This window comes from Sinohyriopsis cumingii, chromosome 6, assembly GCF_028554795.1.
Source record: "Sinohyriopsis cumingii isolate HCF-2022 chromosome 6, ASM2855479v2, whole genome shotgun sequence".
In the NCBI taxonomy this organism is placed as follows: Eukaryota; Metazoa; Mollusca; class Bivalvia; order Unionida; family Unionidae; genus Sinohyriopsis; species Sinohyriopsis cumingii.
This window is the reverse complement of record NC_142966.1, coordinates 70261134-70333222: the sequence shown is the minus strand read 5'-3', so window position 1 is coordinate 70333222 and position 72089 is coordinate 70261134. Positions and strand designations below refer to the sequence as shown.

Below are 72089 nucleotides of genomic sequence, written 5' to 3'. Positions count from 1 at the left end.
TTTCTCTCTGTTTATACATTTTTTTTTCAAGTTGTTGGTACATGGCATATGACATCCAAATACTTTCTCAAACTGAGAGGCATTTCTACACATGTCATTGCCTTTGTTAAATTCGGTTTTGTTGGTTAGTCATCGTTAATCTTTAATTCTATTTTTATGATGTATTTCTTTTTTGCTAGAAGATTTAATTTATTTATGTTGTTTAGTCTGCTGCTGCAAAAAAGAAAATGCATGTATCTATAGCAAAGTGTTTCAGTTTGTTCAGTTTTTTATTTCAAGCTCTACAAAAGGTACCAAGTTTGTCTTGCAAGGGGATTGAAACTTTAAGTTACGCGGACGTGAAGGAAAACATACCTTTGTTACTACAATTTGCTGTCTTTGTATTCGTTCTAATCATGCTTGCCTTATATCTTTTTGTTTTAGGATCATATTTCTTCTGATGTAAATACATACATCAATGGATAGACAGCTTGGGTTATCATCCTTGAGGTTCACTGTACTTTTAGTTTCTTTACTTCATACAAACCCCAAAATCACTAGCTTGAAGGGAAAAAAATAACAAAAAACTGACACCTGGTACTGTAACACATCTGTCTCTGTTGATGTGAGTGTGCTTGACAAAATGTTTGAGTAAGATTAAAAATGTTTGTCAGTTTCAAAACTCGAACCAGTACTGTGGCCGTTTAATATTTTCATGTGGCAAGAAGAAATGGTACAATACGCAACAAAGGGATTGTACATTTACACTCCAATCTGTCTGCACTGCAATGGTAACAACGCTCTTGCGTTGACATTATTTTGCCACACTACCTAAGAAAAAACAATTCATCACTCATCATAAACGATTTCATTGGCTATACATATTTTCTTACCGCTTTCGCTTCGAATTGACTTAGTACCTTTTCGCACAGTGACAAGATCGGACGTGTTTTTTGCTTTTTTTTTTTATTCTGCGGCTGGTCGCTACACTACTTGCTCTGAATTTACAACCAAACATTGTGTTACGCATTGTAAGTGACTTCATTGGGCCAACCGATATTTTACACTTCTGTCTCTATTCATGAGTGTGCTTGTCAAAATGTTTGAGTAAGATTAAAAATGTTTGTCAGTTTCAAAACGCGAACCAGTACTGTGGCCGTTTAGTATTTGATCTGGCAAGAAGAAATGGTACAATACGCAACAAAGGGTTTGTACGTTTACACTCTTCAATCTGTCTGCACTGCAATGGTAACAACGCTCTTGCGTTGGCATTATTTTGCCACACTACCTAGAAAAAAAACAATGCATCACTCATCATAAACGATTTCATTGGCTATACTTATTTTCTTACCGCTTTCGCTTCGAATTGACTTCAGTACCGTTTCGCACAGTGACAAGATCGGACGTGTTTTTTTTATTTTTTATTCTGCGGCTGGTCGCTACTCTACTTGCCCTGAATTTACAACCAAACAATGTGTTGCACATTGTAAGTGACTTCATTGGTCAGTCGATATTTTCCACCGCCTTAGCTTCAAATTGGTTTCACTTGTTATTCGCACCGCGAGATAATCAGACGCGTTTTTCTGTACCTGACCATTAGTCACTTCACAAACAATAAAACTAACACACAAATGATCACGCCATGGGCGACTCATGGAAATTATGTTAGTCATGTTACGAAATATATCACGACTTGTTTGTTTTTTTACGGTATATTTGCCTTATGAAAGTTTCAAAGAAACACTCATTCCACTTACATAAGATAAGATAAGAATTCTTTATTTCAGACTACATAGTCTATACATCTAAATTAAAATACAGATATAAAGTAAAATCACTGAAAACATAAAAGAACATATAGAACATAACAATCACATCCATAGAAAAAATACACCCTTTAAAAAACATGACAAGAGTGAACTGAAGACGCATGTGATCAAGGAGTGACCACAGAAAAGTACATCCAAACAAGTCGTGATATATTTCGTAACATGACTAACATAATTTCCATGAGTCGCCCATGGCGTGATCATTTGTGTGTTAGTTTTATTGTTTGTGAAGTGACTAATGGTCAGGTACAGAAAAACGCGTCTGATTATCTCGCGGTGCGAATAACAAGTGAAACCAATTTGAAGCTAAGGCGGTGGAAAATATCGACTGACCAATGAAGTCACTTACAATGTGCAACACATTGTTTGGTTGTAAATTCAGGGCAAGTAGAGTAGCGACCAGCCGCAGAATAAAAAATAAAAAAAACACGTCCGATCTTGTCACTGTGCGAAACGGTACTGAAGTCAATTCGAAGCGAAAGCGGTAAGAAAATAAGTATAGCCAATGAAATCGTTTATGATGAGTGATGCATTGTTTTTTTTCTAGGTAGTGTGGCAAAATAATGCCAACGCAAGAGCGTTGTTACCATTGCAGTGCAGACAGATTGAAGAGTGTAAACGTACAAACCCTTTGTTGCGTATTGTACCATTTCTTCTTGCCAGATCAAATACTAAACGGCCACAGTACTGGTTCGCGTTTTGAAACTGACAAACATTTTTAATCTTACTCAAACATTTTGACAAGCACACTCATGAATAGAGACAGAAGTGTAAAATATCGGTTGGCCCAATGAAGTCACTTACAATGCGTAACACAATGTTTGGTTGTAAATTCAGAGCAAGTAGTGTAGCGACCAGCCGCAGAATAAAAAAAAAAAGCAAAAAACACGTCCGATCTTGTCACTGTGCGAAAAGGTACTAAGTCAATTCGAAGCGAAAGCGGTAAGAAAATATGTATAGCCAATGAAATCGTTTATGATGAGTGATGAATTGTTTTTTCTTAGGTAGTGTGGCAAAATAATGTCAACGCAAGAGCGTTGTTACCATTGCAGTGCAGACAGATTGGAGTGTAAATGTACAATCCCTTTGTTGCGTATTGTACCATTTCTTCTTGCCACATGAAAATATTAAACGGCCACAGTACTGGTTCGAGTTTTGAAACTGACAAACATTTTTAATCTTACTCAAACATTTTGTCAAGCACACTCACATCAACAGAGACAGATGTGTTACAGTACCAGGTGTCAGTTTTTTGTTATTTTTTTCCCTTCAAGCTAGTGATTTTGGGGTTTGTATGAAGTAAAGAAACTAAAAGTACAGTGAACCTCAAGGATGATAACCCAAGCTGTCTATCCATTGATGTATGTATTTACATCAGAAGAAATATGATCCTAAAACAAAAAGATATAAGGCAAGCATGATTAGAACGAATACAAAGACAGCAAATTGTAGTAACAAAGGTATGTTTTCCTTCACGTCCGCGTAACTTAAAGTTTCAATCCCCTTGCAAGACAAACTTGGTACCTTTTGTAGAGCTTGAAATAAAAAACTGAACAAACTGAAACACTTTGCTATAGATACATGCATTTTCTTTTTTGCAGCAGCAGACTAAACAACATAAATAAATTAAATCTTCTAGCAAAAAAGAAATACATCATAAAAATAGAATTAAAGATTAACGATGACTAACCAACAAAACCGAATTTAACAAAGGCAATGACATGTGTAGAAATGCCTCTCAGTTTGAGAAAGTATTTGGATGTCATATGCCATGTACCAACAACTTGAAAAAAAAATGTATAAACAGAGAGAAACCTTAATTCAAAATTTAATTTTGTTCCAAATTGTTTGTGTTGTTTAGGGAATATACCTAAGCACTAATAAAGGGTGGAACAGGGAAGATACACATAAAAGCTTTGATATTTCTGGGAAAAAAATGAGGTGATATTCCTACAGTTCTTAACCAGCTATATATGCTGGGACGGGTCTGTTGGATATCCACAAATAAAGAAGTACAGATTCTGGTCACGTTGCAAGTGTGTGGGTGTTTTGGAAAATGGTAAAACTTGGATACACTATTTTCTCGTGACACTTATAAAGTGAAGAGTCTGTACAACTGTCAGAAGCCAAAGTCATATAACTTTTGTACGGTTTGTAAAGATTTCCACTTTAGAAAATGTGAAGTATCACAAGTTATTATCACAAACAGAAATGGAACATAGGGGCTTGACAGTTGTTGTTTAGACACCTCCGCTCAACTTCACAACTTACTTGCTCTGTCTCATATTTTGATCTTAAGGAAAGATCATCTTTGTGCAGCAACAGTGGTAACAGCAGCAGGAGACGCCATCACTGCTGTCGAAAAAGGGTAGTTCTTTTAAAAATGCGTTTAGTATATTTTTTAAAAATATCAGATGAAGAAACGTGTGTTAAAACAGGGTTGGTAGAATGTATTCAGCGACAAAGTAGAAGTGACTGAGAGAAGGAGACAAGGTTGTCGAGTGTCGTAGTTTTCTGGAGTACGTACGTGTCCCAGCGACACAGTGCCGGCGTCTCTAGCTCTCTTGAAGACACCAACTGTCTGGGTTTTTTTCTTGCAACTTTTTTCTTTCGTGGTAGGGTTTGAATCGAAGGGTCATCAAGATGCATGAGGTGTTTAAGACGTACCGCTGTCGTTGGGCTCCTATATGCTTGGCTTTCACTTGCCCTTGTGAAATATACCAAGTCATTGTGACAACAAGAGGTAGAGAGGGTATATATGGAGAGAATGAACTTGGTTAAATCATTTCTGAATCAGCAATCGAGATGAAACGATCGCACGATTTCAGTGAGAGAGAAGAAGAACGTAAGAGGCAGCGAAGTGACGTATCGCCTCACACACGAAAAGAAGTGTTCGCTCAAAACGAAGACATGAGCAAACCTGAACCAACACCTTCCACGTCTGCGACCAGACATAGAGAGCCCACTCCAAACCAAAGTCCACCAGTTAACCCTGAAAAGTACTATCACATTCGAGAGACGGAAAAGCGACCCTCTAGAAAATTTAGAACCACGACTTACACCTACACGGTGAAGTTTAAAGATTTCAAGTCCGACGTACCATTGGAGAAAGCAGAAGGGTTTATCACCGAGATGTGGGATTCTTTGCTCACCACACTAAAGCAACAATGTCAACCCAAAGAAGACGATTTCTTGACACTATCCATAGATCACGACAGCTTGAAATCCCCTGTTTGGATCGAGTTTAGCAGACCCGCAGAACTAACCCCTTCCAAAGTCATGGACAAGATTCAACACGTACAACAATCTAATGATCAGTTTGACATCACCGATGGTAAAGCCACACTGAAAATGGCCCACGTCTCTCCTCCTCAAGGGACTGGACGCAAAAAGGTCTTATTGGTGGACGACCTTCGCAACACCAAAACAAGTCTCGTCCGAATTAACAACCCTCAAGACCAGATGTGTTTAGCCCGTGCCATCGTGGTGGGACGAACCTATGCCAACAAGAACGACACGGTAGAATGGAAAAGAACCTGGAAAACTATTCAACGATCCGATCGAGCCAAACAACGAAATGAAGCAGAACTCCTGTTACAACAAGCCGGACTGTCCAAAGACACACCCTGTGGCATTCCTGAGATACAAAAATTGCAAGATACCCTAGCTCCACGATACACCTTGAAAGTGCACCCTCAAGAAGTGCGCGGACCTCTGTTGTTTCGAGGCCAAGACTTTAAGGACGGAAAATACATTCATGTCTATTATCACGATGAACATTTCGATACCATTACCGCCATCCCCGGATTCCTGGGATACAGATATTACTGTGAGAAATGTGACCGTGGTTATAATAATCGAGAGCAACACAAACATTGTGGATCGAAATGCCGAGGATGTTTGGCCTCTACACCCTGTCTGAGCGAAGGGCAAAAACCATTGCATTGTCCTGCTTGTCTGCGCACGTTTTTCAGCCCTGCCTGTTACCAACAACATCTGAAGACGCAAGGTTCACAGCAGAAATGTGCTTGTCAACTCCTGAGATTGTGCCCTACGTGTGGACAAGGCATACGTACCAATAGTACCAAGGCACACGTATGTTCAGGAAAAAAGAAATGTCACATTTGTCATCACATCGTGGACTTGAAACACCAATGCTACGTGCAAAAATACAAACCCCAACCAGAGAAAGAGGATGGTCACAAGAAGAAAAGCAATTTCATCTTTTTCGATTTCGAATGCATGCAAGAGACTGGCATTCACATTCCTAATTTCTGCGTGGCTCATCGAGCGTGCGAGAAGTGCATTCAAGAACCTATCTTCAGTCATTGCCCTCACTGCAGCAAGATTCCTGGAGGACGTGAAAAAATCTTTCGGGGACCGAACACGCTAGCCGATTTCGCTCGATGGGTCTTAGACCCCATCGACAAGACGTGGAGCCAAGAGGACATCGAACGTTACGGAGATTGTCATCGTCATGCCACGGTGATGGCTCACAATTTCTCCGGATACGATGGACAGTTTCTTCTCAGATACTATACGGAACATGGCACCGAACGTCCTAAAGTGACTTTGAACGGAGCCAAAATCATTTTCATGCAAGTGGGACAAGTACAGTTTAAAGATTCGATGAGCTATTTGGCCATGCCTTTGAGTCGAATGCCTAAAACGTTTGGAATGACAGAAATGGCTAAAGGGTACTTTCCACACTTTTTCAATACGGAAGCCAATCAACACGCTGTTCTACCCCATTTACCTGAGGCTCACTATTACGACCCCGACAACATGCGTACCGAACAACGAGAAGCTTTCTACGCTTGGTACCAGGCTCACGCCTCGGACCCTTTCGACTTTCAGGAAGAAATGCTAAAGTATTGTCGTTCCGACGTGGACATTTTACGACGTTGCTGTGGAAAATTTCGAGAACTGTTCATGGAACACGGAGGGGTCGATCCTTTGAAAGAAGCTTGCACCATTGCCAAAGCGTGTTCCTTAGTGTATCGACAACGATTCATGCCTGAAAACACCGTGGCTGTCATCAGCCCTCAAACGACCCACTTTGTCAAACGTCAATACTCGGTCAAAGCCCTACGTTGGTTACATTACTTGTGCGACAAGGAAAACAAATGGATTCAGCATGCCCGCAACGGAGGGGGTGAAAAGACCATCGGAACATATTCGGTAGATGGCTGGGACTTAGAAAACCCCAAGATCGTGTACGAGTTTAACGGTTGCTTATTTCACGGATGTCCCGTCTGTTACCCTGATCGTAGCACTAAAAATCAGTTTTTACAACGAACCATGGAAGACTTGTACCAGGACACTTGTCAGCGACGCCTAAAGTTGGAACAGGAAGGATACCAAGTGGTGGAAATGTGGGAACACGAATACGATCACCGCTTGAAAACCGATCCCGAGTTTAAACGCCTCGTGGAAAGTTACCAGTTCATGGACCCGCTGAACCCGAGGGATAGTTTGTACGGAGGAAGGACCAATGCCACCTGTTTGCTGTACCAAGCCGACGAAGAGAAAGGAGAAGAAATCAAATACTTGGACGTGTGTTCGCTGTATCCCTACGTGTGCAAATATTGTCGCTTTCCTGTAGGGCACCCGCTATTGTTAACGGAACACATCGACCTGAAAAACATTCGACAATACGAAGGCTTGATCAAGTGTAAAGTTTTGCCTCCCACGAACCTATACCATCCCGTCTTACCTTACCACTGTCAAGGCAAATTGATGTTTCCCTTGTGCCGTACTTGTGCCGAAACGTGCAACCAAGATCAGCCTTGTCAGCACAGCCAGGAAGAACGGGCCTTGACGGGAACCTGGGTCAGCGTAGAATTGTTCAAAGCTCTGGACATGGGATATCAACTGTTAGAAGTGTACGAAATTTGCCACTCAGAAAGGCATTTTCGCTGACTACGTGGATGCCTTTTTGAAACTGAAACAAGAAGCCAGCAGCTATCCTTCCTGGTGTCACACTCCCGAAGACCAAATACAATTCAAAGAGAAATACTATGAACAAGAAGACATCTCTTTAGACCACATCGAGAAAAACGAAGGCAGGCGATCGTTTGCCAAAGTGATGTTAAATTGCTTGTGGGGTAAAATGGCACAACGACCGTGTTTACCCAAGACGGAATATTTGACAGAACCTTCCCGCTACTTCCAGATGATTCACGACAAAACCAAATACATGAAACACGTGGACGTCGTTCGAGAGAATTTGATCTTGGTCAATTACGAAGAAGATCTGGACTTTGTACAAGACGACCCTTTTGGAAATGTCATCATTGCGGCTTACGTGACAGCTCATGCTCGCTTAAAATTGTACGAAGCTTTAGAACTGTTAGGGGAACGCGTCCTGTACTTTGACACGGACAGTTGCATCTACATCGATCGACCGGGTCAGCAACACCCTAACATCGAAGAAAATCGTTTAGGAGCCTGGACAGACGAACATCCCGACGACAAGATTCTAAGTTTCGCGAGTGGAGGTCCTAAAAATTACGGCTACCAATACCGGGACAAACAAGGAGAAGTGCACACGGAGTGCAAAGTGAAAGGACTGACTCTGAATTATCGTACCAGTCGAGTGGTCAACTTTGGAGTATTGAAAGAAGCCTTGCAATCGGGAGAGGATGGAAACTTTAAAGTGACCACTCACCAACCGAACAAGATTGTACGTTTACCCACTCACCACATCGTCAGTCGACCCCTGGAAAAAATCTATCAAATCGTGTACCAGAAGCGAGTGAGACTTCCCAATCACTTTACGTTGCCGTACGGTCACATCGATATTGGTCAGCATATAAAAAGGGACAACGTCCAAGACCAATAGTTCATTGTCACTACCAAGACTAATCGACAAAAATGAATCCTTTCAAACAGCAAGTATAGAGCGTAAGACTCAAGTCCAACGAGAAACTCGGGTGTGATTCTATGCCTCACGATCACATCACCAATGCAATACCACATCTTAGTTGTTATGTACTAATGCCATGACAAACTACGTGCAACCAGTGAAACTTCCAGACCACAAAACTTTACCTTATGGACATGCTGATATCACCCAGTATAAAAAGGGACGACTTCCAAGAACGACACTTCATTGCGAGGACAAGCGACGAGAAAGATGAATAACTCTACGCAGAAGAAAAAAGAGAAGGAACAAACATCATTGACCTCTTTCACCACCATACCGTCACAGCAAAGTGCGTTCAAGAAGGGAAAGGATTCAATAGACCTAAAGGAGTATTTTAGCATCCAAATGACCCAGACAGCGACCTCGAGAAAATTTAGAACGACAACTTACACCTACACGATGAAATTTAAAGACTTCGCGTCTGACGTTCCAGCCGAGGAAGTATCAGGTTTCATTACGGATCTACTTGACTCACTGTTAGAGGAATTCAAATGTCATTGCCAAGTCAAAGATGAAGGTCGTTTGAGCCTATCTATGTATCACGACAGTTTGAACTCGCCTGTATGTCTCGGATTTAGCACACCTGCAGAAATAACTTCTTCCAAACTTTTGAGGGCTATTGAAGACGTGCGGTCGGTGAGAGAAAAATTTGACATCACCGATGGAAAAGTGACTATTCATATGGCATATGTTGCACCTCCATGGGAAGAAGACGATCACTGCTCTTGATCTGCTTACCGATAAGTGCACCTAGCACGATGGACGTAACAGCAGATTTACGACTGACAGGGAATACGAGATCGGAAACATCTATGCTGGGACACAAGTGGTAGCTGACCAGATATTAAACAACGTGTGTAACGGATAGAGAGACAAACACGAACTTTCTCTTATTTGATTGTTTGTTACTTGTTTTGTTTTGACTTTTTCTTATAAACGAACATTTAATGTAAATTCGTTGCATATGAAGTGATTTTAGAAAGGAGTGAACGTTAATTTTAAACATTAGTTTACTAGAGTCAATAACTAAACAACTCGTAAATATGTTTCTTTTATGTTCAAATGTTTATGTATTTAATGGATAGTGCTTAGACCAAAGCACAGGCCAGAGAGCCCATGTATGTACTTGAATAAATGTTTTGAACCCATACAACAGACTTTTCTTTATCGAGTCTCTATTCTATCTGTGAGTCTTTCTTTAGAATATTTCTGTCCTCTTTTCTGTGTGTTTCAATGTGCATTTGTTTGTTTCTGTATGTCTATGTTTGTCCCTATCAACCCTTTGTCCCTACAAATACATTTCACCCTATAAAAGGTTTTGACCCTATAAACCTATGACGTTACCAATGTTTAATTCCCACTGATCCCCAGGTGACATTCCCATGTTCAATTTCCATGTTCAATTCCCCTTGTCACTAGAGTGACCCAGGGTTTTTCTCCATGTTAAATTTCCCTTGTCGCTAGAGTGGCCCAAGGGGTTTTGTAATGCTAATTCCCATTGTCGCTAGGGTGGCCCCATATACTACTATTACATAACTGTTTGCCTGAATAATAATAATAATAATAATAATAATAATAATAATAATAATAATAGAAGATGATGAAGAAGAAAAACAACAACAACAAGAACAATAACAACATTTTCAAATATTTAGACTTTGCGACCAGTTAAGGGTTAGTTAGGTTATCTCCCTTCAATCAAATTTCAACTGTTGTAACAATAACCTTGATTTTAATCTATGTTATGCAACTGACCTATTGAAATTCATATCACTTTACTGCCGCAAGAGAAGAACAACTAAAAAAGTCATCTAGTTCTCTTTCTGTAAATTTCCTCACAGTGCTGACAGGACGTGAAGAATATACATTCCAGTTATTACCGTGTTAAGTTACGATCATGGTTGATTTAATGTTGCCACAACTCTTTATATGTTTGCATGTTCGCATGCCAACGGTTTTCGCGTTTTGTGTTTGTTTCGATACATGATCCAATCCATTACAACATTTGCGTAGGATATTATTTGCAATGTCTTGGGATCCATATGTACTTATGTTCATGTAACCTTAGTTGTCCTTTGGGAATATTATTGATGCACAAATGCACATTATGTGTTTTTGTGTTTCAGATTTGATCTAATGCCGGTTATAGATTATTATATGACATATCTGCAGACAAAAGAAATGGGAAATGGGAGAAACTTTCATTAGTCATATGGCGTGGAATAGCTAGAAGTGTATAGGTTCTGGGACCTCACTACGACCCCAAACACTTTCAAGAATATTGTAATTCCGTTCTTATACGTGTGTTCTCAAAAAGGATACAAGTTAAAGCGATATAGCTGTCTCATTCAATCATCATACTATCTATTATCTATTGTATCGGCCCAAACATATTTCACAGAGATGTAATGAAATCGACTTCGAACACGGAATGTCTTTTTGTAAAGTTTCCGTGCAATGTACTGATATGGACGAAATTCTGCTTGGCAGCTCCGGACCCTAAGAAGGCTCGATCTGTGTGTGATGCGGAGACTAGATAAATGCCAATACCGTAAAATATCAAAATAGATTTTAGTTAGTAGCCGATTATAGATTTTGGATATATATGGAGCAATTAGTGGGATAACTATACGATCTTTGGTATTACTGTGTGCAATGATTCGTTCCACTCGGTTCCAAAACTGTTTTGGAGAATGGATAATACACAATGACGCATGTGACTTCGTATTACTGTCACACTATGGTTTTTGTGGCACCACTAAAACAGGAATAAATACGGAAAGAGTTGTTTGCCCTACACTTATCACAATGAAGAAAAAGTTAATATACACTTCATCCACTTCAACTGACACTTAGGTTTGATCACTATTTAGCAAACTTTATGCTGTCTGAAGCAAACAGCATATGAAAAGTGTGACTAATCGTGTGTATTCAAGTAATGATACACTACACATGCTTTGCCTCCTTTATATATGCAGAAACGAATTTTACACAGCGTATGAATTATTATATTTCCAATGTTATTATACTTTTCTGTATCTATAATTTAACAAACTATAAAATGTATTTATCCTCTTATATATATATATATATATATCACATCTACGTTCACCCGTGTTCATGGTCGAGAAAGTATAGGCGTTGGTGCTTGCAGTCAATGAAATCGGAAAGTTCCCAGGGGGACACTAGTTCGAATCTCCGTAGTGCATCAATTAAAATTCTCTAACCTGTGTATTATATTGTTGTTTATTCGTATTTATAAACCTTCGCTTAGTATTGTCAAGCATTCTCCCGTAAAAGCCATGGATAACACTTTCCACATTACTCACAACACGTATCTTTTCTTTATATATCTTCTCCCACGTTTTGTTTACTGCCTTTTATAGCATATTTTTAAATTTTAAAGACCCAACGAATTTTAAATCCATCAGTAGAAACAACTGAAACCTTTTCTCAATCCACAAGGCTAGAAATCTACGATAAAGTTATGTTTAAAATTCAATTCTAGGAAAATAAATAATTCACATTATTTACAAAATATTAATTCTATAAAATTATTCGAAAACCCGTATGTGGGCAGGAAAACGGTATAGTGTCTTATATGACGCCATCGTATCATATCAGCAGTTGTTTATCCAATTACTAACAAATCAATCTGCAATTCTTTTTCCAACAGTTATATTTTTTGTGTTTGTCATTTTATAAAACCATACCGGGGAACCATCCCTGCTTTCTGAAGAAGAGCATGGTTTAATAACAGATTGCAACATATTTCTATCAAATTTGTCTTAAGGTACCAACTCGCCATTTTCTTTGTAAAGATTATTCACCCTTTTCTTTCCATCATTATATATTATTTTTAAATGCAAACGTTGGTCTTGGTTTTCCCATTGCAACAATTATCTCAGTCTTTAAGGCATTTGACGTCAAGTACATCTCCTCAGAGCAGTTGTATTTTCATTGTAACAGTGTAGCTATAAAATACGATGCTATTACCCTCTTAAAATAATACCAGAAAGACCTTGATTATATGTTTGTTTGGAGATAATTTAGTACACAAGTGATAGGCCATTAATGTTGTTCTAGGCAATTAATTTCCAATGTTTTAGATAAAAGACAACAAATTAATAACACATTCATGCTTTTTATGTTTTCACCTTCTGCCATAATATGAGTTAATTGTTTTTATGTTGTTATTATGTTCATTTTTGTTGTCTTTATGATGAAGGTCGATCAGAATTAAAGCTATAAATAGCGATTTAAAATCATTGTCATTCACGCCTTTGCTCTTTACTATAGCACAGATGAAAGTTTAGGCCGTTACGAATTGAACAATTATTCTTTTCGTATACTCGTGTAATAGTAGCGCCATGATATAAAATTCTTCGGTTCCTTTAATCAACGCTGTCGAGAATTTAAAACTTGAATTGAGTTGTTCATTTCTTTATTATGAGGCACAGTTGGTTAATAGTTTGTGATATATAGTTCATCAACTGAATTTAAAAAATATTTTCAACATGTTTCATCAGATGTTAATAATATTGACGTTTATATAGCTGATGGTCAAAGACATAACTTGGACCAAGACCGATAACTTTTGTATAGTCGAATGGTCCAAGACAGATAACGTTGCTATAGTGGAATAGTCCAAGACAGTAGTGGAATGGTCCAAGACAGATAACTTTTCTATCGTCGAATGGTCCACGACAGTAGTAGAATGGTCCAAGATAGATAACATTTCTATAGTCGAATGGACCAAGACATATAACGTTTATATAGTAGAATGTTCAAAGATGGATAGCGTTTTGTTAATTGCATGGTCCAAGAAAGATATATGAGTTTCCTGGTTTTCAACAAAGTATATAATCTATTTCCTTTTTATACTGCAATAAATGGTCTTCTAATCACTCTCAACTCTACAATTATATTCCGTCTGTCGTGTGTTAATTTTCCGAATGTCATTCTAACTACGATTTATATTGGATGATAATTTGTTTTAAAGTAAATTATACCCGGGAAGGTTAATTTGGTCGTTCTTTAAGGACTTATCGGACCGGAAGCGCTTCTCCGTTTCTCCTTGAGAAATACTTGGTGTATTTGAAGCACTTTCAATAGAGATGAAGAGGTAGCCTTTAGTCCTACATTTTCCATACATTTTCCTTTGCTACAAAAATTTCTTGGAATAGACTGAAACAACTCAGTAATAATTTCAAGGAACACTTTAAAATGGCCCAACAATGATATCTTAGGGCACATATGAACAGCGTATCAATTATATCTCAGAGCACATATAAAAACACATCTCTAATATCTTCGAGTAGGTATAAACAGCCCATCATTAATATTTTGCAGCATATAAATACAGCTCATCACTTATATATTGGAGCACATATAAAAAAAAATCACTAATATCTTGGAGCACATATAAACAGCCAGCCACTAATATCTTGAAGTATATATGAACAGCCTATCACTAATATCTTATAGCACATATAAACAGTCTATCACTAATATCTTGGATCACATATATAAAAAAAATCACTAATATCTTGGAGCATATATAAACAGCCAATCACTAATATCTTGGAGCACATATAAACAGCTCATCACTAATATATTGGACTACATATAAACAGCCAATAACTAATATCTTGGAGCACATATAAACAGTCTATCACTAATATCTGGGATCATATATATATATAAATAAACATCACTAATATCTTGGAGCATATATAAACAGCCCATCACTAATATCTTGGACTACATATAAACAACCAACCACTAATATCTTGGAGCACATTTAAACAGTCTATCACTAATATCTTGGATCACATATAAAAACATCACTAATATCTTGGAGCATATTATAAACAGCCCATCACTAATATCTTGGAGCAAATATAAAGAGCCCATCACTAATATATTGGAGCACATATAAACAGCCCACCACTAATATCTTGGAGCAAATATAAAGAGCCCGCCACTAATATCTTGGAGCACATATAAACAACCCACCACTAATATCTTGGGGCAAATATAAACAGCCCACCACTAATATCTTGGAGCATATATGATTAGCCTATCACTAATATCTTGGAGCACATTTAAACAGTCCATCTCTAATATCTTGGAGCACATTTAAACAGCCCACCACTAATATCTTGGAGCAAATATAAACAGCCCACCACGAATATCTTGGAGCAAATATAAAGAGCCCATCACTAATATCTTGAAGCACATGTAAAGAGTACATAACTAATATATTGGAGCATATACCAACAGGCCATCACTAATATCTGAGAGCACATGTGAACAGCTCATTCATACTATTTTGGAACACACATTTACAGACTGTCAGTAATATCTTCGAGAACATAACAGGTGATTAATACTTTTGATTGCCATACATCATATGCGTCATTTAGTGCAGTTCTTACTGGACTCAAAACAATGACTTTTAACAACAATAACTGCATTGACAATGGTAGTCGTTCACTTTCCTCCGACTCAATTTTCAAATATTGTAAAAAACTAAAATTATATGACTTGGTTTTAGTGAACCTTAAGCATCTTCGAGGCCATATCATAGTCCTTTTATTTCCACTGTATGAAAAGCAAGTAAGAATATAATGCCACATTGTATTATCTTACGTTTCCGCGGTGCTGACAGACCATATATTCATCATCCTTTAAGTCACAGTCGCCGATTTCAGTTTGGTTCAGCTCTTTTATTTTTAATACTAGTATTATTCGCATGCCAAAGCACTTTGGTGTGCATTCACTCTTCCAGGAAATACACAATCAGTTGCAGCATTTGAACAGGAGAGTTTTATGGCGGTCTTTTGTCTCTTATGGTGATATAATTTTAATTCACCCATGCGATATATTACTGATGCACCACATACAAACGATATACTTAACAAACAGTAGCCGTTATAGACTTGTATTTGACATTTTATGAAAGAAAATAAGGGGGGGGGGGCGATGACTAAGTTTCCATATATAAAAAATTATAACTAAAGATTAAATGTAAAGTGGCAAACGGTAGTGAGTGGAATATGAGTTCGTTATTCTACTCTCACCCATTTTCAGGAATATTTTAATTGTGTTCTTATACATTTTATACTGAAAAGAATAAGCATACACTCGGTATAACCTCTTTATTTACCATAAAAAAAGTTCTTTTCTAGGACATCGGCCATAACATAATTTCTAAATGATTTTCAGAACACCGGGAAGTCTTTAGTAAAGCTATCGTGCAACTTACTGATAAACAGGGAATTCTGCCTAACAGTTCTTGGTTCCATAGTGGATTGTTCCAAGTGCGAAGGATCGATGATCAATACGAATTTGTAAAATTAGCTCATAGCTTTGTTTTTGTTCTCAGCCATTGGTAAGATTAAGAACACATATTGATGCATTTCTAGAACTCTCCGACCTTTCAGTATTATTAAGCCAATTGATTCCTTCGGCGTGGAAAACCGTATCTTGCTCTATCATTTACGGACTATTTGTGCAAAATTAACTATTTTTTCTGGGAGTTTTTGCATCATTTTTCAGCACTCTCTATATCATTTTACTTATACTTTCTTTTTACGTATATCAATATATTATTTGCATGAGAAATGCAGTTGTAAGAACGTTTGAGAACATCCCAATTTAACTGTATGCAATTCTAACATTTTAATGCTAATTTTATGACGTATAAAAAAGTCATCAAAGACTAAATGACTGTGATGACGCTGAGAAATGCCACTTTCATTCCTCAGCTTTCATTATATCATGTCAGAATGACTGTGATGACGCTGAGAAATGCCACTTTCGTCCCTCAGCTTTGATTAAATTATGTCAGACAGAATTGGAAAAACAATGTATACTGACTAATTCTCAGCTCATTCCACGAACATATTAATTTCATGATTTTCAATTGCCTTCAAATTTTTATTAACAACAACATAATGATAAGGTGCAAGTCAAATAAACCCTTATGTCACAACTAATTTACGAAACCTTTCCTTTCGTTTATTTGGTTATTTAGTTTTATACTCCCATTCAATTCTATAAACGTTTGCTTAGTTTGAATTATTAAGAACTATATAAAATATTATTTTGCACATCTAGGAATGTGTGTATCTAATAGGTCTCGAGTTAGAAATAGGCAGTAAAACCACGTAGTTACCTTGCAACGATTCTAACGAATTCTCAGCTTCAAATCTAATCGTAACATCAACTTGAGTGATACTAAGACTAAATTAGCAGGACCTCATAATTTCGTAAGAATTCCATTCCACATTATCTTCAGAACGATCTATGGAACCTTTATTTTCAACGATAAATTCTAATCGAATATGATGCACCTTATTGTCCAAATATCTGGAAAACTTCATTCGTTTGTCAGAAACCTTCCGGCGATTGGTTAAGACAAACGCAAAGAAATGTCGTGACTTGGTATTTACATATTAATTAAAGCGTCCGACACTTAGTCAACCAGTTGACTAAATAATCAATATATTTGGTTAAGATAACATGCAATCCTATCAAAGTAATGCTCAAAGTTAGCTCTGCAAAATAATGGAACAGACAAATGGAAGCAGACTAGATTTGTTATGCTCCTGTTGTATTTTCAATGGTGAATGTGGTTGATGGCAGTATTCTCTTCTTAATTAAAGGCACTGTTTAGTGATACGTTTTTATATATACGGATTTTGACATAGATCGATAAAATCATGTTAGGTTAAAAAATATCTAATAAATGTGTCAACGTTCTGTTAATTAAACAATTGCTAAATTAATTCTTGACGAAGATTTGATGCTGAGAAAATGAAAATAAAACGTACTCGTCAGGACTGGAAAAATAAACTACTTTTATCTCCACTTACAATGAATGTAAATCGATACATTAGTTTTTCCTCCGGGTTCAAAGGAAAACAAATAACATGATACCTATGCATCAAATACACAGCACACCTGAAATATATACATGAATTTTTCACGCAATGACTATTTTATCTGTTACTAAGGGAAATATACATGATAATTATTTTTTGAACACCTGTGGTCAACTATCTATCGACATTTCTCTTTCAATGTAAAACAATTTGTTTATAAACTTATGATCACAGGGTAAAGAAAATATCATTTGTTCAAGGAGTTTGCGTGTACTTTGGTTATTGTCTTTCTGACTGTGTCTGGCCAACCACTCATACATCAGCCTCTATATTCGACGTAAGTCAGGACAGTGTAGCCTACGTTTTTAATGTAAGTTAAGCACTAGACCTGCGCTGCGGTGCACTTTACATGTGTTTAATTAACACAATACCCGTAGTTTTATATGATGGGTTAAACGATACGTTGTTTTCTCTCTAGCTTTTTATGTCAAAATTCAATAAAAATAAGAAAACAGTCCAAATAATGTTTATCCAATTGTGTATCTACAGTTTATCATAGCATCGCATAGAGGTAGTTGCAGGAATGCACATAAATTTAATGGGTTGAATTATTGTCCCTTTACACACACACACATACACACACACAAACACACACAACCACCACCACCATCACAGCCAAAAGCAACACTATCGGGTGAGTGTACCACACATGTTGCGGCTAACTAAACCAACAATGTACCGATTGTAACATTCGGTACTTCTGCTTTCACATTGTGTCATCGGGATAAAAATAATTCATGATAGAGTTCTCAATGGCTGCAAATTAAGTCTGAGGTGGTTTCTTTCGCGACTTGACGAGGAGGTTCTGATTGTTCCAAATGATATTTTTTCAGTATAACCAAACTGAAGATGTCGTCGATCAAATTGTGAGCAAACACAAATGACCGATTAGTTACAAATGTGGTCACCCAACCATTATCTGTTGGGTTTTTTTCCATTGCAAAAACCACAAAATATCACTGAATGCGCTTTGAAACTGTCATATATGGATTGTAAGGCCGTGTAAAAGCGAGAGAGAAAAAAAACAACACAAACGGTTATCTCAATAATATAATTTAAAGTTCAAATTTTAAAAAAAAATTACACACAAAATAGTGACATGCCGTTAGGTAGCATCGTAATACACTTGAAACCATTATCCCTATATTACAGACATAAATTTACCTATATCTTTAAATAGATACCTATTTCACCATTGTCTCATTGAATATGTGAACGATATACCAGAACATGTTTTGTATCAACGGTGATCGGTCTAAAACAGTGTGTGTCTACATGTGATCAGCTGGTTCGTGACGATCAAGGTATTGTTCATCATGAATTCTCATCCTTAACAAATTACACACACACACACACACACACACACACATATATATATATATATATATATATATATATATATATATATATATATATATATATATATATATATATATATATATATATATATATATATATATATATATATATATATTATATAAAACTTGTTGCTCGTATTCGGTCTTGAAAATCAAGATGTGGTCTTTTTGTGCTAGTATCAGAGTCCACAATCGCTGTAACAGATGGCAATATACCAGGTTTATGTTTACGATGCTCTCGACGTGAGCCGTTACAGCAGCGTCTCCAGTATCGCCGAAAGTAGATCCGGAAGTCACTAAGCCTTCCGGCGTAGATGAACACATTAACTGCAGAATTGAGATATAAAAGAATCCGAACGCTTGCTCTGAAACAAAACATGTGGTATTTACAACTATGATTATATGAATATCACCAGATGCAAATGTCAAAAATATATTGAATATAAATCAGAAGGACTAAATATGGATGCTTTGATAAAGAACACTGTTTTTGAAGTGTTTTCTTCCTGAGAATACATCTTTTATTGTAATGATACATGTACATACATTTTGCTATGTTTACGTGAAATAAAGTCTTAACAATTATGTCAGCAAGTCGATTATTTTTACTTGAACTCCTAGTTGGATGAGCTGTTATCTCTACATAGGATCATACAATTTAATTATTTTCATACTACTCGCAATATAAACATAAACACAATCATTTACTTTCTTTGTATTTGGAACAGCGGCACGAACGGTGCGTGGAACATATGGTAACTATTGTATTACTTCAGTACAATTGAAAACACTTTTGCAGTTAATATTCTGACGAAATCATTACTTCTCCGTGGGAAATAAATCAATCAATACATCAATCTATTCCATGACTATTTATCAACATACCTTATATAATGATTTATATGACAGCCGTTACATGATGCAGAAACAAAGAAGTAAACGATCACTGGCAACCATGACAGTGTAAAGAATCCCAATAAGATGGACACCATGATTGTTGATTTGATTTCTCTTTTAAAGACAGTTTGATTTCCGTTTCCGCAAAGTACGTTGGACCCATTTTCCTGGATCGCCATAACCTTTGCCTGAAAATTAAAAAATATTTGTCCACGAAAATGAAAAAGGTATACATACTAGTATTTTCAGTTATTGTATGCATGTGTGTGTGTGTGTGTGTGTGTGTGTGTGCTTATCCCAGGTTTCAAAGTAAATTTCCGGAAATTATTTCTGTCAGAACATGCAATTTGTTATTTCAGAAATAAAAGTCGAATTGTATGCATCTGCATCATTACGCATGCACAGACTAACTTTTTACAGCTGTATAATACAATGAGCTTTAGGTTCCTTGTAAAACTGAGTCACGTCAGTAATTGATAGACATCAAACCGTCAGGACAATGACTTAGTAGTATTTGCATTTTGATATAGTGGATTTCATTACATATAAATCCTTCTTTCTTCAATGTTGCCAAATATTTTATAAAAGACAATTATCAGACCGTTTTAGTCACACCTGTTTCCGGGCGATCCTGACGATGGGGATGTAGAGACCGACCATTATACACAACGGAAGTAGCAGCTGCAGCACCAATAAAATCCCCACGTACGTGACAGGGAAAATCAGCTCGTATCGGCAGACTCCTACATAATTCTCTGTCAACAAAATAGATTAATAAACAAAACTACTTTTAGGCATTTCGTGCATAATGATATAATAGTTTAACATACCTCAGTGATTTCCCTCTGTAATTATCAAAACTAATACTGATGCACTCAGAAGTTTGACGAAAGTTATGTCTCACTGATTATTAAGCTCCTTTCTAGTTCTTTATTAATTCATTATTGACGTATTGCACATTATCATCGTCTTCCTGTGTATAAAGCGTAAATATCAAAGCGGAAACTTGTTATGGTCATATATCAATAAGTAACACGTTAGCAAGTGTGATGTCTAAGAATTGCACACTTAGTGGTTCGTGCTTTCGTATAATTTACACATTTTGTTAATATAGCGTTAGATCTTTTCTCGAAATTTGCAACAAACATCTCCAACCTGATCTCAAGGTCCAAATATAGACATACGGCAACTTTATTTAACGGGAGCATATCCTTGCTTAAGGTTTGATGACCAACACTGTCCAAATTCTCTTTAATTGCAAGCAACCGACACTTCTCTACTAATGCATGATGCACTATCCATTAGGATCTGTGGTGTTTTAATTCTAGTGATTAGTACTCACAAACAGCATAGGCCCAGATTTGCCAACGCATTGTGCGACAGCGGATCTGGGTCTATGCAGTTTGCAGTTGGTGCCGACTTATACTGTTTGTATCGTAAACGGGCGAGGTGGGGTGATCTGTTCAGCAACTGCTAAAATATGGCACAAACATTTTTCATAAATGTATTACGCTGACGATCGTGGAGATAAAACTCGTACAGTTTTGAGCAATAGCTGATTCTGCGCAATTTCATTTTTCACTATTTACTTTCTGATTGAATTTTATCACAGGCCACATAAATGCCATTCCGATTAATGAAATTGAAATATGTTTCTATATATTCAATCTATTTGTCGATCTTACATCACCTATGTCGTACATAAATCAGCCAATAGAAGAATGATATGATCCTAGTTATTGGTAGATTAGTGTTGTCTGATGGACCTGAAAATATAAGTATTAGTTTGCACCACGCACCCTCAATTATCACGTATACATATCACATTTCTCAAGTGCATACAAAGAGGTATTTGATTCACACACACACACACACACACACACACACAAACACACACACACACACACACACACACACACACACACACACACATATATATATATATATATATATATATATATATATATATATATATATATATATATATATATATATATATATATATGTATGCAATTGCACAATTCTACTTACCTGGTTCATACATAGTATACAAGGCAATAGATGTTCCCTGCGACAGTAGCCATATTACTGCTATAGTAACAAGAGTGCTTTTGTCGGTGACGTATATGTGATACCGAAGGGGGTAAACGATGGCGAAGTATCTAGTTGTTGTTATGGCAACCAAATGATAGGAAGTACAAATCTCCAAGGCCAGCACCTCCGTGACAATGATTCGACATACCGACCATCGACCTGCAATTTTAAAGTAGATGTTAAATTGTCGTAAGTACCAGTGTAATCCAGTTCCAACAACAAGAAACATATTTGCAAATTTGTAAACACTTCCTGTGGCGCAAGTTTTAAAAACAAAGTTGCATAGCGAGTAAAACTAGAGTGAATCAGACATTTAAAAATTACTATATAAATGACCTGTGTATAGTATATTATGGACAGGGATTTTTCAACCAGCCTAAATATGCAGTATTGTATTTTCGCAACAATTAAATTAGAACAGTTCCGTTAGCTGTAATGGTAATAGTATTGCTGAAGCTTTTATCCGCTGAATTTTGATGAAATGCAAGGTGCCTCATACCCTGTCCAAAAAAATAAATACATTATTCCCAGTCATGACCGCTGTCTACATAGTCTTTAAACAACATTAACTAGAGAGAGAGAGAGTCAAAAATCACCACAGTATGCTTTTCTTTCCGTATTGTGCTTTGCAAAGACAACCAATAATCTACTAGGAAATGAAGCTGAGTATAAAAATTGATTTCTATCAAAGATTATATATTCTATTTATTAGTGGTGGTATCCTGAATATACAACATGGTGCGATGAGTAGGCTCGTATTTTTTTAAATTCCCTAAAACGTTGACATACATCGATACAGCTTAACAAAGCAGTACCAACTGTGAGACGTAGATTTTCAGAGATTTTGTCATCGAAATATACAGTATATCAACGTTATTACAAAATATGCAAAATGGTTCTACTCAGCGATCAGGTGACGACAGATTCTCCATGATCCTGAGTGTGAATACATCCTGCTACAATCGTGCGACAGGATACACTTAAAACTCAGATTGCCTTAACTATTAATGACTAACTGTAAAGATCATATTTCCTGATTGAGAAGGAGCTGTCGATATAAAACTTCGTGTCTGACTAGTGCAGAGGTACTTTCACTTTTACCCTTCTTCATGGTCTATCATACGTATTCCTGTTACTTACTGGCATAAAGAGTTTATTCATTTCTACAGGCAATTGTAACAGTTTTGCACGTGACATTATCTTTTATGGGTCGTATTTTGATCTGTTCTTCTAGACATTTCTCTAGATACGACATGTGCTGGCAAGTCATTTTTTGGGTCAATCATATTCGGAATTTCGGATGGGCATCTTTTGCAAAAATCTAATTTTTACAAACAAAAGTCGTTGGTAGGAAATGCTTATTTGAAGTAGTCTTCGCGGTTCCCTTCTGCATGTTTTCAAATAATCACGAAGAAAAAGAGGGTTTAATTGATAGAAATTTATGTCGGTACCATTGTATTGTATAAACATTGTGCTAATATAATTCTAATTGATGAAATATATTTTGAACTGTACCACACCCCTTATACCTACACACCCACTTTCATGTGAATAATTTGCTGGCATATTTTTTATACGCAAATAAATCTGTTACAATTTTAAAAATTCTGGTTCACCATTAAAAGTCCTCAATGATCGTAATTTTAGTTTTGTGTACGTCTCATCTTAAATATCATATGGACAACGTTCTTTTGCATACCAGGGCCCAGCAACGTGGAATGCATTGCCCACTAAGCTTAGACACAAAGACACAGCGATCACATTCAAGAGTTTTTTTAAAACTCACTTTTTTTCGACTGCAGGAACAAACTTAAAGACCTAATATTGTTCCCTAAATATTAAATGTTTACGGCATGCTTTTATGTTTTCTAATTTCATGGTGTTTGTTTTATGTAATAATATCATTATATATGTTTTTTCATGTTATAGGTAATTGTCTAATGTTGTAAAGCGCTTAGAGCTTCTAAAGATTAGGCGCTATACAAAGTCCTCATTATTATTATTATTATTATTATTATTATTAATATCAGGCCAAGCTAAGCTGTTTGTGATACACAGCAGCTTGATTTTGATTGATCCAAAGAGGATGTGCTGCAGTTTTGAGGTTTACAATGCTCGCTATTCTACACTGCCAATGCAATTCTCCTCTATTTAAACCCTGCTGCTTCAGTATGAATGAGCATGCGCCGGATGGAGCGATCCTGATCTAGATCATCCCTAGATTCATGGTCAATGTTGAAGTGTTTCAAAGATGACTAGAGAGAATCTTTAAGGCGTTTCGTCTACCTAAACTGACAACGCCTTTCCTTCTTCAGCATACAGTAGAATAACTTCTGTATTGACTGCCATTTGGCTTGATTACATCATCACTGCCTTGTCATGTTCTTTGTGTTGCACAATCCAACAAGTCGATCAAATATCGTCGATTAAACCAACAGGGCAAAAAGTTATGTACAGTCTTTGTCGCAGCCGGTGTTGCACTGAGCCGGTGAATGTTATACTCGCATGTTGTTGGCGTTTCTATAACCTTTGTGGCACTATAGGAGATCCAGTTTAAGTGTTTAATATGATAGGGAATTATTGCAATTCAATCATCATCTGTTGACTTAATTCTAATTGCTTCTGTAACATTGTATTAACAGCTTCTGCCGCGGTTCATTCTTATTGACTACAACATTTCGGTTATTCTAGCAGTATAGGTAACACAATACAACTTTTCAATGGACATAATGTTCACAACCAAGATTAAAAGCAAGCAAAGAGGTTAATGAATAGTAGTGTTTGTTTAAAATGGAATTTATTTAAAAGAAAAAAGGAAATGATGAAAAATATTGGTATAAACGAAAGTTTGGGATGCTAAATTATGTAGTTTTATAAGACAACATTAATATACAATGTTTTTCGTGCATGAATAGCTATATGGAATTGCTTTCATCTTGATAACAATGACAATTTCAGTAAAATAATGAACTTTTCGTTTTATTTCTGCTTCGTACATATGACATGCTAAAGTCATTGTCAAACAGTTTTCATGCACGACAAAGGATAGCTGCCGTGTATGTTTAAATTAAATGTTACACTTTTAAAAATGGTTTGGAAACATTTGATCCGCCTCCATTTAATTTGATACCGTAAAACAATAAATAAGTATGTATTGTTTTTGTATAATAATTACATCATTGCGATGTGTGGCATATGCCTCATTCTTTTTGGCATGTATGATACCCAAAATATCTTGCACGAAAATGTTGAACACAATAATTACACGATGTTTTCTTTGTGTGATAGACATTTAACAACAGCGGAAGTCTTCTGTTATCTCGGGTAAAACCTAATAATTTAATATAAGTGTATATTCATTCATTTAGTAATGTTAAAGTTTTAAAATGTGTCCGTCTTTTTTTAAAATATGTTTTAATATTGTCAATTTTTTATAATTCTACAATATCTAAAGAATATAGGTACGGCACATCTCATCAAGAAATCGTTTATCCATTATCATAATTATTTACTTAATACTTATTCTGACGCTTGATTTCAGCCCTGTAATTCTGTATCAAACCAATGTATAAATATCACATTGGAAATTGACAATGTTGTCAAGTTTGTATCTCTAATATGGAACTATAACAAATTAACGTGATAATTAATGTTAAACTTTTATCAAAATATATATTTTGTGACAAAAGTAATAAATACTTTGAATGATGTGTGCATTGATGCATTTCCAGTATATATTGAATACCGTAATAAATTTACAGTAACGATCACGAAACATCATATGACGTTAATTCAAATAGATATGCCTCAGGGCTGTACACGTATGCATCAAAACCAAAGCGTTAATACTTCTAGGCCGACATCAGTATTAAAATGGAATCAAAAATATGAGTTGTATGTATGTATGTATGTATGTATGTTTGCTATCGTTACAATGTCTGAAGTGTGACAGTTTATTGTGATGTCTAGCACTGGGGCATTATGCCGCAGACATGTAGCATGATGTCCCACCCAGTCACATTATCCTGACACCAGACTATGTATGTATGTATGTATGCATGTATGTATGTATGTATTTATGTATGTATGCATATTTAATGATATATATGGATAATTGTATATGAGTATATATGTGTACATGCAGAAAATAGTTATAAAAATGCCTTCTTTTTATTTTGCTCTCTCTCTCTCTCTCTCTCTCTCTCTCTCTCTTGAATCAAAATATAATACTTCGCACTAGTGTTACCCATTCTTCCCTGTAACGTAATGTGCACTTACACTGAATTGTGCGGGAGTCATTGAGTTGGTACCCTGACCTACTGCTACCAATATACGGGCAATAATAAACATACATAAAGAATCTATATCATAGTTGGCCAAAATATCGTCTTTGTTGCAATAGTAATTTGACTAAATTTGATATTGAAAAATGACAAGGTTGTCATTGATACGTATCTCAAATATGGAGTGATAACAACTTATTAACTGTTAAAATGGCATTATATTTATATCATAGTCGAACAAAATAACGTGTTTGTCTAAATATTAATCTTACTTTTCTAAAAATACTTGCATGCAAAGATAGAAGAAAACAATCCACAATTGATCAGTCAATCTTATTACGTTATACTCTCAGGCAGGTAGGCAGAAAGACATACAGGTAGGCAGAAAGAAAGAAAGAAAGAAAGAAAGAAAGAAAGAAAGAAAGAAAGAAAGAAAAAAAGAAAGAAAGAAAGAAAGAAAGAAAAAGAAATACATTATTACCAAGAACTGTACTGAAGTTGGCAAATTCAAGATGAGAGATGTTGTACAACGGGTACACAAATCCAACCAAAAGATCTGAAAATGCAAGGCTAGCGATGTAATAATTACACGGCTGTTTTAGGCTTGCATTTCGTGTTACTGCAAATATTACTAAAATATTTCCAGGAATATTGATGCACATTATGATCAAAAATGTTCCGTAATAGTAACACAAAAAAGATATATCTTCGACACTATATGTTTCAACACCTTTGGTTTTATCCTCAGAAATGTTCATTTTGATTGCAATTTAAATGTACCTCATTTAGGACAAATTACAGTCGCCATCTACAATGTCATTCCAACTATCAGAGAATGCCAGTTTTATATGAGGTCGAAAAGGATAGTCTGCGAGAAAAAAAGATAACCGCACTCATATTGAGACTATCGATTCGCCCTAATCTGTTAATTATTGCTCAATGTCTTAGAAGCCCAGAGGAGTCTCTAGAGATGCTTGGACAAAATCAATAAATACATCCGATCAATCTTAGTAACGTTGCTTATGTACCTTGTTAGTCTTGTAAAGTTCATGCTGATTTGAGATACAGCTGTGAATTTTGGTGTACGATCATAGGTGTTTGAAATGCGATGTTGGCAAATGGTTCAATAGAAACTGAACACACTTTAAATATTTCGGACCTGTGGTGGGAGGAGATTACAGTTAGTTTAGCGAAGAAAAACGTGTGTAGAGTAACCAACGCATAATACCATTCATGTTCAGTGGAAAAGGTAGCAGCGAACAATTGTTACTTTTTTCCAAAGTTCATAAAGAATTTGGTGAGATGCATATGTACATATTTAGAACTACACATACACTATAACTGAATGACAGGAACGAGCTAGTGGTCAACTAACAAAACTTTCAAAAAAATTAATTAAATGTTTCTATGTTTTAAAGAATACTAATAGTGATGTCATCCATCTTCTTGTAATACACAGTTTATTCTTCACTCAACTTCTTTTGCTTCGTTGCCCTGGATGTTTATTATTTCAGACGGAGAAGTATTCATATTATTTAGACATTTTAGTAATCCTGTGTGGGTGCATTCTGTATTCTTTAAGATACAATATGTATTCAGTGTTACGTGTTTAGGCTCTCATAAACAGTAACACAAACAAAAGTGAAGGCAACAAGCTTTGTAAAATTTAACAAATAATTGATTTCCCTGGAAAAAGGTAAAAATGAGAAACATAAATTACGGCTTTTAGAATCAAATCCAAAAATTAATCCAAGAATAATCCAGGAATTAAAAATTAGAAGTCCTTGTAATAAAATGTAGTCAGTATATTACTAAAGTGTCAATAGTTCTTTGCTGAACCACATAAAATAATATTTCAGTTTTGAATGCCGAATAAAATTTCAATAAATGCCTTAGTCCAAGAATTCTGTATCAGCAGTTAAATATTCCCAGGGAAAAGATTTAATAATTCCATAAGATAGAACTTCAACTCAAACTGGTCACAATAAAAACATCTTGACGTCTAATTGTTTAAAAGCCAAACTGATTTTTTTTGTCAAGACATCACTATTAAATCGGACTACTGAACAAAACAGACGCCTGGATAAGGGTCAACCCTCCAGTGAAACTAGAATTTCGAAATAATTGCTACATGTTTCGAGAACAACGTAAAAGCTATTTACATGTCTAAAGTCACTATTATTAGTACATCAGCACATTTAACATTATTGGAATTGATTCGCAACATTCCATACTTTAGCAGTGGTGATAGAATATTTAGGATTAGGTGGGATTAATTCACAGTAATGTAAGTGTCTGAATTTTGACTTTGTACTGAAGAAAAATGAATTTTTTGTTGAATTTTCAAACTTGTTGCCGTCAATTCTTTATGTTACTTAGTTTAAGGCCATCGACTCGTAACATTATATATATATATATATATATATATATATATATATATATATATATATATATATATATATATATATATATATATATATATATATATATATATAACACCATTCACGCGTTATGAGTATGCACTATATACAGTTTTGGAATTATAAATTATTAAAGTTCACGTTTCGTTCCTTTTGAACATCCATTATTGCCATAAAAAAATAATAATCAAATATTGTAAAAGGATTTGAAATAAAGATCTCTACATTGTGAGTTCATTTCCAGACAGTATCATGTCATCACGAACATTTACGTACATATACTAAGTGTTTATACGCCTATTGCCTTCAAGTGTGCATTTCACACCTGGGAGGAGCTAGCACACATAAGATAGAAAACCTTTTCCCAGTTATCTTGCCTTTCATAATTTGTACCATGTTTGGTAATGAAATATAATAAACAGTTAATAAAATTAACTTTAAAACTCGTACCAAAATCACAGAAACTTCTGAGTATAGGATTCATCATTTCCATTTAGATGCGGTAGACAGGTATATGACAATCAAAGTCTTTCATTTGAAATGGGGAGATGTCCTCATGATAAAATGTGTGTTTTCTTTTCAGATATTCATCAAGTTCAATTAGAGAAGGACGTTGGGCGGAACAAATAATTATGTGAATATATTGATATCTTTACATCACTTTGAAACATCTACATTTTAGTTTAGGTTCGAAAAATTAAGTAATCGTAACTGTGACGTGGTTGGTATTGTATATATTTATATTGGCTCAACTATTTTCCACATATGCTTGTTTTATTTGGTCCAAGTTAAAAGTGCTTGTAACAAGCAAACTCTATACACAATTACAGTATGTTCAATACCAGGCTGTCTTTGGAGGGCATGATGTGGTAAAACAACCCGCCGGGCTTGATACAGAGTTTAGTGGCTATATTTAAAATAGCCATGATTGTAACCAAACGACTGTGCCTGCAATGGATCAGTGAGGAGTGCATGCAATGTTCCCTTGTCTGATCTGACAATATACAAAGTTTAAGTTAAATCTATGTGTACCTGTTGGAAACTTATATATAATGCTTTTGATAGAGGTGGAATAAATTAGATATCCGTAAGATACCTTTGGAACACGGAATTGCTCATGACTTCGAACGCGGACTATAAAGATGCAAAGCAAGTGTGGTAATCAGAAACCACTGCGGTTATTAAGGTTCCTTGATACAATATTTATATTGAAGCCCACTCAGAAAATGTGGCTGAATTGAAATTAAGTCCATGTTTATTTGGAAAAAGATAATTTTTACGTTGCTTAAAACAATGACATCGAAATCGTTTACCGCATTTTGCTTAGCCACTGACCTATCAAGTGACCCCTCGCTCCCCGGATGTTCAATAAAGTTAATCAGTCAGAGAAAACAACAATATATCATAATTAGTTCAAGATTTCAAGATTTTATTTTTTATATAAATAGTCCTTAACCGTACGATGAAACTAATCGCCATAGCAACCCTTTTTGGAATCTCAAGATAGGTGTTGATGGTGACGACACCTGCTGAAATGAAGTTGCTGATCCCTCCGGAAGCAAACTTGTAAGATCAATGTCTCTCTGTCTCAATCATCGTCTAGCATAAGTTCAATCTGTGAAAAAGATGATATATAACGATTACCAACCTATTTCCATTCTAACGAAAATTTTAAGTAAGCCTAATTAATTGTCATGACAACCAATTATTGTTGATAGTAACTATATAATTTACATGCAATCAAACATCTGGAAATATCCTATATTGACATGCAATGAACGTTTGATATAGTTAATTTTAAAAAATGGGGAAAAGTGATATGTCGTTTTTGAGTTCCTCAAAGCAAGTTTCAGCTGATGCCTCGAGTAACAAGAAAACCCTAGTTCTAAATCACTTTAATATACAAAGTAATCTACATTACATTTATGTTGGCATACTGATTCGGTATTTCGATTGCGTATGACTGTATTTGGACATAAATTACAGTAGCAGATGACAGGCTCAATTCAGGGACAAGGTATCTAACCGATTTTGACCGTGACAATGACTCAAATTGGCCGTTCGATGGGCACATGAAAGTTGGAATATAAATATATTATCAGTTTGACATGGGCTGCGACTCTTTTTATTTTAGGTTACAATAAAATTATATATTTATAATTTTATATTGACCAAATGAATATTGATTCACCGCATCAATGTTATGCTTTTATCGTCTAAATGGTTCAAACTAGTTTTATTTATTTCACAAACTGCCAACGTTTGTTTTCGGATCTTACTGCGTGCGTTTTACGCTTTACTTCATAAGTGGTTTTGATTCAATTTCATTATTGTGTGAGATCTGCAATTTTTGAATTCTGTAAAGCTAAACATATTCTTATTTTCACATTCGATTGAGTACTAGCGTATTTACTCTTCCATTTTAATTTTTATCTTATCAACCTTTGGCTAATCTTGACACTAATCATTCTTGACTCTGATACCAATTATTAGTGATGCAATGAGCAAAAATTAAGACTATCTGCGGCGTATGGTCATATGATTAATGTTAATTTTGCCAACTGTATTTGCTTTCATAATATTTTACCCGGAGGGATTTACATCTTAACCTATTGAACGTTTAACGCAACGAAATATTATATTCACGGTTTAAACCAAGTATATTAGATAATGTTTTAATGAGTCACAGTTATCAGTCACCAGTAGTGAGAAGCTGTCGTCTGGCAAACTACCTATTAAAGTCGTTTTCCTTATAGAATCATCAAATGCAGTACGAAATTCGATCTAGTTTTCAGAGTTATATTTGCCACATTTGATATCAATGCTTCGTCATTCTTAAATTCATACTTGACGGATCACCACTACCAACATATTTAAACCACAGTATATTAGATTTTCAATAGTCTGCATAATTATTTGAATGATCTAGTCCCTTTAATGCAATGGCTTGTGGAAGCTACAAAGAATTTTGTTATATCACATTGTCATCCAATAAATATTGGACATTATAAAAATGATACTGTGTACATTATTAAGTAACGATTCCACGGCATCCTCTACATAATTTACATTACTAACCCCAACAATGTTTACTTCGAATCACAATACAACCTTTATGTGGTATCTGTATTTATCGTTTCTATGATATATAGAGCATCGTTATTCGTATTATTTCTATCAAGTGGAATGTAGTCAACGTGCTCAAATGTTCTAAATGCTTCATAAATTATATCATCATCAAAAATATTAAAATGTGAAGATGTAAATATTGTCATATATGGTAATATATATGTGTGTTATATTATATCTATTCATATCTTGGTTTTTAACATATTGTTCTTTCAATAGTTAAATATATTTCTATATTATCTTGTAATGTTACGAGCATTGTGATACGACATTTGTTATATCTTGTTTACACTTACGTAAATATAACTCATTTCGTCGTATATTTAATGGACTATTCTGCATTACTTTGAGATGTAAATAACAGTAATACATTAGAACTGGTTCCATTAATATATCTAAATTCTAATGTATTATTAGCAAATTATATCTGTTATATTGACAGTTTTATTACCAAGGTTTATTGGCTAGAGTAATGCCCCATCTTACACTATAGCGAATACTCTGAAGTAATGAACAATCAACCTTGTAATTAATTACTAATGCTTCTTTACACCTAAACGTGTTGTAGTCTGGTTCAATTTCAATTATGTTATTTTTGCTATTTCCTAGTAACATATCTTATACTCGTTATTATATGAACTTTGTTATATAACTATTATATTCTATTTATTAACTTTGTGGTTTAAAATTATCATTCATTAATGTTATATCAACCCAACCATACCCACATTTTAAAATAATTATAGATATGTTATATTGTTAAGTAATATGCTAAAAAACTGAGGATGAAAACTACTGCACAGTTGTATTGCAATAGTCGCATTTCTATTAAACCAAATTAATATAGTTTCGAATATCAGTTATATATTTTAATTAATTTTGACCTATTTTTGAATATTCAGTTGTATTATTTGGATTATCAAAAAGAGAATTATGTTGCAATTTTTGTACTCCAAATGCTAATATAAAAGAATTATTTTGATGTTTCATTTGTTGTCAAATCAATCAAATCATCATCGATTTTACGAGATAACACGTTTATTGTCAGCTCAAGCAACCCGTTTTAGTAGTGATAACTTTTAACGATCTGTGGATAATTGTCAAAATATGATTTCATAGTTAGTTTGTAGCATCTATATAAATTTTATATTCACTTCTAGTTAAAACCCTTTTCCTTCCATTGCAGAATGACAATATTTTGGCATTAGTGGTTACATTTGAATTGTTCGTTCAGGTGTCGTTCTATTATAGATAGGATTCTTAAATTTGCTACTGCTTCTTTTATTTCTCTCTAATTTCAGTTTTCCTCCCCAAAATATCTGCCAATGATTTGTTAAGTTAGATTTCATGGTATTTTTTGTCTTTTGATGCTGAATAGCATTGGTTTATATTATGGTCTTTTAGTTATGGGGACAGTAGATTCATTCGGAAATATTTCATTTCAAACGTCGAACTGCTTCAATTTCATTGTTACATTTATTTCATGACTCCAGATTCCCAAATTTATTCACATTTTTTGGAAGAGGTTGTATGAGATTTCAGTGTCCTAATATTTTCGTTTTTAGATTGTTTTTCAAATCTTATACATTTCAATTTAGGACCTATAGTTGTTACAACAGACATAAAAAAATGATTAAGTATAGAAAATTTGATATTATCATTTGTATTCAAAGTAAAATATTTTATATTCCTCATATTATGTGATGCATGATAGGTTGACTAGCAAGATAATTAATGGATTTGTTTTCTTTTGTAGTTTGTTGTTTCTTTTCATCCAGCATAATCTATTTTCAGTAATGTTTTTATTAATTATCTAGTTTTTCTTATAACAAATGTCCATGTTTGTCTTCTAGTGTCAAAATTAAGATTCTTGATTTTTATCTAGCTTATCTTGTACTGTTGTAGTTTTCCTGATTTCTTTTTAATGAGTTTTACAAAAGGGGAGGAGACAAAATGGAGTCTTCAAACGTCTGCTTACCTGATTTTACTTAACATCAACATATATTTATAATAAATGCTCAACTAAGCCATTTATCTGAAATGGTCTTAAAAGAAAACAAATGTAATTACTCCATAGCGGTAAAGAAAAGGATTTTCGATGCTCGATTATAGAACATTTATATTATAGAAATAGCCAACAATAGAAAGTCATAACCCAAGTCAGTCTAGTAATATATTAATAATCCAACTTCCATTAACCAAGTAAAATGCCAGTTTGAGTCACTTGCCCATTATAAATTCGGTCTGAGTCGCTGACATAGATTAAGGGGTAGTTTGAATCAGTGTGCCAGAATGGAGAGTTTACCTAATACTGATTTTCTTTTGGAAGAAAATGATAAGCTACATTTCCAAACAATAACCTCCATGGACTAACTTCTACCAAACGCAAGAATATTTGGCCCACAACTCAAGGCTAGCTTATCCTTTTTGTAATAGTAAACATATGTGGTGATAGATTGGCATCACTTACAGAGTTTTGATAAGTGTTCAAGTCAGGATGTTGTTGAATTGTTAGTATCATGCTTCGTAAAGAACTGTTTTCAAGTCTTTTAAAGATTTCATATATATATATATATATATATATATATATATATATATATATATATATATATATATATATATATATATATATATATATATTTGTGTGTGTGTGTGTGTGTGTGTGTACCTCGTCCATGAGCCCCTTGAACGAATTGTAGATAGAGCCTCCTCCTATTTGCAGTGATGAATAAGAAACCAACGGAGTTGAATCTGAAATAACCGAGAAAAACCATTTCCTTAATTGTATTGCCTTGTGCTTGTACGTATTGGACAAATAAGCTATTAATTGCTAAAATAATGAGATGATAATTTATTACATTAAATGTGGTCATCGTGTCATATATAACATGACAGAAGCAAAAGACAATAGATCATTTCATTGCAGGAATTATTACTAAAAGAGAGGAAAACCTTTACCTTTTCGTGGCCTTTTTCCTGTCTTATCTCGAAAGCAAATTACCTCGGAAATACTAATTGTGCATTATATAATTTTAATCTCATGGTATAACCTTCCTTGTTTTCGCAAGCAAGTTGAAAAGAAAATAGTTAATGCTCTTGACTAAAAATGGAAGCTAAACTGCGGTTCGCTAGTTTCAAAATAGGCATATTTTCTGACAAAATGGCGACTTTGGGTCTATATAAAATTTAAACCAATTTAATTTAAGACATTTTTTTTTATTTTACGCAACAAAGTAATGGATAAGAGAAGTGCCACTTGGGACTTTGTTACCATTTGGCTGCATTGTTGTCGATTCCAATATCAAAAGTACTAATCTACCTCATCCGTATTAAATTATATGTAGATTTGAAGAAAACGAAAAGAAAAAAGATGAAAGACAGCAAATCTCTGCTGGAAATCGACAGTTTCTTAAACGAACTTAACTTCATACTGACAGAAGCGAATATCCTGAAACCGACGATATATAATTTGCTTCAATTCTTTAATGTGTTTTCTTCAGAGTTTCTTGGTCACAAAAATGTTTTAGATACATCTGAGTTAAGATGTTTACCAGATAATGGAACTGCATCACAAATTCTTTCTCAGAGCATTTTACGTTCAATATGATATTATCGATGGAATATCTTTGAACTTGTCTGAGATGCTGTCTAGATATAAGCACAGGATAAGATTAATAAGAGTAGCTAAAGTATAGTTAATAAGCCATTCAATGTTAATACTGAATATCAACTTATTTGTTTCTGTCTAAATATGTAAATGTATAATATTCTGGTCGAAATTGCAAAAGAATCTATTCCAAAGGCCTCACCCAACCCTACTAGAACCATAAACCATGGTTCATGAAAGAATGTAAAGAAGTCACACGACAATACAGAGAAGCATTGAGAAAATTAACAATCTTCCGACCCCAGCCCACCGGAAAAAAAAAATTAGGTACCGCAAATTACTAGCTAATGCTTGTCGAGCAATGACCTTTGGTTTCATCTCAATGAAAGTGTTGTCTATTTTTCAAGACTATTTCATAAACATGCGGATGTGATGTAGTGAGATCTGCACACCATTTCCATTCAGAATCAATAACTCATTGCAAAACGCATTATAGAGAAAACGCCATGACAGTGCCAAGATTCATATACAAAAGAGTGTTGATAGATTTAAGGATAAAACGCCTTATAACAATATTCAATATGACTGTCATAGCCGCCTTTGTGGAGGATGAATCAGTATAAATTTAAAAAGTAACAAATAAATATTTCAAGAAAGATTTAAATTAAAAACGCAAAAAGCCTAAAACATGTTGTAATAGTTATCCGTTCAGGAGACGTAAATGTAACAAATGTATCATGACAGGACGTAATGGCATCAATTACATTTAGTAACAACTACACATAATGAAATGTGCTTTGGTGAAAACGACATTTCTGTACTTCTAATCCTCAGACGAAATAAAGATAACGCGTTTTTAAACATCACGGTAATATTCACCACTTTGGGAAGCCGTGTCTGCACTTTTTACATCTGGAATGAACTGCATATCACAAAAAGCGTTTTATTGAAAACGCACATAAATAAGTTTCCCATTCAGGAAAGTTAGCAATACCAGGATGTGATTTTGAAAACGGTCACCATGGCGGCCTTGTAGATCTGATCAGAACCATTTTTATTTTCACTCAGCTGGGATGAATGTGTGAACAAACCAAAAATAATCAAATTGGATGATGATAATTTTAAGAACATTCGAGAGAGAACACATAGCTTTAGTATGTGTCATTTCCATGATTAGAGATTATAAGGGCCATTTAAGAAATAATATTAAATACTAATTGTTTTTAGCTGGGGGCTTTTACTTTAGAATGATGTCACATTATTAAACACATTACATTGTTTCAGGACAGACGTAAACATATTGACGCGATGAGTTCAGATCATATGTTTTCTAGAAAAACCAGGCTGACATACCTCATAAAGTACTTGACGATGTTGGCAAAGACTCAAATCGAAATGATTATTCGACCCTCATTTATTTTCTGAAAATGCGTAATGTTTTGTATATAAAGATGATTTTCTGAAAATTACCTATTCCAACATTAACATCAATATTAGAGCAGACAAAGTTTTGCGCTCAGTTCAGTTGAGAGAACTTATTTATTTTAGTAATTCATTGAATTACAAAGTGCACCGACTTTATGACATAGTAGCTATTTTTAAATTACCGGGAATTCATATAAAGGTATTGTGGATTACACCATTCTGATACCTCAATACTATTTCCACATCAGCGAAATAGATGCGACATCAATCGGAACAGCACTGGAAATCATTTTGATTACTTTATAGTCTTTGGCTTTTGACTTGTGCTAGAACTTTAAGAACCATTCAGGATTGCATTGATCATGATATGCTTCAATTTCAAGTTGTCACCTTATATTGGGGAAAAAAATTAAAAATAAATTATTATGTACGCTGTATAAATGATATTCCACGAGATGTATACATGTTTCATTAAAAGGAAACTAGGCTTGCCTCTGAATGGAATTTAAGATTGACTTTAGACAAGTGTGTGAATGAACTCTTCACATTCCTTCAGAGTGTGTCCGCCACAAAATGTAGCTCTATGCTTTTGGTTGCTATCTATAGTCACCTTTGCATATCGATAAGTTGATTGTTTTCTTTTTGAGTTTTTTTTTGTCACATTGATTATGTCAATATAAGGTACACTTCTGGTTTAAGCATACAAGATGGTTTTAATGAAGTAAGTAGATCAAAACATATGGTTTGCTCCGCCATTTGCATGAACGCTCAGCATTTAACATGCTGGGGCATGGAAGATGGTGTGGAATAAAAACTAAGCGAAATGACGAACCAATAAGAGGAAATTAAAATATTTAATATATTTACAATTGATCTAGGCCTTTATTTTGCTTTGATAATATTACTACCGACGATAAAACTCTCTCTCTCTTCCTTTGGTCGGTTTGACTCCCTCTCCCTCTCTCTCTCTCTCTCTCTCTCTCTCTCTCATCTGTGTGGCTTAACGTTTTCCATCATTATAAGTCTAAAGACATCGTGGGATTACAGAAGTGTAAATCTTCTACGCTCGTCTTTTCGTGAATGTGCGCCCGTATTTTGCTATGATTGTCCAGAGACAGAGAGAGAGACAGACACAGGGAGAGAGAGACAGACAGACAGAGAGAAGGAGGGGCGGCCGCTGGATAATTTTATATTTAATTAATACTAATTGATTTTTAGACCTTATAATATATTTAAGAAACAACACTGCAGCATGAGTGCCTTGTAACCAAGAAATGGACAGCATAATGTCGACAGCCTATTGCAACTTTGTATCATTGATTATATACACATTGGAGATAAATCCCAAGAAACGTGCACGCATACCGTTACGACGAACATATTCTTGTAGGTTACTTGTTCTTAGTTCAGTTTCAATGTTTACATCCCGCCAAACCTATTTTACTCTCTCACTTCATATTTCTGGGCGGATCACAATTTATATACCAATATTATTGGTATATCAAATTGATTTATGCCAACACTTTAAAAGCAATTATATATATATATATATATATATATATATATATATATATATATATATATATATAGTTACGACTCTATGGTCATAAACAAAGTAACCGAAAGATGCAGAGCCAACAAGTTTTGTAAAATTTAACAAATAATTTAATTATCAAAGTTATAGATGAAAATGTGAGAAGAACTTACAGAATTATCAAGTCAATCCAAAGTAATAGTACATGAGCTATACTGCATTCCAAAAGAATCAAAAGTTCCATATAAGTTTCAAAACTAGAAATATACTAGTCCGCCAAGAATCGTGACGTTGTCAAAATGGTGTTGTCCGGCACCCTTTGAATAACCCATAATAGTTTCAGAATAATACTATAGTCTAAAATAGAGCACATTCTGTTTCCACTGAATTAATCCAATGAAATGTTCTTTGCTCTCAAACTATTTTTAAGTACATCATAAAACACGTCTGCAGACTCGATATTACAACAAGAACACACAAAATAAGAATGAATCCATGAATAGTATTGAATATTGTCTATTCATATACATATTCGTGTTGACTAATTGATCCAAAAAGAAATAACTTAACGCTTCTAAGATAATACCTGACTGATCTGCCTGATGGGTAAAAGGCTGAATCACGTAGACATGTTTATTAATAATTCTATTATTAGGAACTGTCAAGACAAGCGTAAACATCTATTTATAGATCCTACGCAATATGGCGTTCTTTAAGAACCATCAAACAGACCCTAGTCACGTAGATAAAATATAATGATAACCAGTCAAATTTACAACCAGAATACAAATTACAAACATCAGAAAAAATAATGTCCCAGAATATAAATATATATGAAAGGAAAGGTTCTTTTTAATTTCAAATCTACTCACGCTGAAATTTACAAAACAATTTCACCTTCAGAAAACTACAGGACTCTCTGATCGAACCCATGACACGTCAACAGAGCTAGATCATCCACTACAAAGCTGGGAAACACTTACCTTATACATTTCTCAATACTCTACTAAACATTTTCAATATCATCTGGGAAACTGACAACTTTCCGCCAATATGCCAGATACTGCCAAATAAAATAATAAAATCGACCCATCCAACTATAGACACATATCGTGCCATATCATTTACAGGCTATATTTGCAAAACCATTGAACGAATGATATCTGATTGTCTGACAGACACCTATGGTATTTCGAGTCCAACACCACACTTCCATGATACCTTCAGTGATGATTTAGGTGCAAAGGAAGCACAAATGACACTGTAGTAAGACTTTACAAACTTATTTGAAACGCTTTGTTCACGAAGGATTTGGTTTGGCTCGGTGTTGTACGGCACAGCAGCACAAGTATATGACGATGGAACACATAGTCAAGGTCCAACTGACGGACTGTCTTCATATCTAATATAGAGAAAGGTATACATTTCAGAATTTCGGTTGGTTTCAGCCATTTTGAAAGCTATCCTCATTATCGGGATGCACCCACGTGCGGATTATTGTCAGGCACCTTATCTTTATATACAATAAATCAAGGTGCTATGTTTTAATCCAGGAACTGTCTGCTCTGTATATGTCTGCAACATTTGATCTGCTTGAGATTAAAGAGTATGCATGCTATTGAATATATATTTTTTAAAAAAAACATGCTTAAACATAGTTCAAAAATGGTTGGAAGAACACGGGTGGAACTTTTCGAAATCTGAAGCTGTTCTCGTTCCCTTCTGCTAATTACACAAAATTCTTGTTGAACCAGTTCTCTAACTAGCCGATTCTCTTACCGCTTTTGTGGAGGAGACCATATTTATTTTGAGCCTGTATATTAGATATCCCAGGGACAAATGCCAGAAACTCTTGGATTTAATACATTTCTGGGAAAATGATTGCAGAACTTACCGAAAGTTCTTACTACTATTATACAGGACTTAGTTAACACCTCAACTTGACTATGACTCTTTTGTTTATGATTCAGCTTGCCAATGTTACCTACATCGAATCGTTGCACAGCAAGGTACTTAGTCTTTGCCTAGGAGTATTTAGTAAATCAGCTTTAGAAAGCTCATTTTTTACTGACATGAACCATCACTTTATCTCAAAAGAAAGAAATTGGATCTTCACTATACTTCCAAAATACTCTCTATTCCAGACCTGGACAACTTCTTCCAGGGCGCGGACCGCATTAATGATTTTTCGATTCGCACCTTAGAATGTAAATAAGCAGATAAAACTAGGTCGCGCGCATTATCCGACCGCGTGTTGTTGTTAGTTCTCCCTTATCCTCATCATATAATCTCGAACAGAATGTCTTTTAAGGACCAGACACCAAACCTTGCAATTTAAGAAACCAACTTTCACTCCGCATTTTGTCATACTAATTGGTACTCGTCTAAATCTGGAAATCAGTCTTGAGAATAACGCAGAATTACATGATCTCAAATCACCACAATGGTGTCCAAGACCCCAAAGGTATTTTTTTTTGCGAATTCAAGACTCCTCAACCAAGCATATCGTTGTACAGAGTGAATGCAATGCAACCATTCGTCTTGTATACAGGCGGTTTGAAAAACTGAGACAAGACTGCAGCTGCCTTTGCAACTGCACACGGTACAATCTCGAGCCTGTTAGCCGATAAAGCCTCCGTTTCTATCAGACAATTACAGCCAAACTAAGATCTTTAAACAGCATTACATCTCTACAAAAAACAAATGCCATTTAATACCAATTCGGAGTGAAAACTTTCAAAACCTTAAAAATATGACATCAAAATACCAAATCTTACTGAACAATGATTTTCTAAAAGCAATCGGCTAATATTACTCTGTACAGTTGACTACCCAATCACATTGGTATCATAGGTAACGAAGGGCAAAGGAGCGGTCAAATCTACCATGAAGTGACTCGTATCTAATCGAATATTCTATTTACTGAATTTGAATATTATATAAAATCGTCATGTTCTGTATACTTTTCCAAATACTTGGAATGAAGACTGCATAAACAACCCTGGGAACATCAAATTCATTGCTGGAGAGTGCCATCCATCATATAAAACAAGCGTAACGATGATTTGTATTATGTTAGCAGCATTTAGGACACATACATGGCGCATGCATAACCCATCAAAGGTAAACCTCAGCCAGAGTGAATAACTGCCAGTTTTCACTTACAATGGAATGCCCTCTTATCGAGTAGTATCGTTTTATTTCATGTGATAAAGAAGACCTTTACTGTGCGAACTCAGTTAAGACAATTTGTGATAAGGAAATACCCGAACAAAAATTGGGATTTCTTAAGAGAATGTAGTTAATAAAACAAATGTGAACCCTATATTTTACGTAGTTTATATTTGCTAACTTTATCTTTTGATTTCTGTACATATTGCAGAATGTTTATTTTAAATAACATACCTGTACAGTTTAGAATGTAAAAGATAACCGGTACCATATAGCCAGTTTTGAAATTACTTGCCTCTAAACCGCGTGCATCTCTACATATATTCCTGATATTCTAGCATAGCACCGGATGCTAAGATTCCCAAGCCAAGTAGAGCGCGAAACACATGGACGTTTCTCAGATTGTTGAAATGTTAAAATGTAACTTGTTCTAGCCATATGGCTTGTGTTTTTTGATCACTTACAGCAAAGAATGCCACTTAACTTAAAAACATTACTTTATATTCCTGCTGAATCAAGGCTAGAGGGTTTTTATTGTTATGTTTGAAGGGTGTCCTCAAAGAGATATATGATTACAGACAATAAATATACCAAAGCGATCTCACGAAAAACAAGCATTTGAAACTCTGAGCCAGTTTAATGGATTTTGTTGATATTCTAAACGAGATGTATGCCTTCCTCCAGATTATTCGGTTTATCAGGCTGAAGAGTTGTTGTATTCTTGTGACAGCAAAATATTGTTACATGAAGGAAAGAGGGTTTCGGTCGACAAATGGACATTCATATATGGATTTTAATGATCAACTATAAATACATTTAGGATTGAAAAGAGTAGATCTCGACTACCGTCGCCAGCACAGAAAATAAAGCGAATGTAACCCTTTACCTGGCGCATTTTGACAAGATTTGAGCATAGATATAGTATTGTTAGATACCACAGCAGTCTTAGAGCTTTGGTAGAAGAAAATAAATACGAAACGTTGAGTGAATTTCCAAATGATAATATGGCCAATTTATATGGTCCCTCGATACTCGACAAGATTTATCACATTGTTTCTTATGACTTCAGCTGGCAAAGAAGCAATTGTCTCTTCGTCGAATAAAGAGCTTAAAAGTGAATGTTCAGATGTCAGTATAATCCAACACGGTCTGAAAAAATTAAGTTTTTCGCTACCTTGGAATGATTCTTCCGCCACCCTATTTCCATCCTTCAATTTGAGTTTGTCTTTCCTGAGACTAACTACAACTGTTCTCCAACCAGCACTCTTGCCCTATTCAAAAATAATGGAAACGAGATATTAACATTTTTAAATGTTATGATCCACAACATGCACATTACGGTGGGTTTAGAAAAGCACTACTCAAAATAGAAAACCAAAAACAAAGGTGTACCATAAATTGGTTTGAAAACTCAGTGAAACATAGAAATGAGGAAGCTCACAGACCCATTTCTGACTATCGACTATCAAAATACTGAACACAAATAGAGACATGTAATGTATTTTATGAGGAGCCGGTGGTCTGGTAGTGTCAAATTTCCCTTTTTACCCGGGAGTGAATTTTGAAAAATGAAACTTTTATAGTGAAATTTACATTTATGATGTCTTCAGTTTCAGAAAATCGAACATTGGATAGGATAAAGAATTGTACACGTGTGTTAAAATACAAAGACTTACGCTCTCTTTACTCTCGTCACTACTATCGCTATTGCCGTCCTCATCGCTGTCACTGTTACTGTCATCTTTATTGCTATTTTTATCTTTACTATCGCTACTGTCACTATCACCATTATCATCGCTGTCGCTACTGTCGCTATCGGCTTTGTGACGCTTGGAAACACGAAGTCGATGCAATTTTTGTGCGCTGTCAGTCACCTCCAATATTGTTTCGTCGTCGCTGGTTGCCAGTACTAATGATGGCTTGCTATAACAACGGTGATTACTGCAGTCCCCATTCGATAACAAAGTCATTAGGTCATCATCCTTGTCCTTCTTGTTATCATCGTCCGAACTTGATGACTCGGCACTTTTTCCGTCATTTGAATCAGACGATGAGGAATTGTCATTATTGTTTCCACTGTCATCCGAACTTTCAGGGTCATCGTTCAACTTGTATCTTAAATACATTTAATGGAAATCTTCTTATTATGATGTTGTAATAGTGTGTGTGTGTGTGTGTGTGTGTGTGTGTGTGTGTGTGTTACCAGTTGAGAGAGTGTGTGTGATTTTGGACTTTTAACGTAGCTTTCACACCATAAACTATATAAAAGTACGTGATATTTTTTCGGCAACGTAGAGGGCACAAATATTTTCATATTTTAGCTTGTTGTTGGTGTGCAATGAACAACTGTTTGAAAATTGTGCCTGAGTCATAACATTCTGTGTTGCAAATAGAATCCAGCGTCGCACTTTTGCTGCGTTGATGCTGCATTGTTTACGATTTTTGTAACTCATCGTTACTACATTAGTGTACTCAACTATGAGCTGGTATAAAAGTACTTCTTATGCATTTTACTTATGCATGTTTCTTTTATTTCTTTTCTTTAAAAGAGAATGGCACAGGAATGAAACGTGCGATTTGTTTTGAATGAATTAAACCAAGGATGTTTCTCTTAAACTGCTAAAGAACTATATTTTTACCCAAATTATACAATATTACAGTTGATCGTAACAAGCGGATGAATTGTCACGCATTAGTTCTGTAACTATTTGTAATGTGCTTTGTTTTTCTTCATCTCTGCTTGAGGTCTTTCAATTTAGCTTGCCATTAATACTTCCAATTCACAGACATGTTTATGGATTCTCATATCAGACTATGGCAGACTTTTAAAACGAAAAAAGACACAATTGAATGTACGACTGAAAATTACACAAAACTTGATGAGAAAGTTTGAAGAATAACATGAAGTCAAATATTAAATGGGTAAACCATGAAGAGCTCATTTATAAGTGAATTTGAAAAATTGTTGGGAGCAGACAATCTTTAAATTTCTGTATATAAATGAAGATAATATGAAAATCACTTTATCCCCTTACTTTAATTTGAAAATCCAATTATTCCCATATGGGGCCCCAGAAAACCTCGGCATGCTGAGCTTTCCGTCTCCTTGGAAATGGGCGACTCCATCGAAGACAGACACAAGCGAATTGTCATTTTCAACATAAGTGTATTTTCCAGACGTATCCGACGTATCACTGTCAAAGCACATGTATACTTCACGGTCTGGTCCTGAGAAACAAAAACAGAATCCTTTGATTACTGATAAGCTATAAAAACTTGTTAAACGAGTAGTGTAATAAAATAAACAGTTATCGTATGGAAGGACACTGATTTTACTTTGTTTGATGACGGGAACTACAACGAGGTCTGTTTGAAAGGGAGGGAGGTATTTTTGACACCATACCCCAACCCTCTCAAGAACAACCTAATAAGTAATTAACGAATAAACAAACTATATTTGTTGTGAGGTTTGTGACATGTTTGAGCGCTTTAAAGGACATACTTGTAAGCAAACATTCACTCGAAGATATGTTTTAAGAAAATTATTCTTTACAAGTCGATAAAACGTTGCAATTGATAATGTTATATAATGTCTCATTATTCCGTTTTAAGGATATTATTAAAGCTCTTTTACAAAACTTTAATGTTGCAGTCTTAAAATATGTGTCACTTAGTTATCAACTGAAGTTTGATATATATTTGATTTAATCAGCTAGTGTTTTCCCTGTTATTGTAATTTCACAAAAATAAAAGTCAACAGGGTTCGATGGATAGGAAAGTAAAAATTCTTCTGCCATATAATAATTGATCAAATCAAACTGCCCAAACATGCACTTACTGTACAAACATTCCTAGGAATTATATGTCGGATGCTCCGTGACTGATGCAAATTCGATTTGGAATCTACGACCATACAGAAAAGGGAACATTTACACAAACTTTTTCAGTATTATAAAATGTCCTTGATCTTTCTTGGGAATCACATATGTGATAATGGTGTTTGGATATTACATAGCAATTTTTGCCGACTAAACAATCAATATATTATAGTGATCCATCTCATTGCTAGCGACTTATGACTACACAATCTTTAGGGAAATCTTAATGAATGATTTTGACCACGTGTGTGTGTGTGTGTGTGTGTGTGTGTGATTTGGATTTTCAAGGTAGCTTTAACAATGTTTCAGTCTTATCGCTACGATGTCTGCAGTGTTGAAGCTTATAGTGAAGACTAGCACTGGGGCATCTTGTCACAGACATGTAGCATGATGTCCCACCCAGTCACATTATCCTGACACCAGGCCGACCAGTCCTAGCACTAACCTATTAAAGCTGTGCGCCAAGAGATGTTTGACCCGGCCGGGGTTCGAACCCGCGACCTCTCGCATCTAACCGGTCATGGCCTTGTTTGATGGTCATGGGGATGGCAAGGAGAATGGATGTAAAAGGGCAATATTCACCTATTCTGTACATTAATGATTGGATCTATCCAAATCAGGGCTTCAGACTTATCACCATACAAGTAAACTTATATACACACCCTAACCATTTGTTTATGCCGCCCTAGGCATAAAGTGATACACGTCTTGTAGTTGCTAAAGCAGTCGAGACAAAATCATAGAACATACAGTGTAGCATTCCAAAGGCATACATAATATTGTATCAAAGACCGACCAAAACGTACGTATGTGTAATTTGGTAATGTAGATAAACTGGAAGGAAAACGTCCTAGGATAAAGAAGATTCTTTCATTATGCCACCGCATTTTGTGTCGTAAATTTAGTTCACTCTCCTTTTTCCTTTTAAATTTACCTCCCCTAATAAATTTTCTCTTGATCAGACATTTTATTATACAATGTGTCACCTAATCATGCAGTACCTTTCGTCGCAATAAAACAAAGAGAAATCAAAATCAGAGAGGATATAAAGCTAATCATTCAGGACTACTTTAAGACTTTTATAAGTACATGTAGCTTTTATTTCATGTCGTGCATGATGCTATTGGCACTAAGCTGTTTCGGCTGCGCGTGCTGCACGTTCTTAATCGATCCTCAAGTTTAATTGCAGGAGGTCTTTTCCTTGTGTTGCCTTCAGTTTATAGGTAATGTGTTATTCCGTGCTCGCACGAAAACATCAACAGTATTAAAAGTTTATTTCTGGTCTACTTAAGCTCTGTGTGGGTTAAATGCAAGCATCACGTGACATGTAACAAATATAACGAATCATTAATATGACTTAAAAACAAAATGAGAATAATTTTCCTTTTCTAGACAGTCACAGTGAGGTAACTTTAGCTAATAGTACTCATGTTTAAACAACTTCTAATACTTTTTAGAATTACAAGCTATTGAACAATCACTATATACGTTCTTTTTTGTTTCCTCTTCTTTTCCATTTCTTATATTTGTTATAGACGTCAATGAGTTTGCAAATTCTGGTACAGCACAAAATATTTCAAGATCTTTTAAGCATAATTGTAAACACCAGATTTGTTATAAACCACCTTCGAATGTAATTCTATTTATGGTAAGCTTTGAATTTAAATAAGATTTCATAACTGTGATTAATTTGACTTTTCATAAGTTTTCTTAGAAACAAAATTGGATACTTCAAGTCTTATTTACAAACAACGTGATGCTTACAAGAAATCTTGAATGAAGCGAAACTCTGCAAAAACCACGGAGCAAAATGCAAGATAAACCAATTATAACCCAGATGATGAAACCCGTTTCTACCTCCACAGCCTTTGCCATGACATTAGACAAGATGCGCACTTAACCGTAAACAGGTACTTCATTACTGTTAGTATAGCCAACACGTAATATTAATGCCGTGCATTTTATGCCTTTTGATCAACTCCCTCAAAGGGGCTAATTATCTGTTATGTCAACAGAGCAGAAAATAACAAACAAAAACGTTAATGTTTGATAGATAATTTTCTTTGCGACCGTGAAAAAACGCAGGCAGACAACATTTACGTTTTAGAATAATATTGTATTCAAATTACCGGCATGCTTCATTTTCCATACTTACTGCTCTGGTAATCTCTGTCCTTTCGCTTGTAAATATCTGAACGTTTGCAATATAGGTAAACGTAAGTATGTCTTCACATGAAAAACGTAAATTATATAAACTTTCGATTATTTCACTAATGTAGAGAACTATATTACGTTGAATCAATCGATATCACAGGACCTATCTTAAGACAAGTTATATTTCAGCGTCATCGGATACTTAAAGTGATCGAACTCTGCTTCCATTCATTTATTAGTCTTTAGTACATTGGCCCTAAAAATATACCGATTGACATAATTATTAATCAGATGATATTGAACATCCATTAGCCAATCAAAATATGTTTGGGCAAAACGGCAGTAGCTTCCCAAAAATAAACCATGAGGTTTTCTCTAGACTGAAAAATAGCTTGGAAGGAACAAGCTCGACCAGCCAATGTTTACCCTGCTCTTGTTCTATCACTAACAGGCAATCGCAAGGTGGAGGTGATTTGGTCCCTCGAAATGATAACTCTGAGAGTAGTTTGTGTAGAGTTCAATCAAACTGTTCTATTAACTATTCGTAAGCCAAACAATTTTACAATAAATGTACAGAGGAGCAATTGATATAGAAAAACAGATTTTGCCAATTTGGATCTTTGAACACATGAGTGATGTATACAGATAAGTATATTTTGCCTGCCTTGGATATCCGGATCAATGAACACATGAGTGATGAATATAGATAAGTATATTTTGCCTGCCTTGGATATCCGGATCAATGAACACATGAGTGATGTATATAGATAAGTATATTTTGCCTGCCTTGGATATCCGGATCAATGAACACGTGAGTGATTATATAGATAACAAATATGGGGAAAGAGACTTTCCAAGACAAATGTGTATACAAGTCATGTCGACGACAGTTTTAAAATTATCTCTTTGACATGCAGGTATATGAAACTGAAAGAAAATATGTTGTGACAGTTACTGATAAGATTTTAAATATGTTTAAACTGAAAATAGAGAAATCGAAGAGAGGATATAGTAAGTACAATTACGATACTTCCAAAGAAGAAAACCCTGAATTAAAAAAAAAAAAAAAAAAAAAAAAAAAAAAAAAAAAAAAAAATTTTATAAAGGAAAGAGAGTTTCCAACTAAAATGAAGAACATATTGGAAAAGAAAACATGGACGTGTTCTTCGTAGTTAAACAAATGAGCATCCGTGGTAAAAGATTAAAAAGAGCTCTAAAGACCAGAATGTGGCAATACTTCAAACACCACAAGACGTAATAATGGATAGATGTTTCACAAAAATTGATAAAGGAATATAGCAACACCGGACACATTTCAATGGATGTGGGTAGAGATCCAAAATATGTCCGAAGAATTGATAAAAGTCATATTTGCTTATTTTGATATCTACAATATTTATATTAATGCTGCTTACCAGACTTTTTCTAGATTTTATCAATTGTCGGAGCAGAAGATTAAGCATAAAATGTCAAAGAAGATATAAATCGAAAAACTTGAATTGGAAGTTCGCATGGTCCATGTTTTCATGGAATACACATAACTAATCCAGGCTTTATGTGACCTGCCCATAAGGGCATTTCTATTTCTCCCATTTCGCTCTTCGAAGCTGACCTCAGCTTTTTCTAGGGGTTTAAGTCGACTCATTAGTAATGCCCAGGTAAATGTTTAATAGAGGAAAGGTAAAACATTGGTTCTCATCGACCTAATTTATTTCATATAAATAGATTATCTCATTATAGGTTACATATACAAACATTGCAAATTATCCTCTTGGCATTCCGATTCCAGGCAAGGATTTTCGTCAGAACTTATTCTAGGAGTGCAAGCAGAAAGTAAGCAACAGCAGACCAAATGTCGAATCAACATACAAATACAAAAAACATGAGATCTGAGTGTTATATGTTCACATTTTATGTATCTGCCAAAAGGCATTTTCACTTCTAAAACATACTGTCCCAGCAGATATTAAACTCACAAAGACCAGAGAAGGTTCAGAACATAATTCCATTAAGCATCTGATATGTTTGAGCTATTCTCTGACCACAACATGTCAATAGGGGATTTATACTAAACAGTTTTCAGCAGCTGAAATCATAATCCAGATTGATCATATGATCATTAAAAATGGACATGACCTACGCATCTAGTCCGTGAAAATGATACGTCTCTGATGATGCTGACTAAAATGAAATTAGTCTCAATGTCTTAAATGAAATGCATCTCAACGTATTCTGTAGTTCAATATATAACGCTAAATATATTTAAAAAAACATCTTTCAGAAGAAGCCTTCACTCTATTCTTCGAAAATGTGCCCATAAAAGGTCATTTTTTCATAAAACTTATCTTTAATAGCCTAACCATCCTTTCCAAGCAAACCTAATTAATTGAATCAATACGTCATGAGTACAAAAGGAATACAAACTACACAATGTCAAAAGGGGTCCAAATAAACATGCTTTAAAAGGGGGAGCATTAGGTCCAGAAGTGAACATATGGGGTAAATGCATGTGTGGAAATGTTATATATTTGTCAATAGGCTTAACGAAATACCTCCTAATTAGGATCCATGTTTAGTGGAATTTGCTCAACGAATTACATCTAACCGTTATTACTGAATGCTAAAGCCGGTTCCTAAACACAATATATCAAAAAGGGGTTGAAATAAACAAGTAACCAGGAATCACTACAGTGTAAGGGTTAAGATCATAGGCCTTCTCTATACAGACTTTTCGCAACCAACGCATACAGACTGGGATATTTGTTCAATAAGGAACGATAAATTTCATCGATACTTTCTCTTGGGGCCAAATTGGTCCCTTTATATAAAATCTCAGTCACATATATAAATCAAAATAATGTACGAAGGAGATCGGGAGGCCTCTAGTTGGTCATTATAGGTTATCTCCTTAAGATCCTTTTATTGCCATCATATATTGAACTCTAACTAAAGTTGAAACTAGTTCGAAGAAAATCTTCTAAATTTGTTTCACAGCTTCATCAGATTTCTAAACCAAAGAGCTCAAGTATAGGTTCTAATGAAAATAACTAAAATGGGGATTGGCGTAGACAAAACAATTAATAGATATCGGTCCTCGGTGTGATAGCTTTATTTAGCCGGAATCCCGAAAGACACTACTATGTCTTTGATTCAGTTTATTAATGGAGTCTAATTCGACTCCTGGCTAAGAACGTTTCAATATGGTTAAAGAAAATAGGCACAAGTTGGGTCCAGATAGGTTTAATTATCTACCTGATAGGCTATCGAAAACAGATTATACGGACAAATCAATCATCGTTACCCTTGACTGGTGCTGATTCAGCTCAAATAATTTAATCAACATTTATTCTTGGAGTCCAAGCAGATTCCAAAGAAACTGTCAAATAATTCTCAGAATCGAAGAGAATAACAAAGGTAAATAAAACTGTGAATCAAAGTATTTTTATCAACGGATCTGATCACATGAGGAAAAGGTGTATATATGCAGATATAATTATTCCCTATTCAGCCTTCATGTTTCTGGAAACGCTCAACAAATTTCGTCTACACTTCTCCGAACGCCTAAGCAAATCCTTGCTTATAAGATTGCCAAGAAGTGGGTAAATTCAAAATTATTTCATCAGTGGATGCCAAAGTCCCAATTGTTGATATCATCTGTCATCGCAATACATTTTCACCTGGCTCTTCTCCCGATGAAATTCACCAATAATTATTTTATTGAATCCAAAAACAATCGAAATTAAAAATTTAAATCATAGGTCCGAATCAAAAAAGTTTAAGAATGTGGATCTAAGGTTCCATAGGTGCACGTACTTTGTTGTAATGGTGGCATTTTATAACTGCTATCTAGATTGAGCCTCCGATTTCTCTGAACCAACCTAACGAATTTTGTTGAACGTTTTCCACTGTTTGAGCATATATTTATCTAAAAACATTCAAAGAATGGGTCCAAAATATTTTAACAAGGGATTTGTGTACTCCAAAACATTGGTAGGTTCAGTCCTCTGGCGGAGAGTCCATTTCCTTTCTATTCCGCTCGACTAAATTGGTCTGATCTTGTTAAAAGGGTCTAGATCGACCCCTTGCTACGACTCCAGATAAAGTGGTGCAACGTACAATTTTCATTTTCTTAATCTGGAATAGGCAACTGGTTAGTTATTGCTTATTGATTCTGAGAATATGTATAAGGATCTGAGCTGCGACATTTTATCTGAATATGGAAATTCATTATCTCTAAGAATATACAGATTTCATACTTGCTGAAGCGATTTTGTTCCATTGTCACCAAGCATGTTCATTGAAAATCTGTTCTATTTGTAATGAAAGTTTAAAAACTGTGCAAATTTTTGTTTAATGTTCATTAGACAGTTATAAAATAAAGATAAAAGGGAAGAAAAACGGAGGAGCGTTGTCTGTTGTTTTTTTTATAACTTAATTACTCGTTCTAAGATCTTGTTTCACAAAGAAAAAGACAATGTGAAAATAATATTTTCATTTACAGAAAATGTTCATACCCTTTTCCGTCGGCTTCTTTCCCACGTCTTGCGGTATCCCCGATGACCGCCTGTTACATCCGCAACTGCCTTCACTAAAGAACGTCCCAGGCGCGCACGGCATGCGGACCCAGACTTTGGCTGCAGTGTACTGTCGATAGAAGCTTGACTGTTTTGCTACTGGTTTCTTGTCACAGAATGCTGCAAATATGAATGTTCAGCGTCAAACGGAGTATCACCCAAACATCTGTTTTGTAAATGGAATGCTTCTTACTTTGAGTGTTATGTTTTGTTGATCTAAAAGTTCTGGCTATGAGTCCAGTCTTTTTTGTCACCGAACCCGATTAGAAATCCTATAGAACACTCGCGTTATAAACTGATACAACAAAGTAACGGATGGGTTATACAATAATAGGAAGCTCAAGGATATCACTTTCTTTTCAACCAATAAGGGATATCTACACACAATTTCATATATGCGTTATGTGTTTTAGTTTGTTTTGGATAGGATGACTCAACAGTTCAAAAAGACCTTCCTTCTTATAATCTAAATGTATCAAAGCTACTGCACCTAAAAGGAATCTAAAGATAGTATCATCTTTTGTTGCACCCAAGCAAAATCTCTTCTCTCTTTTGTCGTTAGTAGTGTGGTGGGGCCATCCATCTTGCTGTCAGACGTGCGTCACTTGTGTATTGTATTATCTCTTTGAAATAGATCCTAATAGATTCTCGTTTATTTCTCTCCCCTTACTCAATAGATTAAGTAGTCGAATTACTAGTTATGATTTATCGTGGATATGTGTAAATGATATTTTCGTCGGTATGTAAATTTGTTCATTCCGGAAGGGGTCGTACTACTGGCACATTAGAATTATTGTTGAATGAATAATTATAATCGTGTTTAAAAATTGGTAACCCACGAAGAAAACGAATTTACATTGCTTGAAATAAAAAGTGTATTATTCGTGACGAAATACAAGCCTTACGGGAATCAGGTTCATCGTCTGAGCAAGATCCGGTACATGATTCGTCCGTAACGCATCCATCATTCTCTTTGAAAGCTGTTCCCACCGGACAGCAGTCAATCACGGATCGGCCCCACTCACATCGCCAGTAGGCACGACAGCTTGCGGAGCTTCTTCTACCAGGCGACCCACGCATATTCTTACAGGAATCTGAAATACAATAACATATACTGCATTGTTCTCTAAAATAACATACAATGTATTTTTATTTTTAAAGCAAGATTAATGTGAATGGCTGAAACACTGTGTGTGTGCGTGTGTCCATGTATGTCTGTGTGTGTGTGTGTGTGTGTGTGTGTGTGTGTGTGTGTGTGTGTGTGTGTGTGTAAGTGTGATATGGATTTTTAAGGTAGCTTTAACAATTTTCAGTCATATCGCTACGATGTCTGCAGTGTGGCAGTTTATACTGATGTCTAGCACTGGGGCATCATGCCGCAGACACGTAGCCTGATATTCCACCCAGTCACATTATCCTGACACCAGGCTGACCAGTCCTAGCACTAACCTCTTAATACTGAGCGCCAAGCGAGGCTGCTGTTAGTACCAATTTTGTGAGTCGTTGGTATGACTCAGCCAGATATCGAACCCACGACCTCCCGCATCCGAGGCGGATGCTCTAACCAGTAGGCTACGTAACAATCTGTCCATAAAATAGAGTTTGTTGAAGGATATATCGTATGGATCAATCTATGCCATAATCAAAGTCTTAACCAACCATATAACATTTCACTGATCGATATCGGGGAAAGTTTTTGCAGATCTCTCTGCACATAGAATACTTATCCGTTTTGTATAATAGCTTATTACGCAATTTACTAATTATATATTGGGGAAAGTCACATAACACATTGCCTTGCTTACATTTCCCAACATTTCAGTTGCATTTACATAGAGAAAAATTATTCGAGTTTTTTTTCCTTAAAATATAATGTATAAAGTATATCGATCTTTACCAAATGGACAATCCACCTCTCCAGAATGTTTGCACACATCTTCAATGTCATCCCAAAACTCTCCAAAAGGACATGTGCGAACTTTTGGCTGATATTTGTCATCGTCATCGGACGAATCATCGTCATTATTATTATCGACTTTACTATTGCTGTCGTCATTAGACGAGTCACTGTCATCGTCACCAGAACAGATGACATATTTATCACATGCGTTGGGAAGTCTAACTCGACAATTCGCAGCTTTCCCATCACACTGGTTACAAATTCCTGAAAAATAATTGAAATATGTAAATATCATTACCGGTTTTCAGGTATATTGTATTCAACAAATGTGTGTGTGTGTGTGTGTGTGTGTGTGTGTGTGTGTGTGTGAGAGAGAGAGAGAGAGAGAGAGAGAGAGAGATTTTGATGTTTAACGTAGCTTAACAATTTTTCAGTTATATCGCCACGATAACAGTTTATGGCGAACACTCTAACCACTAGGAAACCGGAGCGGTCGTATATTCAACAAATAAGTATTCAACAAGTACTTTTTTGTTACGTCGGCATAAAAATATTATCAGTGTGTGTATGTGTTCAAATGCAATTCCACGCGCCTGTCGTGTTTTATATGAGTCATCGAAAAGATGTTTTAATAACGTTTTTAAAATGTATCTTCTGAACCAGCCTTGATATGATAGTATGGCCAGAAATCAGGGCAATAAACCTTGCTCTGGAATATAACGTAACCAAAAATATTAAAAGCTCTATCATCTTCTCTGATTCACAATCAGCACTTCAGCCACTCCACTACGGGAAGCTGGAAAACCTATTAATGACCAGTGCCCACATTTGCCACAGCTAGCTGTATGCCTCTCACAATCTCGTATACTGTTGGTTGCCCAGTCATGTCGGTATCAAACCTATCATTCATCCTAAATACCTTTATTAATCTTATTATTCGTTGACGTATGCAATTTAGACTCAGTTTTGTTCTGAAAGCATCATATATTACCACCAGCATCTCATCGTTGTGATTTTAATTGTTGGTCTTATTATCGCTGGTCGATAATGAACCTTTTATCAGCTGTAAATAATCTAGCATATAATCATTCTGTGGCGCTAAATAGGCTTACAGTTCTAGTGCGCCGCAAAGCCACAATCAATCAATCAATCAATCAATCAATCAACCAATCAATCAACCAATATGGCAACAATGATTCAAGTGATAAACATGGACAAGTTGTATTTACAGTCATAATTGAATTGAATATGTAAAACCCTACATCGAGTATACAAACAAAACACAGGAGCCATTTCCAACAACCTTTGTATTTCCAACATCGTGCATGGAGTATATTTCAAGCGAGATGCGATTAATTTCCGGTGGAGAGAGAGGGAGAGATCTTAGTGTTGTCCTTTGTAACATTTGGTCATGTTGCAACAGAAAAAGAGAAAACACTTACCTTCTGGTACATCGTCGTCATCATCACTAGATGAGGAGGAGGAGTCATCTTTTTTGCTTGGAGAATCATCTCCTTTGATGTTGGACACTGCCTCTTTCAAGGCTTTTATAACATCACCAAGGCCATCTGGCAGGTGCATTTTGGCTGCTTCGTTCGCCAGTTTCGATAGTTTTGCAAGCTCAGGGCTATCTTTGAGGCTTGCCACTAGACTCGAGAGGTCAGGAAGGTCAGGCTTCAGTTTATCAGCTATGTCAGCCAACTTCGGAAGTTTAAGTTTCAAATCCGTAATATCTACGTCAGTGATTGTCTGTAGCGGAGAACTAGGTATGTTGTCCATCGAAAGAAGTTTCGGAACTGTGAAATCTGATAAGTCTAATTTTGGTAAATCTGGCACTTTTGGAACTTGAAGCACGTCGGAAATGGACAGCGAAGGGCTAATTACCTGTGCACTGGAACCTGGCGATATGGATGGTAATTCTGGTAAGCTGGGTACGCCTGGTAGTTCGGGAACAATAGGTAAATAGGGTAAGGAAGGTAAAGGTAGTATAACTGGTACACTAGGGACGGGAGGGAAAGGCGGCAAGGGAGGAGATTTGGCAAGGTCAGGTACTAGTGGAAAAGGCACATTGGGTAATTGGGGCAACTGCACATCGGGTTGACTCTGTCCTGACTGGGAAGAATATAAATTCTGCAGTCGCGACGATCTTAAGTTTCCTCGATCAGGTAATGGCGCGTCTTGCACTCCAGTCTGGCCAGACCTTCCGGCAGAGCTACTGGTATGTGCAGCAAAAGCTGGTAATGGTATCGGTTCGTCTGGAATCATTTGTCCATTCTGCATCGGTAGATGGTTAGATATAGGATCTGGCTCTCCTATGATAGGTGCTCGAATACCTCCTGGTCCTACTCTAGCTACTGCTGAGGAGGAACCACCGAATGCTAATGACGCCTGGCCTCCACTGGTTGGTGACATACCTGTGAAAAAAATAGATTTATGTAATTCAGTCCAATTACATCAAAGTCATTCTATGCAATTAAAGTAGTTAGATTTTTTTGAGATCTAGATATAACCTACTTTTACTGTTACACACCTACTCGTGTGGGGTTCGATCAAACTTAAAATGTAAAACTCCAATAGACGAGTTCGTAATCGACGAACATTCAGATGAAGCTCACACAGATTAGCCTGAATGAGTTAAGAATAAAGAGCTTGTACTCACGTAAAATTAAAAGGAGAGTAAATGATTCTCATAAGATTTAGAATGTGTGTTGAATAGTCCCCCAAAATGATTCCCAAATAACATCAAACTATACTATAGAATGGCACCGACAAAGTTTCTTTTTAATAGATGATCATTAGAAATAGAAGACATTATTATAATTGAAATTTGATCTATCCGTAAATGTGTATGAAATAATGGCAGTGAAATGCACGATGTGAACGGCTGAGAGGAATCACAATGATCATGTTAACGTATGTGAAATAGAGAGATAAAGACATGGTGGCATATTAATGCTATGTATATATTGCGATGTGGTGGTCCTAATGACTACCAATTAGAAAGATAACACCATAATTAAATATATATTTTTCACGATTAGTATCATTACAAATAAATAAGTGAAAGTATAACAGTAACACGCACGCACGCACGCGTAAACACGCACACACACACGTATATATATATATATATATATATATATATATATATATATATATATATATATATATATATATATATATATATATATATATATATATATATATGTATAAGTATGCGGGAGACTGGAAGTCGATATAAAAGTTTAATGAACTCGACAATGGTTCAAGATGGTTCAATTTTAAAACTCAAATTCTTTCATCTCCCATTTTAAAGTTTTTGTAGTTATTGTGATTCTGACTGTATAATGGCACCGAATATACAAAGGTTCGATAGCGGTATACATCAAAGTAATGCGTCTTCAGAAGGTGTATGCATATAATGCATATAACATAACTTCTATGGGAACTAAATATCCAGGATAGTCAAGAAAGCCAAATACATTCCATCTTGATTTTGTATGAATCTTAAATCAATCAAAAAGAGTTTACAGAAGCGTTTTCTAATCATTCAGTAATATATATTGAAAACCTATGTTCCTCATTAAGATGAAATGCTTTTTAATTTAGTAAATGCACTGCGTGACATTAATTAATATCCTTGCGGACTCAAAAATGTATTGCCCATGCAATCCTGTGCGTGTGTTAAGAGGCGACTAATGGAAACAGAAGCCATGGCAACTCAATGCTTATCGTGCCGGATTATAAGCGAAAGGAAACAAATTCGAATCCCACTATCAAATCATTCATGTTGGTTACTGCGGTGTTCACTTGCGCAAAAATATTTTACTTAAATTTCCTCGGCACTAAATAACCTATTTGTATTGCTATGTCGTGAAACACCAAACCATACCGGATGTTGACTTCTTTTTCGTACATTTTACATTATGTTTGAGTCATGCTAAAAGGAATTAATACAGATGCATTGTTCAGACAATGATGGATTAATATTCTCTAGAGCACCAAGCACTGAGTCATGAATGAATGCATATATATATGCAGACACATAAAGTATTTATTGATCACCTTCTCACGAGAAAACGATTTATATTTCAACTATTCAATATGACCATGAACGTGTACGTTCAACAGAATTATGACCATTTAGGCACCGCGTTCGTGGTGAAAGACAAGATTAAGACGCCAACGCCACAAACATGTATCAAAATGATAATAAACCTCACTCTTTTAACTTAAGAGGGTATTTTTTTTTTAAATACTCGTCGACAGTCTTATATATTTTCGAAAGACAAATGTATTAGCGAAATCTCTTTAAAGTTCTGTTTATTTATATATTTTCAAAAAACAAACAGATCTAGATGGTCTTCAAGTATAAGTGCATTCTACGGTATATTAAATACAATGCGTATACATGATGTCTTCTTATCAAATTATATGCTACTTATCTTGTTCAAGTTCACCTTGAGTCCTAGTTTGGTCCATTATCCAGGAATTTTTGTTGTCAATTTATACTGGATGATGCATATTCCAGTATCAATTTTGTAAAATGAAGTTATACAAACTATTCTCAAATAATGAAAAGTAACGCGTGGTAGGACTATACCACATTTTGATAAACAATAATAATGACAGATTGCATGGATGCTGGATGAGTCAATAAGCAATTTGGTGTTCCAGATCCGACGCACGTTCATTGGCGTGTTCGTGGTATCACCACCTCTTGGAACAAATCGGTGTAAATGGTAGTTTTGTTCATCCTGACACTTGCGTGACTCCAAGAGATATACACCACCGAGAGTCTAATAATGGTCTTTGCCGTTGGTTGCTGCATCATCTATTCTGTAACGTCCATCAGTATCAGTTGTACATAAGGGATAAATGTAAGCATATTTATTAGAAACATTTATTCCTGCAAAGAGGTTAGAGCGTTCTATTTGCATATACTCAGTGATTTAGTGGTAAAGTTGGTCCATTGTCAATAATATTTTCGAGCAGATGCAGAAACTTGTATTGCTTGTTTGTGCATTTAATGAGGCCGTTCAATTATAACAGTTGTGCATTTGTGCAATCTAAGCTTTTATAAAGAACGCTGATTAACCTGTGAACCAACAAAAGCGATTTTGGCAGATCATTGGTAAGACACGTTTTTAAGCGTTATAATCGTTTGTATAAATTATTGCCATCTCCTTTTAAGGAGAAGACCTCACAGAGCCACGAGAGATTTCTGGATGAAATAGACAATATAATCGAATGTACCTCACCCAAATTGCTATTATTTTTTCCTTTGTACGTCTTCATGTTGTTGAATGGATTGTTTCTAATTATAAATACGATTCGTTATATAGGAAAATAATAAGAAGGAAAGTTTCCAGCTGGAATAGTGTACACAAAACTAAAAATAAAATGACTTTAAAATCCCATTTTGCGCTTACCATAGGACCAGCAAATATAATCTTGCAATAGACACGGATTTTTGTAAATGTCTTCCTTCTTTATTTTTATTCTTATTTTTTCCTTGTGCTTTAGCCAAATTCTCCATTCTCCAATGTCACCTTTACAATTATTATAACCTTTTACAACTTTGCAAGTAATATTAAGAGTATCGTATGATTTATTTTCACCTTTATTATATTGGAACGACTCCGTGCTTGGGCGCGCGCATATCCGTCTCAATCAGAATTTTTTCTAACCTCTTGCACATGTTAAAAGAAGCATTACATGAAAGGAAGTACAACTTTTGTCTTTTATAAGATCTCGTCAATGAAAACATTATTCCAGTAATTGGAGTATTGTAGGTGACTTATGTCGCAATTACTTACAGTTGCATAGCTTATTAAGGAAACTTTTCATATGTTTCGTAAGATCTTCAGCATTCGGTGATGTCATTGCTAGCTGCGGATTCCATGCTACGTCATCAATTTCGTCCGTGGTAACCCTAGAACCAAACCCCACCATCATCATTCGGATTCCAGAATCTCGAAGCAATTTTCCTTGAGAATATGACATCTGGGCATATTCACCTAGCCCGCCGGTGAGAACAATTCCAATCTGAGGGACATTTGGTCTGCCTCCGGTGCTAAACTGTCCCCTTAGACTCCGTAATCCAAGATAAGCTCTTGGAATACCTGGAGATTTCTTCAGTTTATGAATTTCTCTAGATAGATCAATTTTTCTTCCTGTTAGTGAGACTGTATTTGTGACAGTATCATCATATTGTACGACTCCAACTCTGATCTGGTTATCATCCAATTTTAGCAGACGAATTATTCCCATCAAGAAAACTTTGACCTTTTCAAAATCAAGGTCACTCACATAGTCTGAGGAATCCACAGCGAACACTATATCGGCCGGGATACTAAGGCAACCTGAAATACAATAAACAAGAAAATGACTATGAAAATTTGGATATTACTTTAAATCATATGGTGAATAAGAGTCTTTTCAAGTGCGCTGGATCCAGCAAGGGATCATGTGTGTCAGGGATTGATTAAGATAAATGCAATAACCTGACAACGAACAGTGAAAAACTAGTATTTAACAAGCCTAAGTGCTTTCGATTAACGTCCATGATATTATTGTCCGCCTACGCCATAGCTTGCAGGAAAATAAAGACACCTTGCAGTTAAAATAATAGGTGTAAGTGTGATGTGGACATCCAACATTTCAAAATATGTTATGGCTCTCCAAAAACGCTTTGTAGACTGGAGATATATATTTTTAAATTATCAGAAATAAATTTCCAACAAATTTATGACATTTATGACTAATTAGAAGAGAAAACGAGTACAGTAACGAAAGGAACAAATTTTGAAAAATAAATTGGATTTGCATTTTTCTCTGCAAGGCATGTCATTGAGATTAAACTTTCGAGGAACAGACATTTTTGTGAACGTGAAGAGTGACTGCATCCATGAAAAATAAAGTACCAAAATATTAGAATAATGTTATTTTTAATTAAAATACATAAACTGAAGAATAATGTTATTTTAAATCATACCAAACAATAGAATCATGTTATTTAAAATAAAAATACATAAACTACAGATAAATGATTTTTTTAAAATTAAATAGCTCAGCTATAAAATAATGGTATTTTAATAAATACAAAACTACAGGATAATATTATTTTAATTAAAATACCCGACAATATAATTATATTCTTTTAACTAAAATACCAAAACAACAGAATAATGTTATTTTAAATTAAAAATTGTTTAGGTAATTGTCGAACTTAGATCCAGGATTCTGAAGTAGGTTTATATAGACATTTTCAGTGTTTGAAACTAAAAATACCGTTCGTTAGAAACCAGTAGATTTCACAAAAGACTGAAATATGTACATTGGTATTAATCTAATGTGACTGAGGAGAATTTTATTGAATTTAAATTCGACAGAAAGGGTGGGGACGGCTGCTTGAATATGAAAGGACAGTAATTGTTTTCCACTGATTGTAGTTATAGTTTATTTACACTTCATACTACTAAACAGGCTTTGATAGCTAAATTGTATATACCTTGTTATGTATATTTGATTTAATTTATATCTTATTTAATTGTTTTGCAAGTTTTAAAATCTTTCATTTTTTAATTTCATTTAATTTCATTTAATGTCAAAATAATGTAATTCTGTTTACTACGAACTCGTACTTTTTCAAGAAAAAAAATTGACATTGACTGTTCATTTTAGTAAACACATAAGGCTGACCTGGTTCCCAACCTTAATTTAAATTTAGTAACAGTCAAGTCAACAAGTTCTTTGTTTTATTTATTTTTATTCTGGGAGTAATAAGAGTGAGAACGAGGCTGTATTGAATACGTGACCCTAGGATTGTAAATAGTTTTAGTGAAGTACACAATTTTTAAAAATTGTATTCTTAGAGTAAAAAGACTGGACTTTGTCAGGGCCATGCTGAGAGTACGTAATGTAAACATGATCACGAGAGTACGCATTCTGCGTATCACAATTACTGTATAACCATTGTTTTAGAGACATAATTACAGTCTGGGCTTAAAGACGCTTGATGTCCAGGCGTTTCCTTCTGTTGAAGCCAGTTTTCGAGTTATATGTTATTTTTTCTTCAGATTATTTGGATTCAAAAGAATTATATCTTTTTTCCTGGAAATATACGTGTGCTCAAAGACATTTCTTAAAAATTTTATTTGGATTTCCAAAACCAGAGGATTATTTATTGTCTTTTACAAGGAACTGTAGACAACCCCACTGTACAAGATACAGCATACGTCATAGCCTTCCATCTTGGATTCTTCGTCAGGACTCGAACTTGAATTCATTAGAACATTTCAATATCAGGACTTCTACAATATTATTCGTGGATTATTTTTGGATAATTTTTGGATTTCATTCTTAAAACCGTAAATTCTTATTTTTTATTTTTACAGTATTTTTCCAGGGAAATAAATAATTTGTTAAACAATTTTCAAAGCTTGTTGTTTTCACTCTTTCTTGTGTTGCTATTTATTCGAGCCTAAACAGGTAGCATAGAACCTCTAAACAAATATTATTCAAACTTAAAAAGAACTTGCTTAAATTGGTTTTGGGCAGGATAAAATACATCCTAAAACAATTTTTTTGTATAAAACCAATTTCTAAGAGAAACTTTTCATTTGCTTCCCTCTGTGTGTATGTGTCTATTTAAAAATAATTAGTGGAATTATTATTATTATTATTATTATTATTATTATTATTATTATTATTCTGAATTCTCATTTTGTTTATCAACACTATAAGTACAGGTACATATGTGATGATATTACTCAGACTTTCCAACACCAATATCCACTTTCAAGTCAATATAAACCTGCACCTAGAAGTGAGAGCCTCGTTTTGATATTTGGCGCTCGATGTCAGGAACGGCAACTCGTCCAAAATGCTTATTGCGAGAGGAGTCCATTGGCTACGTAGTGATTGTAACTCGATTCAAAATCATAATTACGTGAGAATTGGTATTTGTGTGCAGATCTGTTGGCTAATTAGACTGTAATCTTGCCAACGTCACTTTGAATGCAGAAATCAATATAATAAAGAATCAAAATCCTCATGCATAAACTCACAATCATTAAAATATTTTTCGCTTGATAATATCTGCTCTGACGTTTGTCATATAAGATCTGTAACGTTTCTACGTTACCTCCACCCAGACAATATTTACAGTATAAATCCGCACAGGAAATGTTCTGAAAAAATATAATTCACACTATTCAGTAGGAAAATGTTCATTTATTTCACAAAATATACTATTTGCGGAATGATCTGTACGAGCTAAATTTGTAAAAAAAAAATGTCTTTGTGTGATATAATTGTAAAATATCGGTACTTATTTTTATCCATGTACTTATGCAGCCTTTAATGGAACTGGCACCAAAAAAATACAATCTCGTAAATTGACGGATCTTGCCTTAGAAAGAAAGTAGCAAGAGAATCAACGTTTTGTGCTACTTGTATTTTGCTTTTTGTTTTGTTTTTGTTTTTGCTATTTTTTGTTGTTTTTCTGTTTTGTTGGGGGATTGGGGAACTGTTTGTTTGTTTGGGTTTTTTTTTCTTTTTCTTAGTGGTACAGATGTAAGAAAATATTCGCTCGTGAAGTGACAAAGTTTTGTATTGTCACTTACCATATATATTTCCTTATATATATATTCCAAGAAATGTAGAGATACCCTATGCATACTTATTTTCCTCCATGAAATTATCCCCATGCTTTCAGGTGAGAGTCTTCAATATATCAGATATTTAAATGACTTGACATCTGATGGCTAGGTGAGGCCTTTATTCGTTTCTATAATGAAAACGATTGAATTCGTCTGTAAATAACAAAGCTAAGAGACATTAGAACTTATGTTGCCATTCATTGGTATGAACCTTTATTATAATAATCATATGACAGCATTTGCTAGAAAAAGTGGTTTTATAATCTTCAGAAATATATAGACAAATCGGTAACAAAAGTAAACTTTGATAAAAGACGTACATATTTGCATGAGTCAGAACATTTAGAAACCTAAGTTATCATTTCTACTGCAATTTAGAAATACGTGTAATTATGTACCAAGTTACCAGTTACACTTTGAAACCTTCTACAAAGTGCTAGTGCCCTTTCAATAAAAGTATGCATGTAAAATATATGGGGTTTCTTTCAAATCTTAACAGCGTTGTGACGTGTTGACAGATAATTTGAAGAAAAGGACACTTTTTAACCAGACAGATCGGCTGCTTAATTTGACCGTACATCAAAGTTGAAGAGTCAAGATGATAAAATAAGAAAGCAACTTAATATCACCATAAAACCGACAATTTTGTAGTAGAGGTGTGCCCTTATTAAGACGGTAATTATGGCATGTCATGCAAGCCGTGTAGTCCAACACTGTTTACCAGGCACGATCCATTCATAATTATGTCTCTATGACATGCTGAATGTATATATTATATACGGCATGGCAGTGATGATAGTGTAACTTTCTTTTTGTAAAAAGTTTAACATTAATGAATATTTATACCGGAAATATTTAAATGCCGTTTGTAATGTTATTTCCATATTTTCACCATCTTCTTCTTTCGCAATTTGAACACGGTAAAAAGCTTGCTTAAGGCACGTTGTCTAATTGACTTTACTTAATCCTCAACTTACATGTTTGTTATCCCTTGACACCATTTTTTGTGATGGCACACGATTTTTCATATGTATAATTTATGTGAATTTCAGACTAGGCTGAAACGTTTATTTGTAAAGACATTGCCGTCCTGAGCTGGACAAGCAAGACAAAACGTGGCCAATATCAATTAAATGTTTGTCTCGAATTGTATTTTGGGTTTTATGCATCTACTCCCACTCCAGCCCCACCCCACATTACCCTTAGCCATTTGTGCCAAGATTGGACATTTTACAGGGAAATGGTTACACCCTCTCCGTACTCGGTGATTTTGTAAACTGGGTGACTTTCTAGCAATCTTTCTCGTTTGACATCAATGGTATTTGCGGTAGGAAATGTCTTTAAACGTATCTGCACTAACGTTTAATACCAGTTTATTATATTGGATGATTTTTATTTTTTCGTGCTGTCGCTTGGTCTAACTGAAACATATCATGGTGATGAAGCTGCTGAGTCATGCTGACGGAATAAAGCTTAGGTATACTCAAATGGAACACAGTGCCCATATGTTATCAATTGAAACAAAAATTACATGGTACATCAGTTATTAGAAGACTTTCTACGGGTAGATATATTTGTGTTTCTTCATCTACAAGTAGTAAATTAAGCCATTATCTCTCCACTGTGACCATGTAATGTAATTTGCTTGATATTGTTTTGTAATGGGTGCATATGTGCCTGCAAATATATGTTTAATTATGTAATGTCACATCCATAGTTTTAATTACTTGCTATCACACTGAGATAAGGACTATTTATCGTAGTCAGGATGAAATATTCGCTTTACTAGGTCCTTATCCAGCTTGCAGTATCACAGTTATCAACTATACTATTTCTGAGTACTTTGAATAAAGCGTGGAAATCTGGAAGAGATAAAAGGAAAATAATTTCATACATTAATGACACGAGCCGCCTGCTTTTTTGATGCATTACCAATACAAAAAAGCAGCGTTCTCTAAGGATATGTGTTATTACTAATGTTGACCGTGCCAGAAACATGATGTTTGAAATCAATCACCTGCCTAAATGAAAGAACAGCGATTTCTCATATATTAATGCTATGGATAAGTCGACGATATAATTGTGGATCTAGAATTTAACGACTCACCAGAGAGTTGCCTGGTGGAGCTGGTGATGTGGACAGCAGTACAAAGCAGCAGTGCCAGAGGGATAAACATCCTTCTCATGTTTGCTTTCCTCGTTGGTCAGATTCCAAACTACCCTGCAAAAAAAAACAAAAAAAAAACAAAAAAAAAAACACATTTTAAAAAGTAGCATATGATATACTGAGCGACCAATGTCAAGGAATGTATGGACGAAAGCAGGTTTACTGAGATTTACTGTTTGCCTTGAAATTAGACGGTGTTTAATGCCAGCTAACTTATGCGATGTTTTAGTTCTTATATGAGTCTATACATTTTGTTGCAGTATGAAAGTCGAGAACAAGATAAAGTCATTTTTTTTTTAAAATTGTAACACACTCAAAATTTGTTAGCATTCAGTAAGTAGATCGACAGTCATATCTATGTCAAATCTGCTTAACGCAAGGCACTTCAGAGAGATTTACAGGGAAATAGCTAACAAAAGCCTATTATTCTCAGTTGCTTATTTACCCTGCTCGGTCAGTTTGCCGTGAACTGATATATATATATATATATATATATATATATATATATATATATATATATATATATATATATATATATATATATATATATACATACATATATATATATATATATATATATATATATATATATATATATATATATATATATATATATATATATATATATATATATATATATACATACATATATATATATATATATATATATATATATATATATATATATATATATATATATATATATATATACATACATATATATATATATATATATACATACATATATATATATATATATATACATATATATATATATATATATATATACATATATATATATATATATATATATATATATATATATATATATATATATATATATATATATATATATATATATATATATATATATATATATATATATATATATATATATATATATATATATATATATATATATATATATATATATATTATCAACATTTTTTGTGTTATGGTGTGGACAAAAATGTTGTTTTCAAAAATATACTTTATAACCGAAACATATCCAATAATCACGAACATGTCAGGCTTGTTACTTTTATTTTTTGTGTCGTTTATCACCTGGACTTTCCATGTTAGCTCTGTCGCCTAATCTTGTCAACATTGTTTATATTTGTCATAAACTTTGAAATAGGCAATCATTACTCAACTAGAACTTTCTTTCGTCAAGCAGTTTTCTCGTCGTAATAATGTGATATTTATTGTTCAGGTAAATAGATGCCTGTATTTTAATATTTATGAAATTGTTTAGAGGACACATGCATAAAGAGTGAATACTTTACACTGGAAAAAAAAAATCTCACGACATCGCGTGTTTGCTACAGCATTTTCATGAATGCATGCTAAAAGTCAGACTTAAAAATCCAACTTGAACAAGACGTTTGGCAGGAGATTGTAAACGCGTTTTTCTTTAGTTTGATGTAGATGTAAACGCTTTTATGAATTAAAGGACTACAATTCTGAAAATTAAATAAAAGGTATTTGAAAGTGAGAGTGAAAGTCGGCACCGAAACTTTAACCTAGATACATGGTGGTTGAGGGTGTTTACTTTGGTTCTTCTGTTTTATTTATTTATTTATTTATTTATTTATTTATTTATTTATTTATTGACGCTGATGAAATTTGCATCAGTAAACATTATGTACAGAAAGGAATTTATACTCAGTGTTTTTATAATAAAAAGGTGTCCACATTCATAGGAAGTGGATTTTTTAGTAACGTAGACCTTTGAAAACAAAATATTTTACTTTTCTTACAACCTCATTATTTTATTTGTCCTCGTACTATATAATCTTCAATGAGGAAGTTGCACAATTTTAGAAATGTTACCCGGGAAAAATGTTTATTGTTTCCATTGTTAAAAATTTTATTATCATGCGTTGCCTACATCAATATCATGCAGATATTCAGTCAAATTGAAATATGTACCCTTGCAAATTACAAATATGTAACTAGGCTATTTTTCGACATTAGTATAGTATCAAACTCCAAAATCGTCCTAGACGAAAACATATGACTCATATTCAAGTACACAATATATAATTTCATTCTAAGCAAGTACTATATCTATAATCACAAATTAATAAGACTCCATAGGAACCAAAACTACATACATGGTTAAATAATTCTAACCCTAAAAGAATAGTTAGTTTTCATTAAAAAAAAACTTCCTTTCTGATCCCTCTTTCTTTTTATTTTTTCTTTATGTATTCAAAGTTTTATTTTCTAAATTTTGAAAATACTTTTGTTATCGACATCTAAGTGTTACATATCAGGTATAAGGTCATATATTTTTTAATCAAAAAGCAAATAAAGCTCGTGATTCATGTTTCAATACTCTACTTGAGTTCTAAATAGCAGATACCATGATTTTAGTTTAACAGTTCCTTGTGACCTATATGTAACAACATATTTTTCAGAACATTGGAATTGACGTAGTTATCACTTTCCTCGATGACATATGTTATGTGAATGTGGGGAAAAAAAATTGCAATGGCCATTCCCGCACAATAACACAACAAAAGGAAGGCGAAGCTCGGCCCGAACTTGGCTGTCATCAAGGAAAATTACGTATATTTTACGTTTATTATTGTATGTGATACTTCCATTATATATATATATATATATATATATATATATATATATATATATATATATATATATATATATATATATATATATATATATATATATATATATATTGGTTGTTTGGTGAAGTACGTACTTGGCACAATGATTAACGGGAATGGTAAAGCTGTCTCTTTATTGATTACCTTTCAGTTCTAGCTCTCTTCTTTGTTAAAGGGTAAGTGGCCTCTAAATATATCGCGAGTATATCAAATAAGTGTTAGATTTTTCACATCTTGCTTGATACAGGTAGATAAGAAATTTCCATATGCTTGGCCAATCACAGGTTCTATATAACATTGTACCATCCCTTTCTACGTTTTCGCTAATCAAGGTTCCAATATGTTAACCCTATCTACAACTTGACGGTTCAAGCAGGTATTTTAGTGCTTTGTCCGAGCGACATCTATTACATTTTATGAGTTGCCTCCCTTAGTAAGTAATGCCTATTAACCAAGAGCATTGTTTATCGGGTGAAAATGGTGGAGGGAACAATTGATTTCAAAAGGATACTTTATCAGTTTAACATCGAAAGTATGACTACGTACCAGAGAGAAGCCACTACAGGTGCATTCGAGTGATAGGTATTTGTACAAACACGGACCGGCAGCGGAAAACTGCTTTTTTATGAGTCCATTCAAGTTATGAACTCCCCTTGTGTCGATCTTGTAGAAACATTGTTCAAATTTGAATAACATAATTTTGATTGGATGCAGTGCCAGCGCATCCACTGAAATTCACAGGCCCGCAGCACACAAATATCTGCCAGATCCTCCAAGGTGTAGATATGATTAACATATTGGAACCTTGGCGAACGAAGATGCCCTTTCTATCTCTACCGGTAGGTTTAGGAACACGTCCTTTAATAAAAGTATGACTCAGTATTTAAACAGCACATCAGACTGGAATTGCATTAAATCACAAATTGTACTGATTATGTTCCTCAGATCACCGGCTTAACAAATTATTTTTGTTAGGTTCGCACATGTACACAAAAACAATTACAGTCACATAAGCTACCGTGTTTTCAAAATTAATGGCTTTAATTTAGCCCATAGGTTTCTATTTACAAATCAAAACTGCATTATTCAATGCGTCCCATCCACTAAAATAACAGATGCTGATTGTGTCGTCTAAGACGTTGTAAACTTCATATTTTTATACATTTTGTACAGAGGTATACAACTCCATGGATCACATTGAAAATATTCACTATTCAGTATTGCACATATTCTTGCACAACTTAAAAAATGTTTAAAACACCTTTTGCCGGGAGTTTAAAATGAGCGCCTTAGATTATATTGTATATTAAAGATTATTACTTTGTTATAGTTCACTTTTACAATTTCTTTTTATATCATCAGTATTTATTGTATGTATCATTAACTGATGAATTTTAATCTTTAACCTGTTGTTATGGAAGATTTTAATTGATACATATTACAAGCTATAGTTGTAATGAGTGTTAAACATATTACAAGCTAAAATAGAAGTGTGTGTAAACTGTTGCAAATGGTAACATACATGTCACTTCATTAATACTTAGCGACTTTTGATGCAGTAGTTGAAATAGTCACTATACACAAGATTCAATAATCAGTCTCATGACGTTATAACATTATCAGCATGCTAGAAGAGATAGATTACTGATGCTATCGATCTGTGATTACCGGTAGTCTGTTGAAAGAGACAATGATGTAGGAGACCAGCTCCAATTTGCCCGGTGGAATAAATAATTGCTCTGGTCTAGCATGTCAGATGTTATTTCATGAAACTCTTAGCATAAGTATAAAAAGACAATATAAACTTGCCAATGCGATCAAAAACGGCTGTAATTATCTAGCATTGTTTTAAAGTAACATTAAAAATTGCGTAAATAATTAATCCAAAATTCCGACGAAAGCTCGAAAAAGCTTACTACTATACCCTCATGAAAACTTGCTGTTTCCAAATTAATCTTACAGATCTATAAATATAAAATTAAAATCATTATTTTTTTGGGCACATTGCTAATTTCTATGTACGTATACTATTGATATATTAGTTGATAAAATCATCCGGTAAGATAGTATTAAGGCAACAACTGGCATTACTTACTTACCAATCTGCTGGCCTCGCGAGCCCAGTCCGAAACTGACGAAGTGTATTTGCCACTTCATAGCGTCTCTAGCAACACATAATTATCCCTAATATGCAATGCCACAAAACTGTATCTTTTGCACGTAATATTTTTTTTTTTGGGCCGTTATGTAGCTACAAAACTGCTGTCATATCGTCTGACAAGACATTCTAAATTAGTTCATATTCTCACGCTACTGTAAACCCTCCACAATTACGACAAACGTAATTATTGTATTCTAGTTGCTTGACCACAGGTGAAGGACATATATGGTTCTGCTTTTAATATTTTCTGCCTGTTTTATTCACCTCGAGTCTTTTAAAATAAAAATCCATTGTCTTCGTGATATGGTATAATGCCTGAAGCTGCAATAATGGCAGTGGAGACAAAAATGTCACAACTGGTATTTACTAAATATCGATATGTGCTTTAATGCATTCCTAAAACAAACTCTATGGCAATATTTGTATTTAAAAAAATATTAATTTTCTGAGATTTATCAAAAAGAAACATCATCCTGCTTGCAACTGTAATATGTTACTGGACCTCATAGCTATTAACGTTTATAATGTTTACCACACTAGTTTAGCAAAATTAACAGAATATGACAGGGTTAATTCATAACAAGAATTATTATGCAAAGAAGTCTAAATTTACATCCCTGACCACACGAAAAGAAAGTAGTAATATCCCAAAATACACACACACACACACACACACACAACGTTCTTTTTGGACCCATTTACGTGAACCATTTCTTGTCGGCGTTTTTTTTTTATTATTAATTTTTTTTTGTCTGCACAATAAATTGAAATCGAAATCGAATTTTATTTATTTCTAGACTTTTTATATAGCCGATGCATAGATTGCTGGCACCATGTACTGTGTGGGAAACGTTGCACGATGAACATTCAGACTATCTACATAGTACGATATTGGAATAATACATAAACTGAACAACATAATCTTTCAAAAATAATCACTTTTTTGTCTTCATTCTTCGCCATTGAATGAAACTAACAATGAAGCTGCTTAAAACGTGTATGCTCAAAACTTGAACCTAAATGTATACTCCTAACATGTACCTACATGTATACTCCCAACATGTATCTACATGTATACTCCCAACATGTATCTACATGTATACTCCCAACATGTATCTACATGTATACTCCCAACATGTATCTACATGTATACTCCCAACATGTACCTACATGTATACTCCCAACTTGTATCTACATGTATACTCCCAACTTGTACCTGTTATACTTAATTAACTAGCACATACAAACATTTCTGATGTTCGAGTTACTTTTTGTCCATCACGCGATAGCAATTATTATTCCTTGGTAGTACATGCCAAGCCAAATAATAACCTATGTGTCTTTCAACTCGT

General features: G+C 34.6%; 2 protein-coding genes across 5 annotated transcripts; both read right to left on the bottom strand.

Annotated features, from left to right (window-relative positions):
• Window positions 1-19160: 19160 nt before the first annotated feature.
• LOC149797163 (adenosine receptor A1-like) lies at window positions 19161-28804 on the bottom strand. The gene is made up of 5 exons (XM_089960724.1): window positions 26801-28804; window positions 21974-22195; window positions 20558-20697; window positions 19931-20130; window positions 19161-19410 (listed from the first exon to the last, which is right to left on the bottom strand). Exons 1-5 carry the CDS (start codon window positions 27075-27077, stop codon window positions 19161-19163), a joined length of 1089 nt encoding a protein of 362 aa, XP_089816850.1. The 5' UTR covers window positions 27078-28804.
• A 1343-nt stretch (window positions 28805-30147) lies between these two features.
• Window positions 30148-70828, bottom strand: LOC149797162 (uncharacterized). Of its 4 annotated transcripts, none has more exons than XM_089961837.1 (13): window positions 70676-70828; window positions 65884-65997; window positions 59931-60476; window positions 55554-56525; window positions 54109-54375; window positions 53117-53305; window positions 52152-52331; window positions 47639-47674; window positions 44641-44833; window positions 43282-43720; window positions 42780-42876; window positions 34537-34619; window positions 30148-30354 (listed from the first exon to the last, which is right to left on the bottom strand). In XM_089961837.1, the coding sequence occupies exons 2-13, from the start codon at window positions 65960-65962 to the stop codon at window positions 30328-30330; spliced, it is 3108 nt and encodes a 1035-aa protein (XP_089817963.1). In that variant the 5' UTR covers window positions 65963-65997; window positions 70676-70828; the 3' UTR covers window positions 30148-30327. The 4 variants fall into 4 exon arrangements, with proteins under 4 accessions (XP_089817963.1, XP_089817964.1, XP_089817965.1 ...); XM_089961838.1 differs by having other exon boundaries at window positions 70672-70793; XM_089961839.1 differs by lacking the exon at window positions 47639-47674.
• Between the last annotated feature and the right edge of the window lie 1261 nt (window positions 70829-72089).

Bases quoted from the DNA above. Each gene is read 5' to 3' on its own strand.
- LOC149797163 (XM_089960724.1), bottom strand. From the start codon at position 27,077: ATGAACATTTCTGAGGATAAAACCAAAGGTGTTGAAACATATAGTGTC. The intron at 20,698-21,973 runs GTAAGTAGAATT...TTTTGTTGACAG, and splicing joins GTATACTATGTATGAACCAG to AGAATTATGTAGGAGTCTGC. The intron at 19,411-19,930 runs GTATGTTGATAA...GTTTTGTTTCAG, and splicing joins CATATAAATCATTATATAAG to AGCAAGCGTTCGGATTCTTT.
- LOC149797162 (XM_089961837.1), bottom strand. From the start codon at position 65,962: ATGAGAAGGATGTTTATCCCTCTGGCACTGCTGCTTTGTACTGCTGTC. The intron at 56,526-59,930 runs GTAAGTAATTGC...TTTTTTTCACAG, and splicing joins CCTTAATAAGCTATGCAACT to GTATGTCACCAACCAGTGGA. The intron at 30,355-34,536 runs GTACACACACAC...TCTTTTTCACAG, and splicing joins TCAAGGGGCTCATGGACGAG to ATTGAACTTATGCTAGACGA.